Raw genomic sequence first — 72,089 nt, 5'->3', positions numbered from 1 at the left:
GCCATCAAATACACTAGGTTCTTTGCTGTCAGTTAAACCCATGTGAGCTAATTTTTGGGGCCTATACATGCCGACACTTACTTCTGTATACTGTGTGAATGCCTAATGTACCTCTAGCCATCAAATGCTATGTTCTTTGCTGTCAGTTAAACCCATGTGAGCTATTTTTTGGGGCCTATACAGGCCGACACTTACTTCTGTATACTGTGTGAATGCCTAATGTACCTCCAGCCACCAAATACTACGTTATTAGTTGTCAGGTAAACTGATGTGGGCTAATTTTTGGGGCCTTTTACGGCCGACACTTACTTCTGTATCCCGTGAATGCCTAATGTACCTTCAGCCACAGAATACTACATTCTTAACTATCAATTAAACCCATGTGGGCTAATTTTTGGGGCCTATACAGACACTTACTTCTGTACCCTGTGAATGCCTAATATACCTTCAGCCACCAAATACTACGTTCTTAGCTGTTAGGTAAACCAATGTGGGCTAATTTTTAGGGCCTTTTATGGCCGACACTTACTTCTGTATCCTGTGAATGCCTAATGTACCTTCAGCCACCAAATACTACGTTCTTAGCTGTTAGGTAAACCCATGTGGGCTAATTTTTGGGGCCTTTTACGGCCGACACATATTCTTTGCACTGGCACTTAATTTTGCACATATCTTAAAAGTTACCCCACGGTCTGGATACACTGTTGGTTTTACTTTATATATAAAAGGTAGCACCGTTTCCAACTACCTTCCCCCCATATGATACTTGACCCCTAATGTTTTAGGGGTTGGTTGGTGGCTGCAACCTATTTTTATGCAATAAAGTCTCTGAGAACGTATCCATAGCGCTGGTCTTTCTCCTCACCTGCATTTCATTTTACGGCGACACTTACTTCTGTATTCTGTGAATTAAAAAAAACTTTTAGTCAAAAGGGCTGTATTTTTGTATTTTAGAGTCTTAAAAAGCCGGTTTTAGACAAGATAACTGCATTTTGCTATCCAATGGCCTGAAAAATTTTTTGGGTCAAAATGATTCTATTTTGGTCTCCAAGTGTCTAAAAAGACTATTTTAGTCAAAATAACTGCATTTGGTCAATAAAGGTCTGAAATTTTTTTTGTCAAAATGACTGTATTTTTCTCTTTTAGAGCCTTAAAAAGCCGGGGTTTAGACACGATTTGTCTAAAACCGGCCATTTGGGCTCCAATGGCCTGAAAAAAATGTTTTGGTCAAAATGACTCTATTTTTGTCTCCAAGTGTCTAAAAAGCCTTTTTAAGTCAAAATAACTGCATTTGGTCACCAAAGATCTGAAATTTTTTCTTAGTCAAAATGACTGTATTTTTGTCTTTTAGAGCCTTAATAAGGCGGTTTTAGACAAGAGTTGTCTAAAACCGGCCATTTCGGCTCCAATGGCCTGAAAAAAAAATTTTTGGTCAAAATGACTGTTGGTCTCCAAGTGTCAAAAAAGCCTTTTTTTAGTCAGAATAACTGCATTTGATCACCAAAGATCTGGAAAAAATGTTTTAGTCAAAATGACTGTATTTTCGGCTTTTAGAGTCTTAAAACGCCGGTTTTAGACCAGATAACTGCATTTGGTAAACCAATGGCCTGAAACATTTTTGGTCAAAATTACATTATTTTGGTCTCCAAGTGTCTAAAAAGCCTTTTTTAGTCAAAATAACTACATTTGGTCGCCAAAGGTCTGACTTTTATTTTTGTCAAAATTTTCGTCTTTTCGTCTTTTAGAGTCTTAAACAGCCGCTTTTTAGACAAGATAACTGCTAATTTTTTTTGGTCAAAATGACTCTATTTTGGTTTTCAAGTGTCTAAAAAGCTTACAAGCCTTTTAAGACTCTAAAAGACAAAAATACAGTTATTTTGACTACATTTTTTTTCAAGGGGGTCGTGGCCGAGCTGCGGGTGTGAGTGGACGTGCATGCTGTGAGCTCCGCTGTTGATCCTGGTAGTTATCCTGTGTAACTCCTTATCCTGCTCCGATTTCTACCGTCAGTCGGTGCCCTGTGTTCCCTGGAGTGCGGTGATCACCCGGTGAGTCCTCCATCTCCTCTCCGTGATGTCTAAGAAGGGTAAAGAGGGAAATCCGCACAGGCCGGCCCGATCCAAGATGGCGGCGCCTCGCAGCGCGCAGCACAGAAGGCCACATATCTGGAGGCTGCTCAAAAGCTTTTTGCTAAGCCTGCTGCCCGGGACCCCCAAACTCTATCTGAGGACCATCGATCCGGCTCACCGGGGTCACATTCAGACACGGATGACACTGTTCCCTTAGGGGATCTCTCCCGCCAGATTGCTGATTGGGAGGCAGTAGATGCAGACCAGGCCCCGAGGCAATCATCTCCTACACCGGACACAGAACCCACGTTGCAGGACATTATGGCTGCGGTTACCACCTGTACCACCTCAATTACGGCCCTGACAGCGGAGTTAAAGGGGGTCAAGGCTGAGATATCGTTCATGAGACATGATATGCAGAAATTGAGGGAGAGGACAGCGGTAGTGGAAGGCAGGGTCAGCTCCCTGGAGGATGATGTAAGAATATTTAATAATAAATATCTTGCGCTCGTACTTATGTCAGAATATTTATACTGCTCTGAATATAGCAGTGTATTTATTTATGGTTAATAAGCAAAGATCTGTGAAAAAGGAGAGTCTCCACTTATGCCATAAATCAATGTCGTGAATTCTTTTTAATTGATTAATTTCTTTTTAAAAGCATATACCATTCTTAGTGAGTACAGTCTACAGCGTGGAATATATATAAAAATATTTATTCTCAAGACATGCAAACACAATATATGATCAAACAAGAAGTGACACAAAAATAACTCTACATAAAAATACTAACTTCAAATAATCAATGCAATGTGATGTTTAGCTCAATAATGAAAGTGAAAGTAAAACAAAGTGAAACAAAGTGAAAGTGAAACCAAAACAAAAGCAAGATTACCATTTCTTCCCAGGTATAGTATAAGCCATAAATTAATGTTCTATATAAACAGACTACAATGGTCTGCGTAATCACATAGCCAAAGTCATTCCACTGCAGATGAAATGAGAATAAGCCATGCAAAACGGAAGACTTAAAATTGCAAATAATGCATTGAATCTGATATTAATAAAAATGTATAAAAACAAAAATCAGCTTTTTAGAGAAAAATCTACTATGGCTTATACGGCTGAGATTGTAATCTCATTACCCTTAAATATGCAATATAAAACATATAAGGAAAGAATAAACAATTGTTGAATAAAATCAAATAATACAGCAAGGCATAATTACCACACTTATGGCTGCTAGCTTCAAATCGTTACCAGAGTCCTAAGATGGATGCCTTTCTTAAGATGGTGGCTTCCCTTCAAGTTTCAGATGAATGATGTGGATCAGGGAGTATGTCTGGATGAGTCTTTTGAAAAATGTAATAGCGTGTGTGGTGTAAGTGTGAGGTGTGTTGTCAGTAGTGTAAAGTGATGTCCTTATCTGATGACCTCTCTGACCTCTGGCTAGTGAATAGCCATTACTTCTTTGGCCATGTCTTACACTGTCAATTAAGATGTCTGGCCTGTAGGATTTACAACACCTTGAGCACTTAGACTAGACTTCTCTGAAATGAGGCAACTAGTGACGAGATACATATGTCCTTACACTTATTAGAAAAAGAATTCTAAGTAAGATTATTACTGAGAATATAAACCCAAAATGTGATACAATATTCCTAAATATATATGTATATGCCTTACATAATATAATAACATAATTATAGCTAATATCTTCTCACATATAATAATGTATCTATGAAAACGTATATGGTTCATCTTTAAATGTCTGCTAGAATATACTGGGGTATTGTCCATTGTTATATACTTATAGACAGACAGAGATACCCCCCTTAACTTAGCGTCAGACTGACTAAGTTTTATCTGATCGAGATGTCAAAAGAAATCTTATTTATGACAAAAGAAAATAGAAATGTCTGCTGAAAGTATAGGACCCTATTGTTGAAATTCTATGCTCTTTTGTAAGCTTGTACGAGACATTTTGTTTAACAAGTATATATGAACTTTGTTTCACCTTAAAAACAAGATGGACGCCATCCTGTTCAGAATCTCATATATGCATAATATGAAATATACATGGCTTTTAAAATCATTTTTCTTTTTACCTATTATTATTTTAATCAACCCCCAATAACCCCGACATATCCCCCCCCTTTCTTCCCAGTAGACAAGTGAGCAACTTAGGCCTATCTGGAAAGAAAGCTTTTTAAGGAGTAGTGGAAAAAAAATGTCTTGTTCTCTTTTTGTAAGAGAATAATTCATATTGGGAATTGTTCATAACTTTTAAGTAAAGTGGTAAAAATGAAAAATTGAGAAAAAAAAATCAGTTCAAAATGTCAGTTCATAGCGACTTTGCTTAGCGTTAGCTATGTCACAAACTGTTCCTTGTTAGTCTCTTTGACTTCTGATCTCCTAGTAAAGAAACTCAAATGTTCCTTGAAATCTGCATCTCCAGCTTGCAAAGTGTTAATGGAGACAGAAATTAACTGCTGCAATGGCATTGGCAACTACCATTCAAAGCGCAATAAAACAATGTTGGCAATCAGGAATCCGAGAAATCTGTTTGGACGTTCAACCTTGGATGTTGGTTGGATAATGAATGGTTTCAGCATGGTCTAGAGTGTCATACACCTAGACTGAGGTTTTTGCTCATATGTGCAATGCACCATTCTCACATCTCCTTCAACTGAAAACAGGAGGTAGTGCGATTCCTCCCAATGGATTTCCTCGGATCAAATGCACAAAGATCTGTTGAAACAAATCTTCCTCTCCGTCAACAAGAATCTGGGGCATCTCGCAGCTTGATTCCTGAAGAGGGATCCGATTCAATGAGGTGTTCCATCCAGAGCTGGGCTTTAAGGAGATTTGACCCATCCGATCGCTGTGTCTTTGGCAAACATCATCGTCTGTACCAATCAACGACCTGGCATGGAATGTTAATCTCTTCCTATTGGATGAAACATACAGTATGAATATACATTCTTATCAATTGACATTTCAATGCGATGTTGGTACCCTAAGCTTCCTCAGAGTTCTCCTTTAGACCACCATGTGATCAGTCCTAATCTGACCTCATTGGAAGGTGAGACTATATATGCGACCTTTCCTAGGGCGACTGACTTCTGGGGCTTAATAACATGGGATGTATTTATCACCATGGATACTACGCATTGAACAATTATACAATGATACAATATTTTGTTTAAAATTTACCTACTACTTAGGGAAAAAAAAATATATATATATCTCCCCCTATGGGGCATCAATGCAATTTATTGTAGGCAACAAACTACCTTGCATTGAGGATTCCTTCTTGGTTACCGTATACAACCTTTAACCTCTTGACTGCATTACATCATTAGGGTTTGATCCTCCCTGGGTATCACCGTCATTGGCGATTTTTCAAAATGTGCCCGCTTTGAGCGACCTGTTTGAGTCAGAGGGATGAAGTGACCACTGAAAAATAGGAGGGTAGTTAGTATCTCACAACCAAGATCCCCCCCTGACAGGGATTTCAGGATCCTCAATGCTGTGACCTGGGATAAAAAGGTGTTAGAACCTCTGCATCCTATACCTCTATTCAGTGTATCCCTTCTTATTCCTTACCACTTGGGCATTTAAGGATTTTATGGCCTTTGGCTGGCCACAGGATTTGTTCCTAAAGATGGCTTATTTTAGTTCTGGGCTACAGTGCCCTGAGTGAACCAAGTGATCAGCTGATCAATTTGGCATCTATTCTGTTGAAAACCTTTTTACAGAATTGAATTATTGGCTCCGCCTCCTGCGGTGCCTATATCTCTCGGGTTCAGACAGATGGGACAGATCCCCATCAGAACCAGTTACTCGGTTCTGGCGTGAGGTCTGGGCCTTAATGTCACTTAATTTCCCGAGGATTTTGGGGAAACCCTAAGATGGGGCAAATCCCTATTTATTTGTGGGTGTCCCCCCCCCTTGTTAATGGGATGTCCGGTGTCCTCCTTAAGGTATCCGGTGTTCCCCTTGGGGCCTAGGTGGCATAACTTGCTCCTTTGCCAAACATATTATTATTATGTACATGGGCAATGCATCAAAGCACAGGGATTTAAATTTCAGATGGTTGTACTCAGACCTTCATTGAAGGGTGTTAGGCACTTTTGAGTACAGTAATAAATAATGATGGGGCCTTGGTGCTGTCTACATTTTAAATTGTAGATAACAGCTCTAGCAGCAGTAAGGTTTTTATGTGGGCTGCATTTTAATTGACATCCTGCAGGCACAACACAGACAGTTGTTTTCATAGGCCTCAAGATGATCAATAATGTTTAAGGACCACTTTCATAACAAAATCAGGACAGTACTCTTTTTAAAACTTTGTTAAAAAAAAAAAACTGGAGGTGCATGGTGTCTTTTTAGGGGTGCTAGTCTTTTTGCAGTGACCTGATATGACTCATACCTATTTATGCATGGCTGCCCAATTTCTGCCCTCCTATTTTAGGAATATGGCTGGGGTGGGACAGGGACTCTTTGCCTGGTCCCCCCCCTTGTCTGGGTCTTAACCAACAGACTGGGAATCATATCTGGGTCTATGAATAATTATTTCATATTATTTATAATGCAAGACTAATTAAAGCATTACCCTTTTGTATGGACACCATGACCTTTGGAACTCTCCTATGTATTTACTTATGAGTTCCTGTCATGACATGAACTGTTACATTTTTATTTTTTTTTTTTTCAAAATTTTCCACTGCTGATTACTCGGCAACTTTTTGCTAGAAAACATTTTTCCTTGCTCAAAACTTCCTAATTATTGCATTAATCATTTACATTTCACTTTCAATGGTTACTTTCATTACAGCTTACTTGATAAGACTTCTGCCACAATTCTACTTTATTTTGCAGTTTCACGCTACATTCTCTTAACTTATGTGTCCCATTAGAGGTCACTTTCACCTGCTCAAGGAGGTTCCTAATCTCATTCTCTCATTTATTTGGAGTTGAGATTGAAACTTTACTAATCCCTTTTTGCTGAGCCTTCTGGTGCAGTTCCTCACACAAATACAGTAAGATTGGCCATGACTCAAAAAGTATGTGATCACACTTCCTGACGTCTTTTGGTGTTAGATAAGCTATTGGTGAGTACATACATACAGGTTGTCCTCTACCCATGTCAGATGCCCTTTATTGGCCCGACTTTTGAGGATTTTGATATATGACTCTAACCAGCATTTACATATTCCACCATTTCAGACTCAGAGAGGTGTTTCCACACATTTATGATCTGTGCCAAATTTACTGGGGTTGTGGCATTACCACTAGGGATTCACACCTTGCCAGAGTTGGCAGCATGAACATTACCTGCTGTAGACATTTTTAATGCATTTTTATCACATTCACAATTAATAAAAAAAATTCCAAAAAAAAAAAATTTTTTTTTTTTTTAAAGTTATTGATTATGTCACCTGATCAATATTATGATTGGCATATGTAAGAAATCAATAATTATCTCACTAGGGCCTCCATTATATGTAAGAATATTTAATAATAAATATCTTGCGCTCGTACTTATGTCAGAATATTTATACTGCTCTGAATATAGCAGTGTATTTATTTATGGTTAATAAGCAAAGATCTGTGAAAAAGGAGAGTCTCCACTTATGCCATAAATCAATGTCGTGAATTCTTTTTAATTGATTAATTTCTTTTTAAAAGCATATACCATTCTTAGTGAGTACAGTCTACAGCGTGGAATATATATAAAAATATTTATTCTCAAGACATGCAAACACAATATATGATCAAACAAGAAGTGACACAAAAATAACTCTACATAAAAATACTAACTTCAAATAATCAATGCAATGTGATGTTTAGCTCAATAATGAAAGTGAAAGTAAAACAAAGTGAAACAAAGTGAAAGTGAAACCAAAACAAAAGCAAGATTACCATTTCTTCCCAGGTATAGTATAAGCCATAAATTAATGTTCTATATAAACAGACTACAATGGTCTGCGTAATCACATAGCCAAAGTCATTCCACTGCAGATGAAATGAGAATAAGCCATGCAAAACGGAAGACTTAAAATTGCAAATAATGCATTGAATCTGATATTAATAAAAATGTATAAAAACAAAAATCAGCTTTTTAGAGAAAAATCTACTATGGCTTATACGGCTGAGATTGTAATCTCATTACCCTTAAATATGCAATATAAAACATATAAGGAAAGAATAAACAATTGTTGAATAAAATCAAATAATACAGCAAGGCATAATTACCACACTTATGGCTGCTAGCTTCAAATCGTTACCAGAGTCCTAAGATGGATGCCTTTCTTAAGATGGTGGCTTCCCTTCAAGTTTCAGATGAATGATGTGGATCAGGGAGTATGTCTGGATGAGTCTTTTGAAAAATGTAATAGCGTGTGTGGTGTAAGTGTGAGGTGTGTTGTCAGTAGTGTAAAGTGATGTCCTTATCTGATGACCTCTCTGACCTCTGGCTAGTGAATAGCCATTACTTCTTTGGCCATGTCTTACACTGTCAATTAAGATGTCTGGCCTGTAGGATTTACAACACCTTGAGCACTTAGACTAGACTTCTCTGAAATGAGGCAACTAGTGACGAGATACATATGTCCTTACACTTATTAGAAAAAGAATTCTAAGTAAGATTATTACTGAGAATATAAACCCAAAATGTGATACAATATTCCTAAATATATATGTATATGCCTTACATAATATAATAACATAATTATAGCTAATATCTTCTCACATATAATAATGTATCTATGAAAACGTATATGGTTCATCTTTAAATGTCTGCTAGAATATACTGGGGTATTGTCCATTGTTATATACTTATAGACAGACAGAGATACCCCCCTTAACTTAGCGTCAGACTGACTAAGTTTTATCTGATCGAGATGTCAAAAGAAATCTTATTTATGACAAAAGAAAATAGAAATGTCTGCTGAAAGTATAGGACCCTATTGTTGAAATTCTATGCTCTTTTGTAAGCTTGTACGAGACATTTTGTTTAACAAGTATATATGAACTTTGTTTCACCTTAAAAACAAGATGGACGCCATCCTGTTCAGAATCTCATATATGCATAATATGAAATATACATGGCTTTTAAAATCATTTTTCTTTTTACCTATTATTATTTTAATCAACCCCCAATAACCCCGACAATGACATGGCGCCTTTGCAAAGGGAAGTGAAACATACTGCCCTGCTCTCAGCCCAGCAAGCTGCACGTCTGGATGACTTGGAGAATAGGATGAGACGGAGTAATATCAGAGCAATTGGGATCCCTGAGCGGGCGGAAGGTAAAGATCCTGTGGCTTTCATTGAACAATGGCTGCTCTCTACTTTTGGGCAAGAATCCTTTACTTCCATGTTTTCGGTGGAACGTGCTCATAGGGCGCCTATGCGACCTCTTCCTCCTGGAGCCCCCCCCCCCCGCGCACTTTCATCTTCAAATTCCTCAATTACTAAAGCCAGGGGAATGCAGGGGAGGCTCAAGATTGACAACTCAAGGATCCCCCTGTTCCCCGATTACTCTGCGGTGGTGCAGAAACAGCGTGCGAAATTCGTAGAGGTCAAGAGGAGATTGCGGGACTTGAATGTTCAATACGCTATGCTGTACCCTTCCAGGCTCCCGGTGGTGGCCCGGGATGAGGTGTTGTTCTTTGACAAGCCTTCTGCTGCTGTTCAATGGCTGGATGCTAATGGTGGGGCCCTGCGGGCGGCCACTTCCCCCCGGCGAGAAGACCTTTGAGGATCGTTTCTACTTTTTGGAACTTTTGTACTCTTTTCGGCCGGTCATGGATCCTTTCGGTTCTCCTACCTATACCTGGCACTTGATGTTACACACACTTTTCCTGTTATGATGGGAGCTCTTCTGCTGCACTAATGGTTGCTACCTCTCACATGGTTGCTAATTTTGAGGAGACTACACTGGCATCGGTGGTCCCTCTCCGGTTTCCCCCCCTTGGTCGTGACTGGACATGCCCTATTGACTCATCCCTTCCCCCACACGTGGCAGACGTGTATTGCCTTTTTGTTCCCCCCTTTTTGCCTTTTTTCTGGTCCTGGACTTTGGTTCGATTTTTTCTTTTCCTGCATGTACTTTGTCGCTCTACTGCTATTATTTTACCCTATGCTGTGGATGTTCCTATTGACTGTTCTCTATGCTGGGGCTGCACCGGTACTGTGTGGGCTGGGCGACTACTCCTGTTGCTCTCTCTATATAGCTGGGCTGTGCTGATGGGGTGTAGTGGGTTCACCCTTTCTGGGTGCCCTCTTTCGCCTCCCTGGCCGGGTTGCCTGACGATCCGTGTACGGCTACATTTTGACTATGGCTGATAATATTTGTGTGATGTCCTGGAATGTGCGGGGCCTCGGCAACCCGGTAAAGAGGATGGTGGTGCTCCGCACCATCAAACGCCTGCAGGCAGATGTGGTTTGCCTGCAGGAGACCCATATGTCTCCTTCCACTTCCCCGTGTCTAGCTCCTAGCGTATTTAGTCACCAGTTCCACTCTGTTTACTCCACTTATTCGAGAGGGGTGTCTATTTTGATTAAGAAGGGGGTTCGGTTTCTATGCTCAAAGTCTGTGATTGACCCTGAGGGCCGGTTTGTTTTATCCTGCAAACTAGCAAGCCTTAGGTGTGTACTTGTGCCCCCCCCGTATTCTGCAGGGGTACTTAAACTTATCATGCCACATACTGCTCTGATGTGCCCCTGCTGATGTTGGGGGACTTTACTGCTGTACTTGACTCTGCCTGGGATAGGTTTTCCTCTCACTCCGGTGGACCTATGCTAGCCGGGGGGGCTACGCCCCTTACTCGGTTGGTGGGTGAACTCGGACTGACAGATGTCTGGAGGATGGGCCACCCTGAGGTACGAAAGTTTTCGTGCTTCTCGGCGTCACACTCGGGATTGTCTAGGATAGATCTGGGGCTGGGTAATAGTTCGCTACTGCCTCTGGTGGTCTTGGCGGATTATGCACCCCGGTTGGTGTCTGATCATTCCCCCTTTTGGGTCCGTCTGTCCCTCCTGGATAATAGGGGGAAATCCCTTTGGAAACTCAATGCATTCTGGCTGACGCTCTTTCCTAGTCCTGATCCCCTGCCACCCAAACTAACATCCTTTTTTGCTGACAATTTGGAATCCGCAGAGGTGGGGGTGGCGTGGGATGCGGCTAAGGCATTCATGGGAGGTCAGTTTATACGTACAGTTAATGCCATTAAAACGGACACCAGGCAATGGGAGAATACTGTGTTGGACGCAGTGACTAGAGCGGAGGAAACTTATGTTAGGGACCCGTCAGATGATATTCAGAGGTCGTGGCTGGCTGCCCAATCTATGGCCAAGTCTGTCTCGATTCAAAAGGCTGAAAACAAGCGCTTCTTCTTGCAGCAGAGATATTTTGAGAAGGGAGAAAACATGGGTCATATGTTGGCCATGCTGGTTCGCTCGCAGCAGCCTGCGGCATTTATACCCCAGATTAAGGATCCTCAGGGGGTGCTCTGGCACGCCACGGCTGACATACGGAGAGTACTTGGGAAGTTTTATGCTGATCTTTACTCCTCTAAGATTTCGGCTGACTCACGAGAAATTGCCGATTTTTTTGGCTTACTGCGATTTGCCTTCTCTGTCTGCCTGGGACGTGGCTGTGCTTGGGGCCCCCCTTACGGAAAACAAACTTTATGCGGCCTTAAATTCTACTAAGCCTGGTAAATCTCAGGGGGCTGATGGTATCCCGTCTGAGGTTTACAGCCGATACGCTGAACAGTTGGTGCCCGTGCTGCTGCGGGTATATAACGAAGCCTTCCGTATTGGCCGCTGTTAGGAATGCTTCCTGAGCACACTGATGTGCTGTCATGAATCTGCAATCTAAAGGGTTAACCTAGAGCAGACTAATTGCAGTAATTGGCAAACAGGCTGTCTTATTTAAACAGCTCAGAAGCACTGTGTCTTTGCTGACTTGTCTGCAGCTCTTCCTGTGTTCCTGAAGCCTGCTTCCTGTTACCTGTTTGATATCCGTTTTGACCTTTGGCTTGTTCCTGACCTTGTTGACCTGCTGCCCGTCCTGACCCCTGGCTTGTTTGACCATTCTCTCAAATCTCCCTTGTCTAGGAGCAAACCCCACCTTGGTGGTCTCCAAAGAAAAGGTTCGAGGTTGCAGGGAGAAATACAGCTGGTAGGCATTGCGAAAGGCGCGGAATTTACCGCGATCCCCTGAATATTTTTCGGGAGCAGGAACTCGAGGTTCTGGTGGTAGCATCACTACGGTAGGGCCAGAAGCAGGTGCAGAGAGTGCTGCAGCAGGAGAGGAAGCAGATAATACAGGAGGATCCCCCTGAAGTGTCAGAGCGCAGCCGTTCCTCTAGCTGTGTGTAGCCGTCTTGAAGCGACTTTACGGTTTGAGACAGGGCTGCGAGGTGTTGGCAGATCTCTTCCAATGGTGAGGCTTCTCTTGCAGGCTCCGTCATGGCTGACTTGTACTGTTAGGGATACAAGTGGTAGCCTGATGGCAGAGGAAGGCCCCACGTGTGCCAGAGGGCGGAGCTTAGACGGGAACCCCCAAGGTAAGTGACACAGACTAACCTGAGGTGCGGAATCTAAGTATCCACAGGTTTTCGCCAGAGCCTCTAGTGGAGAGGATGGATTTTGCTGCGTGTGGATACCAGGTCGCAGTCCTCAGGGTCGCCCCACCAAGGGAGAAACCGGTCATGATCCGAAGGCAGATAAGCAGACAAGGGAGATCTGAGAGAATGGTCAAACAAGCCGGGGGTCAGGACGGGCAGCAGGTCAACAAGGTCAGGAACAAGCCAAAGGTCAAAACGGATATCAAACAGGTAACAGGAAGCAGGCTTCAGGAACACAGGAACCCCTCGACCCCTTTGAACTTCGCCATGGCAAGATGGCACCTCAGGAGAAACAAAAAGAAAGCCAACGAATAAAGGAAAAGCCAAAAGACTACAGCACCTGGTATTCCCAGGTGGTCTCCCATCTGGGTACTAACCAGGCCCGACCCTGCTTAGCTTCTGAGATCAGATGAGGTTGGGCGCTTTCAGGGTGATGTGGCCGTAGGCGATCACAAATGCCACCCTCGACCCCTTTGAACTTGGCCATGGCAAGATGGCACCTCAGGAGAAACAAAAAGAAAGCCAACGATAAAAGGAAAAGCCAAAAGCCTACAGCACCTGGTATTCCCAGGCGGTCTCCCATCCAGGTACTAACCAGGCCTGACCCTGCTTAGCTTCCGAGATTTGACAAGATCGGGTGCGTTCAGGGTGATGTGGCCATAGGCGGTCACCACTGCCACCCTCGACCCCTTTGAACTTGGCCATGGCAAGATGGCACCTCAAGTTATTCGTTGGCTTTCTTTTTGTTTCTCCTGTGTGAATGCCTAATTTACCTCTAGCCATCAAATACACTATGTTCTTTGCTGTCAGTTAAACCCATGTGAGCTAAGTCATGGGGCCTATACAGGCTGACACTTACTTCTGTATCCTGTGAAAGCCTAATGTACCTCCAGCCATCAAATACTACGTTCTGTGCTGTCAGTTAAACCCATGTGAGCTAATGTTTGGGGCCTATAAAGGCCAACACTTACTTCTGTCTACTGTGAATGCCTAATGTACCACCAGCCATTAAATACACTACGTTCATTGCTGTCAGTTAAACCCATGTGAGCTAATTTTTGGGGCCTATACAGTCCGACACTTACTTCTGTATACTGTGTGAATGCCTAATGTACCTCAAGCCACCGAATACTACGTTCTTAGTTGTCAGGTAAACTGATGTGGGCTAATTTTTGGGGCCTTTTATGGCCGACACTTACTTCTTTATCCTGTGAATGCCTAATGTACCTTCAGCCACAGAATACTATGTTCTTAGCTGTCAGGTAAACCCATTTGGGCTACTTTTTTGGGGCCTTTTATGGCCGAAACTTACTTCTTTATCCTGTAAATGCCTAATGTACCTTCAGCCACAGAATACTATGTTCTTAGCTGTCAGGTAAACCCTTGTGGGCTATTTTTTGGGGCCTTTTATGGCCGACACTTACTTCTGTATCCAGTGAATGCCTAATGTACCCCTTCAGCCAAAGAATACTACGTTCTTAGCTGTCAATTAAACCCATGTGGGCTAATTTTTTGGGGTTATACAGGCCGACACTTACTTCTGTACCCTGTGAATGCCTAATGTACCTTCAGCCACCAAATATTACTTTCTTAGCTGTCAGGTAAACCCATGTGGGCTAATTTTTGGGGCCTTTTACGGCCGACACTTACTTCTGTATCCTGTGAATGAAAAAATGTTTTATTCAAAATGACTGTATTTTGTATTTTAGAGTCTTAAAAAGCCTGTTTTAGTCAAGATAGCTGCATTATGCTCTCCAATGGCCTGAAAATGTTTTTGGTCAAAATGACTCTATTTTGGTCTCCAAGTGTCTTAAAAGCCTTTTTTGGTCAAAATAACTGCATTTGGTCACCAAAGGTCTGAAAAATATTTTTTTAGTCAAAATGACTGTATTTTTGTCTTTTAGAGTTTTAAAAAGCCGGTTTTAGACAAGATTACTGTATTTTGTCTCCAATGGTCTGAAAATTTTTTTGGGTCAAAATGACTGTATTCTGGTCTCCAAGTGTCTAAAAAGATTATTTTAGTCAAAATAACTGCATTTGGTCACCAAAGGTCTGAAAAACAATTTTAGTCAAAATGACTGTATTTTTGTCTTTTAGAGCCTTAAAAAGCTGGGTTTAGACAAGATTTGTCTAAAATCGGCCATTTGGACTCCAATGGCCTGAAAAAACCTGTTTTGGTCAAAATGACTCTATTTTGGTCTCCAAGTGTCTAAAAAGCCTTTTTTTTAAAAAAATAACTGCATTTGGTCACCAAATGTCTGAAAAAAAATGAAGTCAAAATGACTACATTTATGTCTTGTAGAGCCTTAAAAAACTGATTTTAGGCAAGATTTTAGACATTTGGCTCCAATGGCCTGAAAAAATTTTTTGGGTCAAAATTACTCTACTTTGGTCTCCAAGTGTCTAAAAAGCCTTTTTTAGTCAGAATAACTGTTTTTTGGTCAAAATGACTCTATTTTGGTCTCCAAGTGTCTAAAAAGCCTTTTTAACCACTTGCCGACTGCCGCAAGTAGATATACTGCGGCGGTCAGCCCCGGCCAGGCAAAGTGATGTATATATACGTCACTAGCCTGTCACAGGTTTGTGAGCCAATAGCGGGCGAGCGCGCCTTGTGAGGCGCGTGCTCACCCCGGCTCGTTCACTGAAGAGTCCGTTCGTGTGACCAGTGGACCCTATGTCCGCCGATCACACTGAGATCGTCGGTAGAGAGGGAGAAAGTCAGGCGGCTTATGTAAACAAGCGGCCTGTCATTCTCCCCTGTGTAAAAATGGAGATCAGACGGTTCTACTATGTAGAACCGTTGATCTCTGTTTTTACAATAGTAGACATGTCCCATCACAGTTAGAAACACGCCCCTAGGACACACTTAACCCCTCCCTCTCCAATACAGTTAACCCCTTCCCTGCCAGTAACAGTGCATATTTATAGCACTGATTACTGTAGTAATGTCACTGGTAACCCCAAAAGTGTCAAAAATGTCAGTCAAGGGTCCGATCTGTCCGCCGCAATGTCGCAGTCCCGCAAAAAAAATCGCAGATCGCCGCCATTACTCATTAAAAAAAACCACCAAAAATGACAAAAATCTTTCCCTTTGTTAGTAAACGCAATAACTTTTGCGCAAACCAATCAAAATACACTTTTTGCAATTTTTTTTTACCAAACATATGTAGCATAAAACAAATTGGCCAAAAATGTTAAAAAATTTTGATTTTGACATTTTTTTGGGGGAATTTCATATAAAAAAATGTGAAAAATATTGTTATTTTTGCAAAATTTACGCTCTTTTTTTGTTTATAGTAGATGATCAAAAAATCGCACAGGTGATCAAATACCACCAAAAGAAAGCTCTGTTTGTGGGAAAAAAAGGACGTCAAATTTGTTTAGGTACAGCATCGCATGACCGCGCAATTGTCAGTTAAAGTCACGCAGTAAAAAATCGCAAAAAAACCCCTGGTCAGGAAGGGGGTAAAATCTTTCGGGGCTTAAGTGCTTAAGTCAAAATAACTGCATTTGGTCACCAAAGGTCTGAAAAAGATTTTTAGTCAATCTGACTGTATTTTTGTCTTTTAGAGTCTTAAAAAGCCGGTTTTAGACAAGATAACTACATTTGGTCACCGAAGGTCTGAAAATTTTTTTAGTCAAAATGACTGTATTTTTGTCTTTTAGAGCCCTAAAAAGCCGGTTTTAGACAAGAGTTGTCTAAAACCGGCCATTTGGGCTCCAATGGCCTGAAAAAATTTTTTTGGGTAAAATTACTCAATTTTGGTCTCAAAGTGTCTAAAAAGCCTTTTTTAGTCAAAATAACTGCATTTCGTTACCAAAGGTCTAAAAAACTTTAGTCAAAGTGACTGTATTTTAGAGCCTTAACTGCTTCCTGACTGCCGCATGACTATTTACATCGGCAGTCAGGCCCTCACAGGCAAAGTGATGTTGATCTACGTCGCTAGCCTGTGAGGGTCTAGGGAGCTGCGCACGCCCCCGGAGGCGCGCTCCCGCGTGGTCACGAGCCCCCCGCGCGTGTGATCGGGTCCACCGGTCACTCTGTGATCGTCTCTGCAGAGGGAGAAAGTAAGACGGCTGATGTAAACAAGCCGCCTGTCATTCTCCCCTGTGTAGAAACAGTGATCATATGGTTCTACTATGTAGGACTGTTGATCACTGTTCCTACAGCTCAAGCCACAGCCAATCACAGTTAGAATCACGCCCCTAGGGACACACACAGCCCCTCCCTCTCAAAAAAGTTAACCCCTTCACTGCCAGTGTAATTTTACAGTAACGGTGCATATGTATAGCACTGATTACTGTAGAAATGTCACTGGTAACCCCAAAAGTGTCAAAAATGTCAGTCAAGGGTCCGATCTGTCCGCCACAATTTTGCAGTACCGCAAAAAAATTGCAGATCGCCGCCATTACGCGTTGAAAAAAACCAACAAAAATGACAAAAATCTTTCCCTTTGTTAGTAAACGCGATAACTTTTGCGCAAACCAATCAAAATGCGCTTTTTGCAATTTTTTTTTACCAAACATATGTAGCATAAAACAAATTGGCCGAAAATGTTAAAAAATTTTGATTTTTAAATTTTTTTTGGGAATTTCATATAAAAAAAATTGAAAAATATTGCTATTTTTGCAAAATTGACGCTCTTTTTTTGTTTTTAGCGCATGATCAAAAAATCGCACAGGTGATCAAATACCACCAAAAGAAAGCTCTGTTTGTGGGAAAAAAAGGATTTGTTTAGGTACAGCGTCGTACGACCGTGCAATTGTCCGTTAAAGTCAACGCAGTGCCGAATCGCAAAATAAGCCCTGGTCAGGAAGGGGGTAAAATCTTCTGGGGCTTAAGTGGTTAAGAAGCCGGTTTTAGACAAGATTTGTCTAAAACCGGCCATTTGAGTTTCAATGGCCTGAAAAATTTTTTGGTCAAAATTACTCTATTTTGGTCTCCAAGTGTTTAAAAAGCCTTTTTTAGTCAAAATAACTGCATTTCCTCACCAAATGTCTGATAAAAAAAAATAGTCAAAATGACTGTATTTTTGCCTTTTAGAGCCTTAAAAAACGGAATTTTTGTAAAATCTTACCTGTAAAATTCCTTTCTCTGAGTCCTCCGACAGTCGCCGCCACTTCATATTCATCACTAATGGGGTTATTGACCTTTGCTCCGCAGGAGTAGCTAGGCAACAAAATAGTTAATATCAAAGCTTTTAGCATATCCCACCCCTAGGGGGTGGTCCCCTCAGTCAATACCTCCTTGCTTCCTGCATTCCCAACTCAGTTTCAGTAGCATAGCAGTAGAGTACATAAACAAACCCCAAAAGAGGGGCGGGGGCGGCGACTGTCGGAGGACTCAGAGAAAGGAATTTTACAGGTAAGTTTTTACAAAAATTCAGTTTTCTCTTACGTCCTCCGACAGTCGCCGCCACTTCATATTCATCACTAATGGGGACGTCCCATAGCAGTGTAAACATGAGGGGTGGGAAAAAACGCAGCCGCGCCTGAAGTAACGCAGTACCCACATCAGAAAAAAGGGAACCTTACCAAGGTACGAAAACCAACTGGGCAACATGAAAAAAAGTATGCTCAACAGGAGCAACAACCCAGGAAAAACAAGTAACCTAGGGATAAAAACATCCCAACAGCCAAGGACCCAAACAAGGGACCCTAAGGCACTGCCGCACTAAGAACTTTACTGCCAAAGGAAGCATCTGCCGATGCCTGAACAGCCACCTTGTAGAACTTGGAGAAGGTGTGAACGGACGACCAAGTCGCCGCCTTACACACCTGGGCCACAGAAGCCCGATGATGACAGGCCCAAGACGTACTCAGAGATCTGGTAGAGTGCGCCTTCACAGGTAAGGGAGGAACCTTTCCCTTCAAAGCATAGGCCTGCTCAATGGTCTGTCTGATCCATTTGGCGATTGTGGAAGCCGAAGCTGCCATGCCCTTCCGAGGTCCCTCTGGAAGGACAAATAGAGAATCCGACTTGCGAAAGGACTTAGTCAAAGACAGGTAAACCCTAATCGCCCGAACAACATCCAAGGAATGCAAAGCCACCTCCTTCGGATGTTTAGGCTTCGCGCAAAGCGAAGGCAAGACAATGTCCTCATTGAGGTGAAATTCCGAGATCCTTTTCGGAAGAAAAGATGGGTTAGGTCGCAAGACCACCTTATCTAAGTGAATCACTAAATACAGAGATCTGCAGGACAAAGCTGCCAGCTCCGACACTCTGCGAGCCGAAGTGATCGCCACCAAAAAGGCGACCTTCTTGGACAACATAGACAATGAGATCTCCCTGATCTTTTCAAAAGGAGCATGTTGCAACACGGACAGAACAAGGTTCAAGTCCCATGGAGGCAAAGGTTCCCTCCTAGGAGGGACCAGATGTCGCACCCCTTGAACAAAGGTGCTAACCAAAGAATTAGACGCCACAGGGCGTTGAAAAAGAACGGCCAGCGCAGAAATCTGACCCTTAATCGTGGCCAACGCCAAACGCTGGTCCACGCCCGTTTGAAGGAAAGCCAACACTCTCGATACCGAGGGGAATACCCCCTGGACTCACACCAGGCAAAATACGCCTTCCAAGTGCGGTAGTAAATTTTACCCGAAGAGGCCTTCCTAGCCTTGATCAAAGTGGGAATAACCTCAGGGGAGAGACCCCTATCCTTCAGGACCTGGCTTTCAACAGCCAGGCCGTTAAAGCCAGCGACCGTAAAGCAGGATGGAATATCGGTCCTTGAGACAGGAGATCTTCTCGAAGAGGCAGACGCCACGGAGCGTCGACTGCCAGATTCACGAGGTCTGCGTACCAAGACCGGCGAGGCCAGTCTGGCGCCACCAGAATCACCGTGTGCGGTTCCGAGGCCAACCTGCGAAGGAACCTGGATAGCAGCTGAATCGGTGGAAAGGCTTACATCAGACGATACTGACGCCAGGGCGCCACTAACGCGTCTGATGTGTCTGCCCGAGGATCCCGCGTCCTTGACACGAACATTTCCACCTTGTTGTTTAGACGAGACGCGAACAGGTCCACATCTGGGAAACCCCACTTCTCGCACAACATCTGAAAGACATCCGGGTGAAGGGACCATTCCCCCTGGTCCAAGGTCTGGCGAATCAGATAATCCGCCTGCCAATTCTCCACCCCCGGTATGTGAACTGCAGATATCGCCAGGACGTGTGTCTCGGCCCAAGACAGAATGTCGGCCACTTCTCGAGCTGCGCGGGCACTCCCGGTGCCCCCTTGGTGGTTGATGTAGGCCACCGCTGTGGCATTGTCCGTCTGCACCCAAACCGGATGGCCCTGTAGCCTGTCCGTCCAACGCAGAAGGCAGAGATATATCGCTCGCAATTCCAGAATGTTGATCGGAAGGGAGGATTCCCCCTTCGACCAAGTTCCCTGGGCGGACAGAACGCCCAGAACACCACCCCAGCCCGACAGGCTGGCATCCGTGGTGATCACCATCCACGAGAAAGGACGAAAAGACTTGCCCCCCGACACCGCCGGGGACCGGAGCCACCACAGAAGATCCCTTCTGGCGCGATGGCTCAATGAGATCCGTAGATCCAGAGATTGCGGTCGCCCGTCCCACTTGTTCAGAATCTCTGCTTGGAGACCCCGCGTGTAAACTGGGTGAAGGGAATCGCCTCGAAAGCCGAGACCATCAATCCCAGACACCTCATACACGTCCGGAGGGATGAGCACTGATTGTCCCTGAGGGACGTGACTTCGTCCTGAAGCATCCGTAGCTTGTCGTCCGGCAGGAAGACCTTCGCTTGAACAGAGTCCAGGATCATTCCCAGGTAGGGAAGACGAACCGACGGACACAGAGTCGACTTTGGAAAATTTATCGTCCACCCGAACTCCTGCAGAGTCTGCATCATGATGGACAAGTCGTTCACCAGGCCCTGACTGGTCGCAGACCGAATCAGGATATCGACCAGATACCCCAGGACAGAAATGCCCTGGGCTCTCAATAAAGCCAGAACCGGCGCAAGTACCTTGGTGAAAACCCGCGGAGCCGAAGCGAGACCAAAGGGCAACGCCACGAATTGGTAATGATCCTCCGCAATGGCGAATCGAAGGTACCTCTGGTGACCCTCGAAAATGGGGATGTGAAGGTACGCATCCTTCAAGTCGATGGAGGCCATGAATTCCCCCGGAACCAGAGCAGCTACCACTGATCGCAGGGATTCCATGCGGAACTTGCGAACCCGCACAAAGTGGTTCAGCGCTTTCAAGTCCAGAATCGGACTTACCTTGCCCTCCTTTCTGGGCACAGTAAACAGATTGGAATAGAACCCCCGGAATCTGTCCCGATGAGGCACCGGAACCACCACTCCCTGGGCCCGCAGGTCCCGCACCGCCAGGTGCAGATCCTGCAAGCGCTCCGGAGACAGCTGAAGGTTTGAGGGGAAAAATCTGCCCGCCGGCCGAGAGAGAAACTCGATCTAATAACTGCATTTGGTCACCAAACGTCTGAAAAAAAATGTAGTCAAAATGACTACATTTATGTCTTGTAGAGCCTTAAACAGCCGGTTTTAGGCAAGATTTTAGACATTTGGCTCAAATTGCCTGAAAAAATTTTTTTGGTCAAAATGACTCTATTTTGGTCTTCAAGTGTCTAAAAAGCCTTTTTAGTCAGAATAACTGCATTTGGTCACCAAAGGTCTGAAAAAATATTTAGTCAAAATTACTGTATTTTTGTCTTTTAGAGCCTTAAAAAGCCTGTTTTTAGACAAGATAACTTTATTTGGGCTCCAATGGCCTGAAAAATTGTTTTTGGTCAAATTGGTTTTGGTCAAAACCTGGAAAGGAGCTTGGACATTACCTATCAGGCGCTGGTAGGGGCCAGCATAGAGGAGGGAGGAGTAGAGACGACGCAAGCAGCAGAGGTACGCAGCTGGGTGACGGTTAGGAAGGGTAGAGGGAGGAGTGCCAGGGAGGCCAATCCTGAGTTGGTACACCCTAACAAATCTGCCGAGTTGCAGGTTGAGGGGGATATCAGCTCAGGGGTGGCAGAGCTGGAGCATGCACCCTCCCCCAGCTGCCAGGGGAGGGATGGCTCCAGGAAGAAGGGGGCCGTAACTCAGGAAAGGTTAGAAAGGTTGTGGTAGTTGGGGACTCAATTATCAAGAGGACAGAGAGGGCAATCTGTAAAAAAGATCTCGTGAACCGAACAGTTTGTTGTTTACCGGGCGCCCGAGTTCGGCACATCGCAGATCTGGCAGACAGATTGTTGTGCGGGGCTGGGGATGACCCAGCGGTCATGGTGCATGTGGGCACTAATGACAAAGTTAAAGGTAGGTGGAGGATCCTTAAGAACGATTTCAGGGACTTAGGTAATAGATTGAGGAAAAGGACCTCCAAGGTGGTTTTCTCTGAAATACTGCCTGTACCTCGAGCCACACAGGAGAGGCAGAAGGAGATTAGGGAACTTAACAAGTGGCTGAGGAATTGGTGTAGGAAGGAGGGGTTTGGGTTCCTGGAGAACTGGGCTGACTTCTCAGTCGGCTACCGGCTCTTTAGTAAGGATGGGCTGCACCTTAATGGGGACGGTACAGCTCTTTTGGGGAGAAAGATGGCCACCAAGTTGGAGGGGCTTTTAAACTAGGAGACGGGGGGGAGGGCTCAGAAGTAGAGTCAGTCAGGAGGGAGCAGAGGACAGAAGGCAGCTGTAGTGTCAGCAGCGACAGCAGGTCCACAATGTCAATTGGCAGGTCTGTGCGGGAGAACCTCAGACCAAACAGGAATAAAAATAACCGCCAATTGCGCTTAACTTCCTTAAAACTAAGAGGGGTATATGCTAATGCCAGGAGCCTAGCTAATAAAATGGATGAGTTGGAAATGTTAGTACATGAGGAGGACATAGACATTGTGGGAATAGCGGAGACTTGGTTCGACCCCTCACATGACTGGCTGGCCAATATCCAAAGGGTATTCGGTGTACCGGAAGGACAGGGTAGGAAAAAGAGGGGGAGGGGTATGTCTCTATGTCAAGAACAATATAAAGGTGATAGAAAGGAGTGACATTACGGATGGGATGAGCATGGATTTAGAATCTGTGTGGGTTGAACTCCATAGGGAAGGAGAAAAGGGGAAAGTAATTGTGGGGGTTTGCTATAGGCCACCTAAGCAAGGGGAGGAGGTAGAGCTGGAATTTTTAGCACTAATGGGTAAAGTGGCAAAATTGGGATCAGTCATCGTATTGGGGGACTTCAATTACCCCGACATTGACTGGGAAGAGGGGACTGCACACTCACAGAAGGCCCGCCTATTCACGGAAACCTTACTGGATAATTACATGTCACAGTTGGTGGATTCCCCTACCAGAGAAAACGCAGTCCTGGATCTATTGCTCACTAATGACCCAGACATAATCTCGGAGGTAGGAGTCCAGGACAACCTGGGCTCTAGCGATCACAGGATGATCACATTTAGTGTAAATAACAATATAACAAGGCAAGTGGGGAACATAAGAACCCTAAACTTCAGAAGGGCAAACTTTCCAAAATTGTACTCAATGATGGAAAGGGTAAACTGGGACCAAACCCTGGGATCCCTGACCACAGAGGAAAAATGGGAATGCTTTAGGAACATATTATGCAAAGGCATCTTGCAGTGCATTCCTATGGGAAATAAATTTAGAAGAGACAAAGCCAAACCTGGCTGGCTAAACTGTAGCGTCAAAAAACTTATTAGGGGGAAAAAATTGGCCTTCAAGAAGTATAAATCAGAGGGCACAGTATCGGCTTTCGAGCAATACAAGGAGGCAAATAAGAAAAGTAAACAAGAAATCAAGATGGCTAAAATCAACTTTGAGAGACAAATAGCAGAGGATAGTAAAAAAAAACCCAAAGAAATTCTTTAAATATATCAACAGCAAAAAAACTAAGGCAGAGCATATTGCACACATAATTAACAATGATGGGAGGATGGTTACAGAGGACACTGAAAAAGCAACCGTGCTGAATGCTTTTTTCTCGTCAGTCTTTACACAGGAAAAGGAGGGGTACACTGACCATGACTGTATGGTTAGTAGTAATAAACAGGACTTGCCACCATGGCTAACAGAGGGGGAAATCAGGGAAAGGCTGGATAAACTTAACACAAACAAATCACCAGGACCGGATGGCATACATCCGAGAGTACTCAAGGAACTCAGTAAAGTTATATCGAGACCACTGTTCCTGATCTTTGCTGACAGTATTAGGACAGGAGATGTACCAGGGGATTGGAAGAAAGCTAACGTGATTCCAATATTCAAAAAGGGCCAGAGGCATATCCCGGGAAATTATAGGCCTGTCAGTTTGACATCAGTAGTATGTAAATTTCTGGAGGGGATGAAAAGGGACTATATCGTAGAGTTTGCTAAGGACAACAACATCATCAGCAGTAATCAGCACGGGTTTACAAATGGGCGTTCTTGTCAAACCAATCTCCTAACATTCTACGAGGAGGTGAGCTGTGAGCTAGATAGGGGGAGACCAGTGGATGTGGTGTACTTGGATTTCGCTAAGGCGTTTGATACAGTTCCCCACAAGCGCTTAATTTATAAAATAAGGTCTGCAGGTATCGATAGCAGGGTTTGCTCTTGGATACGGAACTGGCTAAAATGGCGTGTCCAAAGGGTAGTAATAAACAGCGCATACTCAGACTGGTCTGAGGTGGTAAGCGGGGTCCCCCAAGGCTCAGTCTTGGGACCAACCTTGTTCAATTTATTCATAAACAACCTTGAGGTCGGGATCAGTAGTTCGATATCAGTTTTTGCAGATGACACAAAATTGGGCAGGGCAATAACTTCACAACATGAAGCAGATATCCTACAGAATGACCTGGACAAAATAACAGAGTGGGCAACGACATGGCAAATGAGGTTTAACGTGGAGAAGTGCAAGGTTTTGCACTTGGGGACTAAAAACATAAAAACACAATACACGTTAGGAGGGGAGCCCTTGGGGGAATCAAAAATGGAGAAGGATCTGGGAGTCTTGGTTGATGATAGATTAGGAAACAGCATGCAATGTCAAGCGGCAGCTTCCAAAGCCAACAGAATATTAGCATGCATAAAGAAAGGGATGCATTCCAGAGATAAGACTATAATCCTTCCACTTTATAAAACTCTGGTCCGACCGCATCTGGAGTATTCCGTCCAGTTCTGGTCGCCAGTCCTCAGGAGGGATGTGTTGGAGCTGGAGAGAGTCCAGAGAAGGGCAACTAAACTAATTAGGGGATTGGAGGACCTTGACTATGAAGAGCGTCTACAATCGCTCGATTTATTCTCCCTGGAGAAGAGACGTCTGAGGGGGGACATGATAGCAATTTATAAATATCTTAATGGGGATCCCAGCTTAGAAAAAAAGCTGTTCATTCGAAGGGATTGCATGAGGACTTGAGGGCATACAATGCGATTAGAGGAGAAGCATTTTAACCTCAGGCAACGCGGGGGGTTCTTTACTGTTAGGGCAACAAGATTGTGGAATTCTCTACCACAAGAGGTGGTTTCTGCGGGTAGTATGGTGGCTTTCAAAAGACTCTTAGACTTACATCTCAAGGATCAAAACATTCAGGGGTATGTGAGATGATTACAGCCACACACACCTACACAGGTTGAACTAGATGGACTATTGTCTTTATTCAACCTCACCTACTATGTAACTATGTAACTATGTAACTAAATGACTCTATTTTGGTCTCCAAGTGTCTAAAAAGCCTTCTTTAGTCAAAATAACTGCATTTAGTCACCAAAGGTCTGACAAAATGTTTTAGTCAAAATGACTGTATTTTTGTCTTTTAGAGTCTTTAAAAGCCGGTTTTAGACAAGACAACTGCACTTGGTCTCCAATGGTCTGAATTTTTTTGTCAAAATGAATGTATTCTGTGGCTGAAGGTACATTAGGCATTCACAGGATACAGAAGTAAGTGTCGGCCATAAAAGTCCCCAAAAATTAGCCTGACAGCTAAGAACGTAGTATTTGGTGGCTGAAGGTACATTAGGCATTCACATGGTACAGAAGTAAGTGTCGGCCTGTATCGGCCCCAAAAATTAGCCATGGGTTTAACTGACAGCTAAGAACGTAGTATTCTGTGGCTGAAGGTGAGTGTCAGGTAAACCCATGTGGGCTAATTTCTGGGGCCTTTTATAGCCGACACTTACTTCTGTATCCTGTGAATGCCTAATGTACCTTCAGCCACAGAATACTACGTTCATTTCAAAATTCTTGGCCTTTGAAATGCTGTCATTCCGTCTGGTGGAGACGCACAGTTTTAAAAGCCCTATGTCAGTGGCTGTCCCACAGTACATCGTGCCCGGCCGCCACTACTTTTCCAGGCAAGCCATCCCTTCCCTGCACAACCAAGTGGGGGAAAAATCAGGTGTGCACTGCGCAACGCCATCTGTGGCAAGGTTCACCTAACTACCGATACGTGGACCAGTAAGCACGGTCAGGGGCATTATATCTCCCTAACGGCACACTGGGTAAATGCAGTGGCGGCTGGGCCTGAGGCGGATAGCAATTTGGCGCATTTCCTTCCACCACCGAGGATTGCAGGGCGCTTCAGTTTGCCTCCTGTTCCTAACTCCTCCTACTCCGCTTCCTCATCCTCTACCGCCTCCTCATCTGGTCAGCGTAACACCTTCACCACCAACTTCAGCACAGCCAGGGGTAAACGACAGCAGGCAGTTTTAAAACTTGCCTGTTTGGGGGAAAACCACACACAGGAGTTGTGGAGGAGCATGGCACAGCAGACCCATGAGTGGTTGCTGCCAGCGAGCCTCAAGCCCGGCCTGGTGGTGTGCGATAACGGGTGAAATCTCATAGCAGCTCTGGGCCTAGCCGGTTTGACGCACATCCCTTGCCTGGCGCATGTGCTGAATTTGGTGGTGCAGAGGTTCCTTAAAAATTACCCCAATATGTCAGAGCTGCTGCAGAAAGTGCGGGCCGTCTGTGCGCACTTTCGGCGTTCTCACCCTGCTGCTGCTCGCCTGTCAGTGCTGCAGCGTAACTTCGGCCTTCCCGCTCACCGCCTCATATGTGACGTGCCAACAAGGTGGAACTCCACCTTGCACATGCTGGAAAGTCTGTGCGAGCAGCAGCAAGCCATAGTGGAATTTTAGCTGCACCATGCACGCGTGAGTCGCTCTGCGGAACAGCACCACTTCACCACCAATAACTGGGCCTCCATGCGAGACCTGTGTGCCTTGTTGCGCTGTTTTGAGTACTCCACCAACATGGCCAGTGCCGATGACGCCGTTGTCAGCTTAACTATCCCACTTCTATGCCTCCTTCAAAAAACGATTCGGGCGATGATGGAAGAGGATGTGGCACAGGAGGAGGAGGAGGAGGAAGATTTCCAAGGCTTTCAGGGCAGTCATTCACAAGTGGCTCAGAGGATGGGTTCCTGCACCCACAAACACCAGGTACACAATTGTCCAGCAGGGGCACAGTTCTGGAGGATGAGGAGGAGGAGATGGAGGAGGAGATAGAACCATGTTCACAGCAGGGTGGCACCCAGGCCAGCTCATGGCCATCACTGGTGCGTGGCTGGGGGGATACAGAGGACACAGACGATACACCTCCCAAAGAGGACAGCTTTCGTTGCCTCTGGGCAGCCTGGCACACATGAGCGATTACATGCTGCAGTGTCTCCACAACGACCGCCGAGTTGCCAAGCTGCTGGATCCCCATTACAAGGACAACGTACCGTCCTTAATTCACTCACTGGAGCGTGATCGCAAGATGCACGAGTACCAGCGCATGCTGGTAGACGCGATGCTGCTGGCATTCCCACCTGACAGCGGGGCCACAGTGGAAGCACAAAGGTCAAGGCAGAGGAGGAGGAGGAAGAGGAAGAGGTCGCCAACGCAACCAAGGCACCGCCAGCACCTCAGAAGGCAGGGTTAGCATGGCCGAAATGTGGAAAAGCTTTGTCAGCATGCCACAACAAACAGCAGCACCAGCAGCTCATATGGAACGTCTTAGCAGGAGGCAGCATTTCACCAACATGGTGGAGCAGTATGTGTGCACACGCCTAAATGTAGTGAATGACGGGTCTGCCCCCTTCAACTTCTGGGTCTCCAAATTGCGCACATGGCCTGAGCTTGCCCTTTACGCCTTGGAGGTGCTGGCATGCCCTGCAGCAAGTGTATTATCTGAACGTGTATTTAGCATGGCTGGGGGCGTTATCACAGACAAGCGCAGCCGCCTGTCCAGAGACAATGTGGACTAGCTCACGTTCATTAAAATGAACCAGGCATGGATCCCACAGGATTTTTCCGTACCTTGTGCAGAATAGAGATGGATACCGACCTTACCCAGCCATTGTTATATTTTTGATCTTTCTCACTCTTTTGGGGTGTACCCTAATTTAAAATGACTAAAAAAAGCAGTGTTGGCCACCTCGTCCCCCTCCACCGCCGCTTCCACCTACACCGCCACATCCACCGCCACCTCAACCTCCCTCCTACTCTATATGGGCCTCGTCCTTCACAGATGAAGAAAATTGTTTTATTTTTCTGTTTTTTTTGTTATTTCCCTATCCACATTTGTTTGCAGATCACTTGCCATGCTCTTAACTACATTTGGCTGTCATTTGCAGCACTCTAGCCCTTTCCATTGTTTTTTTAGAGCCATTTTAGTGCGTGAAAGTTCGGGTCCCCATTGACTTCAATGGGGTTCGGTGTCCGGGTAAAGTTCGGAAAAAGTCCGGGTCATAGACCCGGACTTTTTTTTCAAGTTCGGCCGACCACGCCGAACACGGACATCCAGGTGTCCGCTCAAATCTAATTATAAGCAAACTCTGCTGTAGGAAGATAGTCAACCCAATCATCCTGCAGATAAGTCACAAAACATCAAAGGTATTGCTCCAAAGTTTGATTGGTCCTCTCGGTCTGACCATTAGACTGACGATGAAAAGCTGAGGAAAGATTAATTGTTACACCCAAAGCTGAGCAAAGATTTCTCCAAAATTTTGAGGTAAACTGTACTGCCCTGTCGGACACTACATCATCAGGAATTCCATGTAGTTTAAAAACTTCTCGAACCATTACTTCTGCAGTATGCTCCGCTGAGGGTACACCTTTAACTGGTATGAAATGAGCCATCTTAGTGAGACGATCAACAACTACCAGGATAGTGGTCATCCCTTTTGAAAGGGGAAGATCAACCACAAAATCCATAGAAATTGACCCCCATGGTCTTGATGGAACAGGCAGTGGTTGAAGTAACCCCAGAGGAGAAGATCGGGGTGTCTTATTGCGAGCACATGTCAGACACGAGGCCACATATCTCTTGACATCCTTCTTGTACCCAGGCCACCAAAAGGTACGTGATAAGAGTTCTTCTGTTTTAGAAACCCCAAAATGACCAGCAAGTTTAGAGTCATGAACCAATTTGTGGGGCCTATACAGGCCAACACTTACTTCTGTATACTGTGTGAATGCCTGATGTACCTCTAGCCATCCAATAATACGTTCTTTGCTGTCAGTTAAACCCATGTGAGATAATTTTTGGGGCCTAAACAGGCTGACACTAACTTCTGTATACTGGAAATGCCTAATGTACCTCCAGCCATCAAATACACTAGGTTCTATGCTGTCAGTTAAACCCATGTGAGCTAATTTTTGGGGCCTATACAGGCTGACACTTACTTCTGTATCCTGTGAATGCCTAATGTACCTTCAGCCACAGAATACTACATTCTTAGCTGTCAGTTAAACCCATGTGGGCTAATTTTTGGGGACTATACAGGCCGACACTTACTTCTGTATCCTGTGAATGCCTAATGTACCTTCAGCCTCCAAATACTACATACTTAGCTCTCAGGTAAACCCATGTGAGCTAATTCTTGGGGCCTATACATGCCGACACTTACTTCTATATACTGTGTGAATGCCTAATGTACCTTCAGCCACAGAATACTACGTTCTTAGCTGTCAGTAAAACCCATGTGGGCTAATTTTTGGGGACTATACAGGCCGACACATACTTCTGTATCCTGTGAATGCCTAATGTACCTTCAGCCACCAAATACTACATTCTTAGCTGTTAGGTAAACCCATGTGGGCTAATTTTTGGGGCCTTTTATGGCCGACACTTACTTCTTTATCCTGTGAATGCCTAATGTACCTTCAGCCACCAAATACTACGTTCTTAGCTGTTAGGTAAACCCATGTGGGCTAATTTTTGGGGCCTTTTATGGCCGACACATATTCTTTGCACTGGCACTTTATTTTGCACATATCTTAAAAGTTACCCCACGGTCTGGATACACTGTTGGTTTTACTTTATATATAAAACTTCCAACTACCTTCCCTCCCATATGATACTTGACCCCTAATGTTTTAGGGGTTGGTTGATGGCTGCAACCTATTTTTATGCAATAAAGTCTCTGAGAATTTATCCATAGCGCTGGTCTTTCTCCTCACCTGCATTTAATTTTACGGCCAACACTTTCTTCTGTATTCTGTGAATGAAAAAAAACTTTTAGTCAAAAGGACTGTATTCTTGTATTTTAGAGTCTTAAAAAGCCGGTTTTAGACAAGATAACTGCATTTTGCTCTCCAATGGCCTGAAAATTTTTTGGGGTAAAAATGACTCTATTTTGGTCTCCAAGTGTCTAAAAAGCAAAATGACTCTATTTTGGTCTCCAAAAGCCTTTTTTTTTTTAAACCGGCCATTTGGGCTCCAATGGCCTGAAAAAGTTTTTTTTGGTCAAAATGACTCTATTTTGGTCTCCAAGTGTCTGAAAAGCCTTTTTAACCACTTGCCAACTGCCGCAAGTAGATATACTGCGGCGGTCAGCCCTGGCCAGGCAAAGTGATGTATATATACGTCACTAGCCTGTCACCAGTTTGTGAGCCAATAGCGGGCGAGCGCGCACCTTCTGAGGCGCGCGCTCGCCCCGGCTCGTTCACTGAAGAGTCAGCGCGTGTGACCAGAGGACCCGATGTCCGCCGATCACACTGAGATCGTCGGTAGAGAGGGAGAAAGTCAGGCGGCTTATGTAAACAAGGCGCCTGTCATTCTCCCCTGTGTAAAAATGGAGATCAGACGGTTCTACTATGTAGAACCGTTGATCTCTGTTTTTACAATAGTAGACATGTCCCATCACAGTTAGAAACACGCCCCTAGGACACACTTAACCCCTCCCTCTCCAATACAGTTAACCCCTTCCCTGCCAATGTCATTTTTACAGTAACAGTGCATATTTATAGCACTGATTACTGTAGTAATGTCACTGGTAACCCCAAAAGTGTCAAAAATGTCAGTCAAGGGTCCGATATGTCCGCCGCAATGTCGCAGTCCTGCAAAAAAAAACGCAGATCACCGCCATTACTCGTTAAAAAAAACACCAAAAATGACAAAAGTCTTTCCCTTTGTTAGTAAACGCAATAACTTTTGTGCAAACCAATCAAAATACGCTTTTTGCGATTTTTTTTACCAAACATATGTAGCATAAAACAAATTGGCCAAAAATGTTAAAAAATTTAGATTTTTACATTTTTTTGGGGGAATTTCATATACAAAAATGTGAAAAATATTGTTATTTTTGCAAAATTTATGCTCTTTTTTTGTTTATAGTAGATGATCAAAAAATCGCACAGGTGATCAAATACCACCAAAAGAAAGCTCTGTTTGTGGGAAAAAAAGGACGTCAAATTCGTTTAGGTACAGCATCGCATGACCGCGCAATTGTCCGTTAAAGTCACGCAGTAAAAAATCGCAAAAAAAACCCTGGTCAGGAAGGGGGTAAAATCTTTCGGGGCTTAAGTGCTTAAGTCAAAATAACTGCATTTGGTCACCAAAGGTCTGAAAAAGATTTTTAGTCAAACTGACTGTATTTTTGTCTTTTAGAGTCTTAAAAAGCCGATTTTAGACAAAATAACTGCATTTGGTCACCAAAGGTCTGAAATTTTTTTTAGTCAAAATGACTGTATTTTTGTCTTTTAGAGCCCTAAAAAGCCGGTTTTAGACAAGAGTTGTCTAAAACCGGCCATTTGGGCTCCAATGGCCTGAAAAAAAATTTTTGGGCAAAATTACTCAATTTTGGTCTCCAAGTGTCTAAAAAGCCTTTTTTAGTCAAAATAACTGCATTTCGTTACCAAAGGTCTAAAAAAAATGTAGTCAAAGTGACTGTATTTTAGAGCCTTAACCACTTCCTGACTGCCGCATGACTATTTACATTGGCAGTCAGCCCCTCACAGGCAAAGTGATGTTGATCTACGTCGCTAGCCTGTGAGGGTCTAGGGAGCTGCGCACACCCCCGGAGGCGCGCTCCCGCGTGGTCACGGGCCCCCCGCGCGTGTGATCGGGTCCGGCGATCGTCTCTGCAGAGGGAGAAAGTCAGGTGACTGATATAAACAAGCCGCCTGTCATTCTCCCCTGTGTAGAAAACAGTGATCATATGGTTCTACTATGTAGGACCGTTGATCACTGTTCCTACAGCTCAAGCCACAGCCAATCACAGTTAGAATCATGCCCCTAGGGACACACACAGGCCCTCCCTCTCAAAAAAGTTAACCCCTTCACTGCCAGTGTAATTTTACAGTAACAGTGCATATGTATAGTACTGATTACTGTAGAAATGTCACTGGTAACCCCAAAAGTGTCAAAAATGTCAGTCAAGGGTCCGATCTGTCTGCCGCAATTTTGCAGTACCGCAAAAGAAATCGCAGATCGCCGCCATTACGCGTTGAAAAAAAAACTACAAAAATGACAAAAATTTTTCTTTTTCTTAGTAAACGCGATAACTTTTGCGCAAACCAATCAAAATACGCTTTTTTTTACCAAACATATGTAGCATAAAACAAATTGGCCGAGAATGTTAAAAAAAATTTTATTTTCACATTTTTTGGGGGAATTTCATATAAAAAAATGTGAAAAATATTGCTATTTTTGCAAAATTGACGCTCTTTTTTTGTTTATAGCGCATGATCAAAAAATCGCACAGGTGATCAAATACCACCAAAAGAAAGCTCTGTTTGTGGGAAAAAAAGGAAGTCAAATTTGTTTAGGTACAGCGTCGCACGACCGCGCAATTGTCCGTTAAAGTCAACGCAGTGCCAAATTGCAAAATAGGCCCTGGTCAGGAAGGGGGTCAAATCTTCCGGGGGTTAAGTGGTTAAATAGCCGGTTTTAGACACGATTTGTCTAAAACCGGCCATTTGAGTTTCAATGGCCTGAAAAAAATGTTTGGTCAAAATGACTCTATATTGGTCTCCAAGTGTCTAAAAAGCCTTTTTTAGTCAAAATAACTGCATTTGGTCACCAAAGGTCTGATAAAAAAAATTGTCAAGATGACTGTATTTTTGTCTTTTAGAGCCTTAAAAAGCCGGTTTTAGACAAGATTTGTCTATAACTGGCCATTTGGGCTCCAATTGCCTGAAAAAAAAAACGGTCAAAATGACTCTATTTTGGTCTCCAAGTGTCTAAAAAGCCTTTTTTAGTCAAAATAACTGCATTTGGTAACCAAAGGTCTGAAAAAAAATGTAGTCAAAATTACTATATTTTTGTCTTTTAGAGCCTTAAAAAGCCGGTTTTAGACAAGATTTTAGACATTTGGCTCCAATGGCCTGAAAAAAATGTTTTGGTCAAAATGAATCTATTTTGGTCTCCAAGTGTCTAAAAAGCCTTTTTAGTCAAAATAACTGCATTTGGTCACCAAAGATCTGAAAAAAAATTTAGTCAAATTGACTGTATTTTTGTCTTTTAGTGCCTTGAAAAGCTGGTTTTAGACAAGATTTTAGATTTTTGGGCTCCAATGGCCTGAAAATTTTTTTTGTTAAAATGACTCTATTTTGGTCTCCAAGTGTCTAAAAAAGTCTTTTTTAGTATAAATAAATGCATTTGGTCAGCAAAGGTCTGAAAAAATTAGTCAAAATTAATGTATTTTTGTCTTTTAGTGTCTTAAAAAGCCAGTTTTAGACCAGATTTGTCTAAAACCGGCCATTTGGGCTCCAATGGCCTGAAAAAAACTTTTTGGTCAAAATGACTCTATTTTGGTCTCCAAGTGTCTAAAAAGCCTTTTTTAGTCAAAATAACTGCATTTGGTCACCAAAGGTCTGAAAAATACTATAGTCAAAATGACTATATTTTTGTCTTTTAAAGCCTTAAAAAGCCGGTTTTAGACAAGATTTTAGACATTTGGCTCCAATGGCCTGAAAAAAATGTTTTGGTCAGAAATACTCTATTTTGGTCTCCAAGTGTCTAAAAACCTTTTGTTAGTCAAAATAACGGCATTTGGTCACCAAAGGTCTAAAAAAAAATTAGTCAAAATTACTGCATTTTTTGTCTTTTACAGCCTTAAAAAGCCGGTTTTAGACAAGATTTGTTTAAAACCGGCCATTTGGGCTCGATTGGCCTGAAAAAAATGTTTTGGTCAAAATGACTCTATTTTGGTCTCCAAGTGTATAAAAACCTTTCGTTAGTCAAAATAACGGCATTTCGCCACCAAAGGTCTAAAAAAATTTAGTCAAAGTGACTTTATTTTTGTCTTTTAGAGCCTTAACCACTATATACGTCGGCAGTAAGCCCCTCACAGGCATAGTGATGTTGATCTACGTTGCTAGCCTGTTAGGGTCTAGGGAGCGAGCGCGCGCCCCGGAGGCGAGCTCCCGCGTGGTCATGGATCCCCCGCACGTGTCCCCCGATGTCTGGCGGTCACTTGGCGATCCGACAGAGGGAGAAAGTCAGGCGACTGATGTAAACAAGCCCCCTGTCATTCTCCCCTGTGTAGAAACAGTGATCATACGGTTCTACTATGTAGGACCGTTGATCACTGTTCCTACAGCTCAAGCCACAGCCAATCACAGTTAGAATCACGCCCCTAGGGACACACACAGCCCCTCCCTCTCAAAAAAAGTTAACCCCTTCACTGCCAGTGTAATTTTACAGTAACAGTGCATATGTATAGCACTGATTACTGTAGAAATGTCACTGGTAACCCCGAAAGTGTCAAAAATGTCAGTCAAGGGTCCGATCTGTCTGCCGCAATTTTGCAGTACCGCAAAAAAAAAATCGCAGATCGCCGCCATTACACGTTGAAAAAAAAACAACAAAAATTACAAAAAATCTTTCCCTTTGTTAGTAAACGCGATAACTTTTGCGCACACCAATCAAAATACGCTTTTTGCGATTTTTTTACCAAACATGTAGCATAAACAAATTGGCCGAAAATGTTAAAAAACTTTGATTTTTACATTTTTTTGGTGAATTTCATATAAAAAAATGTGAAAAATATTGCTATTTTTGCAAAATTGACGCTCTTTTTTTGTTTATAGCGCATGATCAAAAAATCGCACATTTGATCTTTTAGAGCCTTGAAAAGCCGGTTTTAGACAAGATTTTAGATTTTTGGGCTCCAATGGCCTGAAATTTTTTTTGTTAAAATGACTCTATTTTGGTCTCCAAGTGTCGAAAAAAGCCTTTTTTAGTATAAATAAATGCATTTGGTCACCAAAGGTCTGAAAAAAAGCTAGTCAAAATTAATGTATTTTAGTCTTTTAGTGTCTTAAAAAGCCGGTTTTAGACCAGATTTGTCTCCAATGGCCTGAAAAAAATTTTTTGGTCAAAATGACTCTATTTTGGTCTCCAAGTGTCTAAAAAGCCGTTTTTTTCAAAATAACTGAATTTGGTCACCAAAGGTCTGAAAAATACTTTAGTCAAAATGACTGTATTTTTGTCTTTTAGAGCCTTAAAAAGCCGGTTTTAGACAAGATTTTAGACATTTGGCTCCAATGGCCTGAAAAAAATGTTTTGGTCAAAAATACTCTATTTTGGTCTCCAAGTGTCTAAAAACCTTTTGTTAGTCAAAATAACGGCATTTGGTCACCAAAGGTCTGAAAAAAATTTAGTCAAAATTACTGTATTTTTTGTCTTTTACAGCCTTAAAAAGCCGGTTTTAGACAAGATTTGTTTAAAACCGGCCATTTGGGCTCCAATGGCCTGAAAAAAATGTTTTGGTCAAAATGACTCTATTTTGGTCTCCAAGTGTCTAAAAACCTTTTGTTAGTCAAAATAACGGCATTTGGTCACCAAAGGTCTGAAAAAAAATTTAGTCAAAATGACTATATTTTTGTCTTTTAGAGCCTTAAAAAGCCGGTTTTAGACAAGATTTGTCTAAAACCGGCCATTTGGGCTCCAATGGCTTGAAAAATATTTTTTTAGTTAAAATGACTCTATTTTGGTCTCCAAGTGTCTAAAAAGCCTTTTTTAGTCAAAATATCTGCATTTGGTCACCAAAGGTCTGATAAAAAAATTAGTCAAAATGACTGCATTTTTGTCTTTTAGAGCCTTAAAAAGCCGGTTTTAGACAAGATTTGTCTATAACTGGCCATTTGGGCTCCAATTGCCTGAAAAAAATTCGGTCAAAATGACTCTATTTTGGTCTCCAAATGTCTAAAAAGCCTTTTTTAGTCACAATAAATAAATTTGGTCACCAAAGATCTGAAAAAAAATAGTCAAAATTAATGTATTGTTGTCTTTTAGTGTCTTAAAAAGCCGGTTTTAGACCAGATTTGTCTAAAACCGGCCATTTGGGCTCCAATGGCCTGAAAAAAATTTTTGGTCAAAATGACTCTACTTTGGTCTCCAAGTGTCTAAAAAGCCTTTTTTTGTCAAAATAACTGAATTTGGTCACCAAAGGTCTGAAAAATACTTTAGTCAAAATGACTGTATTTTTGTCTTTTAGAGCCTTAAAAAGCCGGTTTTAGACAAGATTTGTCTAAAACCGGCCACAATGGCCAGAAAAGAAATTTTCGGTCAAAATTACTCTGTTTTGGTGTTTTGTATGCATAATACAACTTGTTCTGTACACAACTGTTCCTATACTATATGAAGGTCTAGCACCTCATGCAAGATTATATCTGATACTGTCGACCGTTTTCTGGTCTCATGTTCAATGTAGATTTCTTTCATCTGCTTGTATCATTAGATGTTTTTAAAATGTTTGTTTAATAAAAAGCAATTTTATGAAAATTTAGTGCCCGAAATCCTTGTCTCCCAACCTTTCCATATCCAATAATTCAAATGTAGGATAGGGCCCTCTTCAGATGATATATATAATGACCCAGACTGCTGCTGTCTGGTGAGTCATGTGTTCTTGGAAAATACTCTGTTTTGGTCTCCAAGTGTCTAAAAATCGTTTTTTAGTCAAAATAACTGCATTTGGTCACCAAAGGTCAGAAAAAAAAATTTCGTCAAAATGACTATATTTTTGTCTTTTAGAGCCTTAAAAAGCCGGTTTTAGACAAGATTTTAGACATTTGGCTCCAATGGCCTGAAAAAAATGTTTTGGTCAAAAATACTCTAGTTTGGTCTCCAAGTGTCTAAAAACCTTTTGTTAGTCAAAATGACGGCATTTGGTCACCAAAGGTCTGAAAAAAAAATTAGTCAAAATTACTGTATTTTTTGTCTTTTACAGCCTTAAAAAGCCGGTTTTAGACAAGATTTGTTTAAAACCGGCAATTTGGGCTCCAATGGCCTGAAAAAAATGTTTTGGTCAAAATGACTCTATTTTGGTCTCCAAGTGTCTAAAAACTTTTGTTAGTCAAAATAACAGCATTTGGTCACCAAAGGTCTGAAAAACAAACTTAGTCAAAATGACTGTATTTTTGTCTTTTAGAGCCTTAAAAAGCCGGTTTAAGACAAGATTTGTCTAAAACCGGCCATTTGGGCTCCAATGGCCTGAAAATTATTTTTTAGTTAAAATGACTCTATTTCGGTCTCCAAGTGTCTAAAAAGCCTTTTTAAGTCAAAATAACTGCATTTGGTCACCAAAGGTCTGAAAAAATTAAGTCCAAATGACTATATTTTTTTCTTTGAGAGCCTTAAAAAGCCGGTTTTAGGCACGATTTTAGACATTTGGCTAAAATGGCCTGAAAAAAATGTTTTGGTCAAAAATACTCTATTTTGGTCTCCAAGTGTCTAAAAACCTTTTGTTAGTCAAAATAACGGCATTTGGTCACCAAAGGTCTGAAAAAAATTTAGTCAAAATGACTGTATTTTTTGTCTTTTAGAGCCTTAAAAAGCTGGTTTTAGACAAGAGTTGTCTAAAACCGGCCATTTGGGCTCCAATGGCATGAAAAATTTTTTTTGGTCAAAATGACTCAATTTTGGTCTCCAAGTGTCTAAAAAGCCTTTTTAGTCAAAATAACTGCATTTCGTCACCAAAGGTCTAAAAAAAAAATTAGTCAAAGTGTCTTTATTTTTGTCTTTTAGAGCCTTAACCACTTGCCGACTGCCGCACGACTATTTACGTCGGCAGTAAGCCCCTCACAGGCAAAGTGATGTTGATCTACGTTGCTAGCTTGTGAGGGTCTAGGGAGCGAGCGCGCGCCCCCGGAGGCGCGCTCCCGCGTGGTCACGGATCCCCCGCACGTGTGACCGGCGGACCCGATGTTCGCCGGTCACTCGGCGATTGTCACTGCAGAGGGAGAAAGTCAGGTGACTGATATAAACAAGCCGCCTGTCATTCTCCCCTGTGTAGAAACAGTGATCATACGGTTCTACTATGTAGGACCGTTGATCACTGTTCCTACAGCTCAAGCCACAGCCAATCACAGTTAGAATCATGCCCCGAGGGACACACACAGCCCTTCCCTCTCAAGAAAAGTTAACCCCCTTCACTGCCAGTGTAATTTTACAGTAACAGTGCATATGTATAGCACTGATTACTGTAGAAATGTCACTGGTAACCCCAAAAGTGTCAAAAATGTCAGTCAAGGGTCCGATCTGTCTGCCGCAATTTTGCAGTACCGCAAAAGAAATCGCAGATCGCCGCCATTACGCGTTGAAAAAAAAACTACAAAAATGACAAAAATCTTTCCCTTTGTTAGTAAACGCGATAACTTTTGCGCAAACCAATCAAAATACGCATTTTTTTACCAAACATATGTAGCATAAAACAAATTGGCCGAGAATGTTAAAAAAATTTTTATTTTCACATTTTTTGGGGGAATTTCATATAAAAAAATGTGAAAAATATTGCTATTTTTGCAAAATTGACGCTCTTTTTTTGTTTATAGCGCATGATCAAAAAATCGCACAGGTGATCAAATACCACCAAAAGAAAGCTCTGTTTGTGGGAAAAAAAGGAAGTCAAATTTGTTTAGGTACAGCGTCGCACGACCGCGCAATTGTCCGTTAAAGTCAACGCAGTGCCAAATTGCAAAATAGGCCCTGGTCAGGAAGGGGGTCAAATCTTCCGGGGGTTAAGTGGTTAAATAGCCGGTTTTAGACATGATTTGTCTAAAACCGGCCATTTGAGTTTCAATGGCCTGAAAAAAATGTTTGGTCAAAATGACTCTATATTGGTCTCCAAGTGTCTAAAAAGCCTTTTTTAGTCAAAATAACTGCATTTGGTCACCAAAGGTCTGATAAAAAAAATTGTCAAGATGACTGTATTTTTGTCTTTTAGAGCCTTAAAAAGCCGGTTTTAGACAAGATTTGTCTATAACTGGCCATTTGGGCTCCAATTGCCTGAAAAAAAAACGGTCAAAATGACTCTATTTTGGTCTCCAAGTGTCTAAAAAGCCTTTTTTAGTCAAAATAACTGCATTTGGTAACCAAAGGTCTGAAAAAAAATGTAGTCAAAATTACTATATTTTTGTCTTTTAGAGCCTTAAAAAGCCGGTTTTAGACAAGATTTTTGACATTTGGCTCCAATGGCCTGAAAAAAATGTTTTGGTCAAAATGAATCTATTTTGGTCTCCAAGTGTCTAAAAAGCCTTTTTAGTCAAAATAACTGCATTTGGTCACCAAAGATCTGAAAAAAAATTTAGTCAAATTGACTGTATTTTTGTCTTTTAGTGCCTTGAAAAGCTGGTTTTAGACAAGATTTTAGATTTTTGGGCTCCAATGGCCTGAAAATTTTTTTTGTTAAAATGACTCTATTTTGGTCTCCAAGTGTCTAAAAAAGTCTTTTTTAGTATAAATAAATGCATTTGGTCAGCAAAGGTCTGAAAAAATTAGTCAAAATTAATGTATTTTTGTCTTTTAGTGTCTTAAAAAGCCAGTTTTAGACCAGATTTGTCTAAAACCGGCCATTTGGGCTCCAATGGCCTGAAAAAAACTTTTTGGTCAAAATGACTCTATTTTGGTCTCCAAGTGTCTAAAAAGCCTTTTTTAGTCAAAATAACTGCATTTGGTCACCAAAGGTCTGAAAAATACTATAGTCAAAATGACTATATTTTTGTCTTTTAAAGCCTTAAAAAGCCGGTTTTAGACAAGATTTTAGACATTTGGCTCCAATGGCCTGAAAAAAATGTTTTGGTCAGAAATACTCTATTTTGGTCTCCAAGTGTCTAAAAACCTTTTGTTAGTCAAAATAACGGCATTTGGTCACCAAAGGTCTGAAAAAAAAATTAGTCAAAATTACTGTATTTTTTGTCTTTTACAGCCTTAAAAAGCCGGTTTTAGACAAGATTTGTTTAAAACCGGCCATTTGGGCTCGATTGGCCTGAAAAAAATGTTTTGGTCAAAATGACTCTATTTTGGTCTCCAAGTGTCTAAAAACTTTTGTTAGTCAAAATAACAGCATTTGGTCACCAAAGGTCTGAAAAACAATTTAGTCAAAATGACTGTATATTTTTGTCTTTTAGAGCCTTAAAAAGCCGGTTTAAGACAAGATTTGTGTAAAACCGGCCATTTGGGCTCCAATGGCCTGAAAATTATTTTTTAGTTAAAATGACTCTATTTCGGTCTCCAAGTGTCTAAAAAGCCTTTTTAAGTCAAAATAACTGCATTTGGTCACCAAAGGTCTGAAAAAATTAAGTCCAAATGACTATATTTTTTTCTTTGAGAGCCTTAAAAAGCCGGTTTTAGGCACGATTTTAGACATTTGGCTAAAATGGCCTGAAAAAAATGTTTTGGTCAAAAATACTCTATTTTGGTCTCCAAGTGTCTAAAAACCTTTTGTTAGTCAAAATAACGGCATTTGGTCACCAAAGGTCTGAAAAAAAAATTAGTCAAAATTACTGTATTTTTTGTCTTTTACAGCCTTAAAAAGCCGGTTTTAGACAAGATTTGTTTAAAACCGGCAATTTGGGCTCCAATGGCCTGAAAAAAATGTTTTGGTCAAAATGACTCTATTTTGGTCTCCAAGTGTCTAAAAACTTTTGTTAGTCAAAATAACAGCATTTGGTCACCAAAGGTCTGAAAAACAATTTAGTCAAAATGACTGTATTTTTGTCTTTTAGAGCCTTAAAAAGCCGGTTTAAGACAAGATTTGTGTAAAACCGGCCATTTGGGCTCCAATGGCCTGAAAATTATTTTTTAGTTAAAATGACTCTATTTCGGTCTCCAAGTGTCTAAAAAGCCTTTTTAAGTCAAAATAACTGCATTTGGTCACCAAAGGTCTGAAAAAATTAAGTCCAAATGACTATATTTTTTTCTTTGAGAGCCTTAAAAAGCCGGTTTTAGGCACGATTTTAGACATTTGGCTAAAATGGCCTGAAAAAAATGTTTTGGTCAAAAATACTCTATTTTGGTCTCCAAGTGTCTAAAAACCTTTTGTTAGTCAAAATAACGGCATTTGGTCACCAAAGGTCTGAAAAAAATTTAGTCAAAATGACTGTATTTTTTGTCTTTTAGAGCCTTAAAAAGCCGGTTTTAGACAAGAGTTGTCTAAAACCGGCCATTTGGGCTCCAATGGCCTGAAAATTATTTTTTAGTTAAAATGACTCTATTTCGGTCTCCAAGTGTCTAAAAAGCCTTTTTAAGTCAAAATAACTGCATTTGGTCACCAAAGGTCTGAAAAAAAAATTAGTCAAAATTACTGTATTTTTTGTCTTTTACAGCCTTAAAAAGCCGGTTTTAGACAAGATTTGTTTAAAACCGGCCATTTGGGCTCGATTGGCCTGAAAAAAATGTTTTGGTCAAAATGACTCTATTTTGGTCTCCAAGTGTATAAAAACCTTTCGTTAGTCAAAATAACGGCATTTCGCCACCAAAGGTCTAAAAAAATTTAGTCAAAGTGACTTTATTTTTGTCTTTTAGAGCCTTAACCACTATATACGTCGGCAGTAAGCCCCTCACAGGCAAAGTGATGTTGATCTACGTTGCTAGCCTGTTAGGGTCTAGGGAGCGAGCGCGCGCCCCGGAGGCGAGCTCCCGCGTGGTCATGGATCCCCCGCACGTGTCCCCCGATGTCTGGCGGTCACTTGGCGATCCGACAGAGGGAGAAAGTCAGGCGACTGATGTAAACAAGCCCCCTGTCATTCTCCCCTGTGTAGAAACAGTGATCATACGGTTCTACTATGTAGGACCGTTGATCACTGTTCCTACAGCTCAAGCCACAGCCAATCACAGTTAGAATCACGCCCCTAGGGACACACACAGCCCCTCCCTCTCAAAAAAAGTTAACCCCTTCACTGCCAGTGTAATTTTACAGTAACAGTGCATATGTATAGCACTGATTACTGTAGAAATGTCACTGGTAACCCCGAAAGTGTCAAAAATGTCAGTCAAGGGTCCGATCTGTCTGCCGCAATTTTGCAGTACCGCAAAAAAAAATCGCAGATCGCCGCCATTACACGTTGAAAAAAAACCAACAAAAATTACAAAAAATCTTTCCCTTTGTTAGTAAACGCGATAACTTTTGCGCACACCAATCAAAATACACTTTTTGCGATTTTTTTACCAAACATGTAGCATAAACAAATTGGCCGAAAATGTTAAAAAACTTTGATTTTTACATTTTTTTGGTGAATTTCATATAAAAAAAATGTGAAAAATATTGCTATTTTTGCAAAATTGACGCTCTTTTTTTGTTTATAGCGCATGATCAAAAAATCGCACATTTGATCTTTTAGAGCCTTGAAAAGCCGGTTTTAGACAAGATTTTAGATTTTTGGGCTCCAATGGCCTGAAATTTTTTTTGTTAAAATGACTCTATTTTGGTCTCCAAGTGTCGAAAAAAGCCTTTTTTAGTATAAATAAATGCACTTGGTCACCAAAGGTCTGAAAAAAGCTAGTCAAAATTAATGTATTTTAGTCTTTTAGTGTCTTAAAAAGCCGGTTTTAGACCAGATTTGTCTCCAATGGCCTGAAAAATTTTTTTTGATCAAAATGACTCAATTTTGGTCTCCAAGTGTCTAAAAAGCCTTTTTTTTTTCAAAATAACTGAATTTGGTCACCAAAGGTCTGAAAAATACTTTAGTCAAAATGACTGTATTTTTGTCTTTTAGAGCCTTAAAAAGCCGGTTTTAGACAAGATTTTAGACATTTGGCTCCAATGGCCTGAAAAAAATGTTTTGGTCAAAAATACTCTAGTTTGGTCTCCAAGTGTCTAAAAACCTTTTGTTAGTCAAAATGACGGCATTTGGTCACCAAAGGTCTGAAAAAAAAATTTAGTCAAAATTACTGTATTTTTTGTCTTTTACAGCCTTAAAAAGCCGGTTTTAGACAAGATTTGTTTAAAACCGGCCATTTGGGCTCCAATGGCCTGAAAAAAATGTTTTGGTCAAAATGACTCTATTTTGGTCTCCAAGTGTCTAAAAACTTTTGTTAGTCAAAATAACAGCATTTGGTCACTAAAGGTCTGAAAAACAATTTAGTCAAAATGACTGTATTTTTGTCTTATAGAGCCTTAAAAAGCCGGTTTAAGACAAGATTTGTCTAAAACCGGCCATTTGGGCTCCAATGGCCTGAAAATTATTTTTTAGTTAAAATGACTCTATTTCGGTCTCCAAGTGTCTAAAAAGCCTTTTTAAGTCAAAATAACTGCATTTGGTCACCAAAGGTCTGAAAAAATTAAGTCCAAATGACTATATTTTTTTCTTTGAGAGCCTTAAAAAGCCGGTTTTAGGCACGATTTTAGACATTTGGCTAAAATGGCCTGAAAAAAATGTTTTGGTCAAAAATACTCTATTTTGGTCTCCAAGTGTCTAAAAACCTTTTGTTAGTCAAAATAACGGCATTTGGTCACCAAAGGTCTGAAAAAAATTTAGTCAAAATGACTGTATTTTTTGTCTTTTAGAGCCTTAAAAAGCCGGTTTTAGACAAGAGTTGTCTAAAACCGGCCATTTGGGCTCCAATGGCATGAAAAAATTTTTTTGTTCAAAATGACTCAATTTTGGTCTCCAAGTGTCTAAAAAGCCTTTTTAGTCAAAATAACTGCATTTCGTCACCAAAGGTCTAAAAAAAAAAATTAGTCAAAGTGTCTTTATTTTTGTCTTTTAGAGCCTTAACCACTTGCCGACTGCCGCACGACTATTTACGTCGGCAGTAAGCCCCTCACAGGCAAAGTGATGTTGATCTACGTTGCTAGCTTGTGAGGGTCTAGGGAGCGAGCGCGCGCCCCCGGAGGCGCGCTCCCGCGTGGTCACGGATCCCCCGCACGTGTGACCGGCGGACCCGATGTTCGCCGGTCACTCGGCGATTGTCACTGCAGAGGGAGAAAGTCAGGTGACTGATATAAACAAGCCACCTGTCATTCTCCCCTGTGTAGAAACAGTGATCATACGGTTCTACTATGTAGGACCGTTGATCACTGTTCCTACAGCTCAAGCCACAGCCAATCACAGTTAGAATCATGCCCCGAGGGACACACACAGCCCCTCCCTCTCAAAAAAAGTTAACCCCCTTCACTGCCAGTGTAATTTTACAGTAACAGTGCATATGTATAGCACTGATTACTGTAGAAATGTCACTGGTAACCCCAAAAGTGTCAAAAATGTCAGTCAAGGGTCCGATCTGTCTGCCGCAATTTTGCAGTACCGCAAAAGAAATCGCAGATCGCCGCCATTACGCGTTGAAAAAAAAACTACAAAAATGACAAAAATCTTTCCCTTTGTTAGTAAACGCGATAACTTTTGCGCAAACCAATCAAAATACGCTTTTTTTTTACCAAACATATGTAGCATAAAACAAATTGGCCGAAAATGTTAAAAAAAATTTGATTTTCACATTTTTTGGGGGAATTTCATATAAAAAATGTGAAAAATATTGCTATTTTTGCAAAATTGACGCTCTTTTTTTGTTTATAGCGCATGATCAAAAAATCGCACAGGTGATCAAATACCACCAAAAGAAAGCTCTGTTTGTGGGAAAAAAAGGAAGTCAAATTTGTTTAGGTACAGCGTCGCACTACCGCGCAATTGTCCATTAAAGTCAACGCAGTGCCAAATTGCAAAATAGGCCCTGGTCAGGAAGGGGGTCAAATCTTCTGGGGGTTAAGTGGTTAAATAGCCGGTTTTAGACACGATTTGTCTAAAACCGGCCATTTGAGTTTCAATGGCCTGAAAAAAATGTTTGGTCAAAATGACTCTATTTTGGTCTCCAAGTGTCTAAAAAGCCTTTTTTAGTCAAAATAACTGCATTTGGTCACCAAAGGTCTGATAAAAAAAAATTGTCAAGATGACTGTATTTTTGTCTTTTAGAGCCTTAAAAAGCCGGTTTTAGACAAGATTTGTCTATAACTGGCCATTTGGGCTCCAATTGCCTGAAAAAAAATGGTCAAAATGACTCTATTTTGGTCTCCAAGTGTCTAAAAAGCCTTTTTTAGTCAAAATAACTGCATTTGGTAACCAAAGGTCTGAAAAAAAATGTAGTCAAAATTACTATATTTTTGTCTTTTAGAGCCTTAAAAAGCCGGTTTTAGACAAGATTTTAGACATTTGGCTCCAATGGCCTGAAAAAAATGTTTTGGTCAAAATGAATCTATTTTGGTCTCCAAGTGTCTAAAAAGCCTTTTTAGTCAAAATAACTGCATTTGGTCACCAAAGATCTGAAAAAAATTTAGTCAAATTGACTGTATTTTTGTCTTTTAGTGCCTTGAAAAGCTGGTTTTAGACAAGATTTTAGATTTTTGGGCTCCAATGGCCTGAAATTTTTTTTTGTTAAAATGACTCTATTTTGGTCTCCAAGTGTCTAAAAAAGTCTTTTTTAGTATAAATAAATGCATTTGGTCAGCAAAGGTCTGAAAAAATTAGTCAAAATTAATGTATTTTTGTCTTTTAGTGTCTTAAAAAGCTGGTTTTAGACCAGATTTGTCTAAAACCGGCCATTTGGGCTCCAATGGCCTGAAAAAAACTTTTTGGTCAAAATGACTCTATTTTGGTCTCCAAGTGTCTAAAAAGCCTTTTTTAGTCAAAATAACTGCATTTGGTCACCAAAGGTCTGAAAAATACTATAGTCAAAATGACTATATTTTTGTCTTTTAAAGCCTTAAAAAGCCGGTTTTAGACAAGATTTTAGACATTTGGCTCCAATGGCCTGAAAAAAATGTTTTGGTCAGAAATACTCTATTTTGGTCTCCAAGTGTCTAAAAACCTTTTGTTAGTCAAAATAACGGCATTTGGTCACCAAAGGTCTGAAAAAAAATAATTAGTTAAAATTACTGTATTTTTTGTCTTTTACAGCCTTAAAAAGCCGGTTTTAGACAAGATTTGTTTAAAACCGGCCGTTTGGGCTCCAATGGCCTGAAAAAAATGTTTTGGTCAAAATGACTCTATTTTGGTCTCCAAGTGTCTAAAAACCTTTTGTTAGTCAAAATAACGGCATTTGGTCACCAAAGGTCTGAAAAAAAATTTAGTCAAAATGACTATATTTTTGTCTTTTAGAGCCTTAAAAAGCCGGTTTAAGACAAGATTTGTCTAAAACCGGCCATTTGGGCTCCAATGGCTTGAAAATTATTTTTTTAGTTAAAATGACTCTATTTTGGTCTCCAAGTGTCTAAAAAGCCTTTTTAAGTCAAAATAACTGCATTTGGTCACCAAAGGTCTGAAAAAAAATTAAGTCCAAATGTCTATATTTTTTTCTTTGAGAGCCTTAAAAAGCCGGTTTTAGGCACGATTTTAGACATTTGGGCTTAAATGGCCTGAAAGATTTTTTTGGTCAAAATGACTCTATTTTGGTCTCCAAGTGTCTAAAAAGCCTTTTTTAGTCAAAATATCTGCATTTGGTCACCAAAGGTCTGATAAAAAAATTAGTCAAAATGACTGCATTTTTGTCTTTTAGAGCCTTAAAAAGCCGGTTTTAGACAACATTTTAGACATTTGGCTCCAATGGCCTGAAAAAAATGTTTTGGTCAAAAATACTCTAGTTTGGTCTCCAAGTGTCTAAAAACGGCATTTGGTCACCAAAGGTCTGAAAAAAAAATTAGTCAAAATTACTGTATTTTTTGTCTTTTACAGCCTTAAAAAGCCGGTTTTAGACAAGATTTGTTTAAAACCGGCAATTTGGGCTCCAATGGCCTGAAAAAAATGTTTTGGTCAAAATGACTCTATTTTGGTCTCCAAGTGTCTAAAAACTTTTGTTAGTCAAAATAACGGCATTTGGTCACCAAAGGTCTGAAAAAAATTAAGTCCAAATGATTATATTTTTTCTTTGAGAGCCTTAAAAAGCCGGTTTTAGGCACGATTTTAGACATTTGGCTAAAATGGCCTGGAAAAAAATGTTTTGGTCAAAAATACTCTATTTTGGTCTCCAAGTGTCTAAAAACCTTTTGTTAGTCAAAATAACGGCATTTGGTCACCAAAGGTCTGAAAAAAATTTAGTCAAAATGACTGTATTTTTTGTCTTTTAGAGCCTTAAAAATCCGGTTTTAGACCAGATTTGTCTAAAACCGGCCATTTGGGCTCCAATGGCCTGAAAAAAACTTTTTGGTCAAAATGACTCTATTTTGGTCTCCAAGTGTCTAAAAAGCCTTTTTTAGTCAAAATAACTGCATTTGGTCACCAAAGGTCTGAAAAAAATTAAGTCCAAATGACTATATTTTTTCTTTGAGAGCCTTAAAAAGCCGGTTTTAGGCACGATTTTAGACATTTGGCTAAAATGGCCTGGAAAAAAATGTTTTGGTCAAAAATACTCTATTTTGGTCTCCAAGTGTCTAAAAACCTTTTGTTAGTCAAAATAACGGCATTTGGTCACCAAAGGTCTGAAAAAAATTTAGTCAAAATGACTGTATTTTTTGTCTTTTAGAGCCTTAAAAATCCGGTTTTAGACCAGATTTGTCTAAAACCGGCCATTTGGGCTCCAATGGCCTGAAAAAAACTTTTTGGTCAAAATGACTCTATTTTGGTCTCCAAGTGTCTAAAAAGCCTTTTTTAGTCAAAATAACTGCATTTGGTCACCAAAGGTCTGAAAAATACTTTAGTCAAAATGACTATATTTTTGTCTTTTAAAGCCTTAAAAAGCCCGTTTTAGACAAGATTTTAGACATTTGGCTCCAATGGCCTGAAAAAAATGTTTTGGTCAAAAAAACTCTATTTTGGTCTCCAAATGTCTAGAAAATCTTTTGTTAGTCAAAATAACGGCATTTGGTCACCAAAGGTCTGAAAAAATTTAGTCAAAATTACTGTATTTTTTGTCTTTTACAGCCTTAAAAAGCCGGTTTTAGACAAGATTTGTTTTAAACCGGCCATTTGGGCTCGATTGGCCTGAAAAAAATGTTTTGGTCAAAATGACTCTAATTTGGTCTCCAAGTGTCTAAAAACCTTTCGTTAGTCAAAATAACGGCATTTGGTCACCAAAGGTCTGATAAACAATTTAGTCAAAATGACTGTATTTTTGTCTTTTAGAGCCTTAAAAAGCCGGTTTAAGACAAGATTTGTCTAAAACCAGCCATTTTGGGCTCCAATGGCCTGAAAATAATTTTTTAGTTAAAATGACTGTATTTTGGTCTCCAAGTGTCTAAAAAGGCTTTTTAAGTCAAAATAACTGCATTTGGTCACTAAAGGTCTGAAAAAAAATTAAGTCCAAATGACTATATTTTTTTCTTTTAGAGCCTTAAAAAGCCGGTTTTAGACAAGATTTTAGACATTTGGGCTTAAATGGCCTGAAAGATTTTTTTGGTCAAAATGACTCTATTTTGGTCTCCAAGTGTCTAAAAAGCCTTTTTTAGTCAAAATATCTGCATTTGGTCACCAAAGGTCTGATAAAAAAATTAGTCAAAATGACTGCATTTTTGTCTTTTAGAGCCTTAAAAAGCCGGTTTTAGACAACATTTTAGACATTTGGCTCCAATGGCCTGAAAAAAATGTTTTGGTCAAAAATACTCTAGTTTGGTCTCCAAGTGTCTAAAAACGGCATTTGGTCACCAAAGGTCTGAAAAAAAAATTAGTCAAAATTACTGTATTTTTTGTCTTTTACAGCCTTAAAAAGCCGGTTTTAGACAAGATTTGTTTAAAACCGGCAATTTGGGCTCCAATGGCCTGAAAAAAATGTTTTGGTCAAAATGACTCTATTTTGGTCTCCAAGTGTCTAAAAACTTTTGTTAGTCAAAATAACGGCATTTGGTCACCAAAGGTCTGAAAAACAAACTTAGTCAAAATGACTGTATTTTTGTCTTTTAGAGCCTTAAAAAGCCAGTTTAAGACAAGATTTGTCTAAAACCGGCCATTTGGGCTCCAATGGCCTGAAAATTATTTTTTAGTTAAAATGACTCTATTTCGGTCTCCAAGTGTCTAAAAAGCCTTTTTAAGTCAAAATAACTGCATTTGGTCACCAAAGGTCTGAAAAAAATTAAGTCCAAATGACTATATTTTTTCTTTGAGAGCCTTAAAAAGCCGGTTTTAGGCACGATTTTAGACATTTGGCTAAAATGGCCTGGAAAAAAATGTTTTGGTCAAAAATACTCTATTTTGGTCTCCAAGTGTCTAAAAACCTTTTGTTAGTCAAAATAACGGCATTTGGTCACCAAAGGTCTGAAAAAAATTTAGTCAAAATGACTGTATTTTTTGTCTTTTAGAGCCTTAAAAATCCGGTTTTAGACCAGATTTGTCTAAAACCGGCCATTTGGGCTCCAATGGCCTGAAAAAAACTTTTTGGTCAAAATGACTCTATTTTGGTCTCCAAGTGTCTAAAAAGCCTTTTTTAGTCAAAATAACTGCATTTGGTCACCAAAGGTCTGAAAAATACTTTAGTCAAAATGACTATATTTTTGTCTTTTAAAGCCTTAAAAAGCCCGTTTTAGACAAGATTTTAGACATTTGGCTCCAATGGCCTGAAAAAAATGTTTTGGTCAAAAAAACTCTATTTTGGTCTCCAAATGTCTAGAAAATCTTTTGTTAGTCAAAATAACGGCATTTGGTCACCAAAGGTCTGAAAAAATTTAGTCAAAATTACTGTATTTTTTGTCTTTTACAGCCTTAAAAAGCCGGTTTTAGACAAGATTTGTTTTAAACCGGCCATTTGGGCTCGATTGGCCTGAAAAAAATGTTTTGGTCAAAATGACTCTAATTTGGTCTCCAAGTGTCTAAAAACCTTTCGTTAGTCAAAATAACGGCATTTGGTCACCAAAGGTCTGATAAACAATTTAGTCAAAATGACTGTATTTTTGTCTTTTAGAGCCTTAAAAAGCCGGTTTAAGACAAGATTTGTCTAAAACCAGCCATTTTGGGCTCCAATGGCCTGAAAATAATTTTTTAGTTAAAATGACTGTATTTTGGTCTCCAAGTGTCTAAAAAGGCTTTTTAAGTCAAAATAACTGCATTTGGTCACTAAAGGTCTGAAAAAAAATTAAGTCCAAATGACTATATTTTTTTCTTTTAGAGCCTTAAAAAGCCGGTTTTAGACAAGATTTTAGACATTTGGCTCCAATAGCCTGAAAAAATTTTTTTGGGTCAAAATGACTCGATTTTGGCCCCCAAGAGTCTAAAAAGCCTTCCTTTTTTAGTCAAAATAACTGCATTTGGTCACCAAAGGTACACATTTAGTCAAATTGACTGTATTTTTGTCTTTTAGAGCCTTAAAACGCGGGTTTTAGGCACGATTTTAGACATTTGGGCTCAAATGGCCTGAAAGATTTTTTTGGTCAAAATGACTCTATTTTGGTCTCCACGTGTCTAAAAAGCCTTTTTTAGTCAAAATAACTGCATTTGGTCACCAAAGGTCTGATAAAAAAAATTAGTCAAAATGACTGTATTTTTGTCTTTTAGAGCCTTAAAAAGACGGTTTTAGACAAGATTTGTCTATAACTGGCCATTTGGGCTCCAATTGCCTGAAAAAAATTCGGTCAAAATGACTCTATTTTGGTCTCCAAGTGTCTAAAAAGCCTTTTTAGTCAAAATAACTGCATTTGGTAACCAAAGGTCTGAAAAAAATTTAGTCAAAATGACTATATTTTTGTCTTTTAGAGCCTTAAAATGCCGGTTTTAGACAAGATTTTAGACATTTGGCTACAATGGCCTGAAAAAAATGTTTTGGTCAAAATGACTCTATTTTCGTCTCCAAGTGTCTAAAAAGCTTAGGTTCAGGAGGCTGAACAGCAGTAAGTCGTGAGAGCTGGGTTACCTGCTGTGTCAGAGTCTGATTCTTTTCTTGTACGTCAGTCAGAGCAAGTATTAACGCTTTTACTTGTTGTGTTAATTGTGTCACTTGAGTGGGTAATTCTGCTGAATCCATTTTTAAGGTTTGTTCAATCTGTAACGCTCCTGCGTTTTTTATTATAGGCTGGATTTGCAGCTGCAAAATCTCCACTCAGTAGTCATGAGATGTGAGATGTGTTGAATACCAGATCCAACTCTCCAGGACTCATCACCGTGGGCCTGTCAGCTTCAACATACAGATATATACACACTCAATGAGATGTTCCTGGAGTGATAGTATGTATATGATAGTATGAAGGTGATGTGCTGAAGGGACAGGTGTGAACAGTGACAAGGATGGTAATCACTTGATAGGTTTTGTATAGGAGAGTTCAAGATGGTATTTAGGAATGCAGATAGGTTAGTATCGAGTAAGCTAACAGGTGGTGAGGACAGCAGATGACAAATACAGGATAGACTAACCCAGTGCAAGGATAGATAGTAGTAGACAGGAGAGCTAGCAATCTATGCAGCAGTGCAGATGATAGATGGTAGTAGGCTCAAGAGCTAGCAATCTATGTAACAGTGCAGATGATAGGATAGTATGGATAGGTGGTAACAGTCCTTACTGTGCATAGGTAGATAGTGCAAAAAGGTTATAGAGGGTTCCCCTGCGGGGTACTTATCACTTGTAATGTTAGTAGTTTAGAGAAGTCCAGTAGATAAGGAATGGTCCGGTAGCGAGATACAGGGATCAGTAGCGAGGTTCCGGTCTGCTCCAGGTAAAGGGAATAGCTGGAGGTTCCGATCGAGAGACAGGCTTGAAAGCATGTGGATAACAAGGCAGGTTGAACGAACAATGTGAGTGAGACCGCCAGCGGTTAAAATAGCCGCTCTGCGGCGCTCAGCAGTGACAGCATCGTTCTTAAAGGTATATGCGTACCACCTGAAGAGAAAGGTGGGACGCATTACAGAGAAAAGTGGTGATTAAGGGTACCGGAGGTACCGGAATCTTACAGAGACGGAGTAATATCAGAGCAATTGGGATCCCTGAGCGGGTGGAAGGTAAAGATCCTGTGGCTTTCATTGAACAATGGCTGCTCTCTACTTTTGGGCAAGAATCCTTTACTTCCATGTTTTCGGTGGAACGTGCTCATAGGGTGCCTATGCGACCTCTTCCTCCTGGAGCCCCCCCCCGCGCACTTTCATCTTCAAATTCCTCAATTACTAAAGCCAGGGGAATGCAGAGGAGGCTCAAGATTGACAACTCAAGGATCTCCCTGTTTCCCGATTACTCTGCGGTGGTGCAGAAACAGCGTGCAAAATTCGTAGAGGTCAAGAGGAGATTGCGGGACTTGAATGTTCAATACGCTATGCTGTACCCTTCCAGGCTCCAGGTGGTGGCCCGGGATGAGGTGTTGTTCTTTGATAAGCCTTCTGCTGCTGTTCAATGGCTGGATGCTAATGGTGGGGCCCTGCGGGCGGCCACTTCCCCCAGGCGAGAAGACCTTTGAGGATCGTTTCTACTTTTTGGAACTTTTGTACTCTTTTCGGCCGGTCATGGATCCTTTCTGTTCTCCTGCCTATACTTGGCACTTGATGTTACACACACTTTTCCTGTTATAATGGGAGCTCTTCTGCTGCACTAATGGTTGCTACCTCTCAAATGGTTGCTAATTTTGAGGAGACTACACTTGCATCGGTGGTCCCTCTCCGGTTTCCCCCCCTTGGTCGTGACTGGACATGCCCTATTGACTCGTCCCTTCCCCCACACGTGGCAGACGTGTATTGCCTTTTTGTTCCCCCCTTTTTGCCTTTTTTCTGGTCCTGGACTTTGGTTCGATTTTTTCTTTTCCTGCATGTACTTTGTCGCTCTACTGCTATTATTTTACCCTATGCTGTGGATGTTTCTATTGACTGTTCTCTATGCTGGGGCTGCACCGGTACTGTGTGGGCTGGGCGACTACTCCTGTTGCTCTCTCTATATAGCTGGGCTGTGCCGATGGGGTGTAGTGGGTTCACCCTTTCTGGGTGCCCTCTTTCGCCTCCCTGGCCGGGTTGCCTGATGCTCTGTGTATGGCTACATTTTGACTATGGCTGATAATATTTGTGTGATGTCCTGGAATGTGCGGGGCCTCGGCAACCCGGTAAAGAGGACAGCGGTGCTCCGCACCATCAAACGCCTGCAGGCAGATGTGGTTTGCCTGCAGGAGACCCATATGTCTCCTTCCACTTCCCCGTGTCTAGCTCCTAGCGTATTTAGTCACCAGTTCCACTCTGTTTACTCCACTTATTCGAGAGGGTGTGTATTTTGATTAAGAAGGGGGTACGGTTTCTATGCTCAAAGTCTGTGATTGACCCTGAGGGCCGGTTTGTTTTATCCTGCCAACTAGCAAGCCTTAGGTGTGTACTTGTGCCCCCCCCCCGTATTCTGCAGGGGTACTTAAACTTATCGTGCCACATATTGCTCAACTTCCTGATGTGCCCCTGCTGATGTTGGGGGACTTTACTGCTGTACTTGACTCTGCCTGGGATAGGTTTTCCTCTCACTCCGGTGGACCTATGCTGGCCGGGGGGGCTATGCCCCTTGCTCGGTTGGTGGGTGAACTCGGACTGACAGATGTCTGGAGGATGGGCCACCCTGAGGTATGAAAATTTTCGTGCTTCTCGGCGTCACACTTGGGATTGTCTAGGATAGATCTGGGGCTGGGTAATGGTTCGCTACTGCCTCTGGTGGTCGTGGCGGGAAAATCCCTTTGGAAACTCAATGCATTCTGGCTGACGCTCTTTCCTAGTCCTGATCCCCTGCCACCCAAACTAACGTCCTTTTTTGCTGACAATTTGGAATCCGCAGAGGTGGGGGTGGTGTGGGATGCGGCTAAGGCATTCATGGGAGGTCAGTTTATACCTACGGTTAATGTCATTAAAACGGACACCAGGCAATGGGAGAATACTGTGTTGGACGCAGTGACTAGAGCGGAGGAAACTTATGATAGGGACCCGTCAGATGATACTCAGATGTCGTGGCTGGCTGCCCAATCTATGGCCAAGTCGGTCTCGATTCAAAAGGCTGAAAACAAGCACTTCTTCTTGCAGCAGAGGTATTTTGAGAAGGGAGAAAACACGGGTCATATGTTGGCCATGCTGGTTCGCTCGCAGCAGCCTGCGGCATTTATACCCCAGATTAAGGATCCTCAGGGGGTGCTCTGGCACGCCACGGCTGACATACGGAGAGTACTTGGGAAGTTTTATGCTGATCTTTACTCCTCTAAGATCTCGGCTGACTCACGAGAAATTGCCGATTTTTTTAGCTTCCTGTGATTTGCCTTCTCTGTCTGCCTGGGACGTGGCTGTGCTTGGGGCCCCCCTTACGGAAAACAAACTTTATGCGGCCTTGAAATCTACTAAGCCTGGTAAATCTCCAGGGGCTGATGGTATCCCGTCGGAGGTTTAAAGCCGATACGCTGAACAGTTGGTGCCCGTGCTGCTGCGGGTATATAACGAAGCCTACCGTATTGGCCGCTGTTAGGAATGCTTCCTGAGCACACTGATGTGCTGTCATGAATCTGCAAGGGTTAACCTAGAGCAGACTAATTGCAGTAATTGGCAAAGAGGCTGCCTTATTTAAACAGCTCAGAAGCACTGTGTCTTTTCTGACTTTTCCTGTGTTCCTGAAGCCTGCTTCCTGTTACCTGTTTGATATCCGTTTTGACCTTTGGCTTGTTCCTGACCTTGTTGACCTGCTGCCCGTCCTGACCCCCGGCTTGTTTGACCATTCTCTCGGATCTCCCTTGTCTGCTTATCTGCCTTCGGATCATGACCGGCTTCTCCCTTGGTGGGGCGACCCTGTGGACTGCGACCTGGTATCCACACGCAGCAAAATCCATCCTCCCCACTAGAGGCTCTTGCGAAAACTGGTGGATACTTAGATTCCGCAACTCAGGTTAGCCTGTGTCACTTACCTTGGGGGTTCCCGTCTAAGCTCCGCCCTCTGGCACACGTGGGGCCTTCCTCTGCCATCAGGCTACCACTTGTATCCCTAACAGTACAAATCAGCCATGACGGAGCCTGCAAGAGAAGCCTCACGGTTGGAAGAGATCTGCCAACACCTCGCAGCCCTGTCTCAAACCGTAAAGTCGCTTCAAGACGGCTACACACAGCTAGAGGAACGGCTGTGCTCTACGACACTTCAGGGGGATCCTCCTGTATTATCTGCTTCCTCTCCTGCTGCAGCACTCTCTGCACCTGCTTTTGGCCCTACCGTAGTGATGCTGCCACCAGAACCTCGAGTTCCTGCTCCCGAAAAAAATATTCTGGGGGTTTGCGGTAAATTCCAAGCCTTTCGCAACGCCTGCCAGCTGTATTTCTCCCTGCAACCTCGAACCTTTTCTTTGGAGACCACCAACTAATCATGCCTAAAAACGCCTTTTTAAGGCTCTAAAAGACAAAAATATAGTCATTTTGACGAAATTTTTTTTCTGACCTTTGGTGACCAAATGCAGTTATTTCGGCTAAAAAATGATTTTTAGACACTTGGAGACCAAAACAGAGTAATTTTGACCGAAAATTGATATGATTCTGTCAGGAATTCTGTTCCAAAAGCGGTACAATTCTTTTCATGGAAATTTGGCGTTATGTATTATAGGCCTACAATTCTTAGTAATTACTGACTTAAACCTGACCAAAACAAGACTCTAGTAGACATCCCAGATGTGATAAATTTGAAACACAAAATATTATTATTAAAAATTTTATTATTTTATTATTTAATATATAATATATATAATAAAATTATATTAAAATTATATTATTGATTAGATTATAATTCATGCGTTATATATTATATATATATGTGTGTGTGTATATATATATATATATATATATATATATATAACGCATGAATTATAGTCGAATCAATAATATAATTTTATATATATATATATATATATATATATGTGTGTGTGTATGTAGGTATATATATATATATATATATATATATATACATATAAACATATATGCATATATATAATATAAAATGTGTTATGTGTTTTGTGCAACGTTTTTTTTTTTTTGAATTTCCTTCCCTAGTTCCACTCCCATGCAGCATTGCTGCTGCAGGGAACGGAACTAGGAAGTCATCATACCGACAGACGAGTGGCGGAGATCTCGGCTGGCGGTCACAGCAATGAGAGCTCATCGCTGGATCGCCAGGATAAGGTAAGAGAAGCTCCGCTGCGCTGTCTGCACGCTCTGCCCATTGACCCTGAGCGTGACTCGGGGATACCGCTAATAGCAGAAAATTCCTACCCCGAGTCACGCTCGGGGATACCGCTAAGGCGGTTAAGACACTAAAAGACAAAAATACATTAATTTTGACTAGTTTTTTTCAGATCTTTGGTGACCAAATGCATTTATTGTGACTAAAAAAGGCTTTTTAGACACCTGGAGACCAAAATAGAGTCATTTTGACCGATTTTTTTTTCAGGCAATTGGAGCCCAAATGGCCAGTTATAGACAAATCTTGTCTAAAACCGGCTTTTTAAGGCTCTAAAAGACAAAAATGCAGTCATTTTGACTAATTTTTTTATCAGACCTTTGGTGACCAAATGCAGATATTTTGACTAAAAAAAGGCTTTTTAGACACTTGGAGACCAAAATAGAGTCATTTTGACCAAAAAAATCTTTCAGGCCATTTGAGCCCAAATGTCTAAAATCGTGCCTAAAACCCGCGTTTTATGGCTCTAATAGACAAAAATACAGTCAATTTGACTAAATTTGTTTTTCATACCTTTGGTGACCAAATGCAGTTATTTTGACTAAAAAAGGAAGGCTTTTTAGACACTTGGAGACCAAAATCGAGTCATTTTGACCCAAAAAATTTCTTCAGGCCATTGGAGCCCAAATGGTCGGTTTTAAACAAATCTTGTCTAAAACCGTCTTTTTAAGGCTGTAAAAGACAAAAAATACAGTAATTTTGACTAAATTTTTTTTCACACCTTTGGTGACCAAATGCCGTTATTTTGACTAACAAAAGGTTTTTAGACACTTGGAGACCAAAATAGAGTATTTTTGACCAAAACATTTTTTTCAGGCCATTGGAGCCAAATGTCTAATATCTTGTCTAAAACCGGCTTTTTAAGGCTTTAAAAGACAAAAATATAGTCATTTTGACTAAAGTATTTTTCAGACCTTTGGTGACCAAATGCAGTTATTTTGACTAAAAAAGGCTTTTTAGACACTTGGAGACCAAAATAGAGTCATTTTGACCAAAAAGTTTTTTTCAGGCCATTGGAGCCCAAATGGCCGGTTTTAGACAAATCTGGTCTAAAACCGGCTTTTTAAGACACTAAAAGACAAAAATACATTAATTTTGACTAGTTTTTTTCAGACCTTTGGTGACCAAATGCATTTATTTATACTAAAAAAGGCTTTTTTAGACACTTGGAGACCAAAATAGATTCATTTTAACAAAAAAATTTCAGGCCATTGGAGCCCAAAAATCTAAAATCTTGTCTAAAACCGGCTTTTCAAGGCTCTAAAAGATCACCTGTGCGATTTTTTGATCATGCGCTATAAACAAAAAAAGGGCTTCAATTTTGCAAAAATAGCAATATTTTTACACATTTTTTTATATGAAATTCACCAAAAAAATGTAAAAATCAAAGTTTTTTAACATTTTCGGCCAATTTGTTTATGCTACATATGTTTGGTAAAAAAAATCGCAAAAAGCGTATTTTGATTGGTTTGCGCAAAAGTTATCGCGTTTACTAACAAAGGGAAAGATTTTTGTCATTTTTGTTGGTTTTTTTTTCAACGCGTAATTGATATTTTTTTTGCGGTACCGCAAAATTGCGGCAGAAAGATCGGACCCTTGACTGACATTTTTGACACTTTCGGGGGTTACCAGTGACATTTCTACAGTAATTAGTGCTATACATATGCACTGTACCTGTAAAATTACACTGGCAGTGAAGGGGTTAACTTTTTTTAGAGGGAGGGGCTGTGTGTGTCCCTAGGGGCGTGATTCTAACTGTGATTGGCTGTGGCTTGAGCTGTAGGAACAGTGATCAACAGTCCTACAAAGTAGAAACGTATGATCACTGTTTCTACACAGGGGAGACTGACAGGCGGCTTGTTTACAACAGTCGCCTGACTTTCTCCCTCTGCAGTGACGATCGCCGAGTGACCGGCGGACATCGGGTCCGCCGGTCACACTTGCAAGGATCCAAGACCACGCGGGAGCTCGCCTCCGGGGGCGCGCGCTCGCTCCCTAGACCCTCACAGGCTAGCAACATAGATCAACATCACTTTGCCTGTGAGGGGCTTACTGCCGATGTAAATAGTCGTGCGGCAGTCGGCAAGTGGTTTAGGCTCTAAAAGACAAAAATAAAGTCACTTTGACTAATTTTTTTTAGACCTTTGGTGACAAAATGCAGTTATTTTGACTAAAAAAGGCTTTTTTAGACACTTGGAGACCAAAATTGAGTAATTTTCACCAACAAATTTTTTTCAGGCCATTGGAGCCCAAAGGGCCGGTTTTAGACAACTCTTATCTAAAACCGGCTTTTTAAGGCTCTAAAAGACAAAAATACAGTCATTTTGACAAATTTTTTTCAGACCTTTGGTGACCAAATGCAGTTATTTATACTATAAAAGGCTTTTTTAGACACTTGGAGACCAAAATAGAGTCATTTTAACAAAAAAAATTTCAGGCCATTGGAGCCCAAATATCTAAAATCTTGTCTAAAACCGGCTTTTCAAGGCTCTAAAAGAAAAAAAAACAGTCAATTTGACTAAATGTTTTTCAGATCTTTGGTGACCAAATGCATTTATTGTGACTAAAAAGGCCTTTTAGACACTTGGAGACCAAAATAGAGTCATTTTGACCAAAACATTTTTTAAGGCCATTGGAGCCAAATGTCTAAAATTTTGTCTAAAACCAGCATTTTAAGGCTCTAAAAGACAAAAATATAGTCATTTTGACTAAATTTTTTCTCACACCTTTGGTTACCAAATGCAGTTATTTTGACTAAAAAGGCTTTTTAGACACTTGGAGACCAAAATAGAGTCATTTTGACCGAATTTTTTTCAGGCAATTGGAGCCCAAATGGCCAGTTATAGACAAATCTTGTCTAAAACCGTCTTTTTAAGGCTCTAAAAGACAAAAATACAGTCATTTTGACTAATTTTTTTTATCAGACCTTTGGTGACCAAATGCAGTTATTTTGACTAAAAAAGGCTTTTTAGACACGTGGAGACCAAAATAGAGTCATTTTGACCAAAAAAACCTTTCAGGCCATTTGAGCCCAAATGTCTAAAATCGTGCCTAAAACCCGCGTTTTAAGGCTCTAAAAGACAAAAATACAGTCAATTTGACTAAATGTGTTTTTCATACCTTTGGTGACCAAATTCAGTTATTTTGACTAAAAAAGGAATGCTTTTTAGACTCTTGGAGGCCAAAATCGAGTCATTTTGACCCAAAAAATTTTTTCAGGCTATTGGAGCCAAATGTCTAAAATCTTGTCTAAAACCGGCTTTTTAAGGCTCTAAAAGAAAAAAATATAGTCATTTGGACTTAATTTTTTTTCAGACCTTTTGTGACCAAATGCAGTTATTTTGACTTAAAAAGGCTTTTTAGACACTTGGAGACCAAAATAGAGTCATTTTAACTAAAAAAATTATTTTCAGGCCATTGTTGCCCAAATGGCTGGTTTTAGACAAATCTTGTCTTAAACCGGCTTTTTAAGGCTCTAAAAGACAAAAATACAGTCATTTTGACTAAATTGTTTTTCAGACCTTTGGTGACCAAATGCCGTTATTTTGACTAACGAAAGGTTTTTAGACACTTGGAGACCAAAATAGAGTCATTTTGACCAAAACATTTTTTCAGGCCAATCGAGCCCAAATGGCCGGTTTTAAACAAATCTTGTCTAAAACCGGCTTTTTAAGGCTGTAAAAGACAAAAAATACAGTAATTTTGACTAATGTTTTTTTTCAGACCTTTGGTGACCAAATGCAGTTATTTTGACTAAAAAAGGCTTTTTAGACACGTGGAGACCAAAATAGAGTCATTTTGACCAAAAAAACCTTTCAGGCCATTTGAGCCCAAATGTCTAAAATCGTGCCTAAAACCCGCGTTTTAAGGCTCTAAAAGACAAAAATACAGTCAATTTGACTAAATGTGTTTTTCATACCTTTGGTGACCAAATTCAGTTATTTTGACTAAAAAAGGAATGATTTTTAGACTCTTGGAGGCCAAAATCGAGTCATTTTGACCCAAAAAATTTTTTCAGGCTATTGGAGCCAAATGTCTAAAATCTTGTCTAAAACCGGCTTTTTAAGGCTCTAAAAGAAAAAAATATAGTCATTTGGACATAATTTTTTTTCAGACCTTTTGTGACCAAATGCAGTTATTTTGACTTAAAAAGGCTTTTTAGGCTTTAACTAAAAAAATTATTTTCAGGCCATTGTTGCCCAAATGGCTGGTTTTAGACAAATCTTGTCTTAAACCGGCTTTTTAAGGCTCTAAAAGACAAAAATACAGTCATTTTGACTAAATTGTTTTTCAGACCTTTGGTGACCAAATGCCGTTATTTTGACTAACGAAAGGTTTTTAGACACTTGGAGACCAAAATAGAGTCATTTTGACCAAAACATTTTTTCAGGCCAATCGAGCCCAAATGGCCGGTTTTAAACAAATCTTGTCTAAAACCGGCTTTTAAGGCTGTAAAAGACAAAAAATACAGTAATTTTGACTAAATTTTTTTCAGACCTTTGGTGACCAAATGCCGTTATTTTGACTAACAAAAGATTTTTTAGACACTTGGAGACCAAAATAGAGTATTTCTGACCAAAACATTTTTTTCAGGCCATTGGAGCCAAATGTCTAAAATCTTGTCTAAAACCGGCTTTTTAAGGCTTTAAAAGACAAAAATATAGTCATTTTGACTAAAGTATTTTTCAGCCCAAATGGCCGGTTTTAGACAAATCTGGTCTAAAACCGGCTTTTTAAGACACTAAAAGACAAAAATACATTAATTTTGACTAATTTTTTCAGACCTTTGCTGACCAAATGCATTTATTTATACTAAAAAAGACTTTTTTAGACACTTGGAGACCAAAATAGAGTCATTTTAACAAAAAAATTTTTCAGGCCATTGGAGCCCAAAAATCTAAAATCTTGTCTAAAACCGGCTTTTCAAGGCACTAAAAGACAAAAATACAGTCAATTTGACTAAATTTTTTTTCAGATCTTTCGTGACCAAATGCAGTTATTTTGACTAAAAAGGCTTTTTAGACACTTGGAGACCAAAATACAGTCATTTTGACCAAAAAAATTTTTTCAGGCCATTGGAGCCAAATGTCTAAAATCTTGTCTAAAACCGGCTTTTTAAGGCTCTTAAAAGACAAAAATATAGTAATTTTGACTACATTTTTTTTCAGACCTTTGGTTACCAAATGCAGTTATTTTGACTAAAAAAGGCTTTTTAGACACTTGGAGACCAAAATAGAGTCATTATGACCGATTTTTTTTCAGGCAATTGGAGCCCAAATGGCCAGTTATAGACAAATCTTGTCTAAAACCGGCTTTTTAAGGCTCTAAAAGACAAAAATACAGTCATTTTGACTAAATTGTTTTTCAGACCTTTGGTGACCAAATGCCGTTATTTTGACTAACGAAAGGTTTTTAGACACTTGGAGACCAAAATAGAGTCATTTTGACCAAAACATTTTTTCAGGCCAATCGAGCCCAAATGGCCGGTTTTAAACAAATCTTGTCTAAAACCGGCTTTTAAGGCTGTAAAAGACAAAAAATACAGTAATTTTGACTAAATTTTTTTCAGACCTTTGGTGACCAAATGCCGTTATTTTGACTAACAAAAGATTTTTTAGACACTTGGAGACCAAAATAGAGTATTTCTGACCAAAACATTTTTTTCAGGCCATTGGAGCCAAATGTCTAAAATCTTGTCTAAAACCGGCTTTTTAAGGCTTTAAAAGACAAAAATATAGTCATTTTGACTAAAGTATTTTTCAGACCTTTGGTGACCAAATGCAGTTATTTTGACTAAAAAAGGCTTTTTAGACACTTGGAGACCAAAATAGAGTCATTTTGACCAAAAAGTTTTTTTCAGGCCATTGGAGCCCAAATGGCCGGTTTTAGACAAATCTGGTCTAAAACCGGCTTTTTAAGACACTAAAAGACAAAAATACATTAATTTTGACTAATTTTTTCAGACCTTTGCTGACCAAAAAGACGTTTTTAGACACTTGGAGACCAAAATAGAGTCATTTTAACAAAAAAAATTTTCAGGCCATTGGAGCCCAAAAATCTAAAATCTTGTCTAAAACCGGCTTTTCAAGGCACTAAAAGACAAAAATACAGTCAATTTGACTAAATTTTTTTTCAGATCTTTGGTGACCAAATGCAGTTATTTTGACTAAAAAGGCTTTTTAGACACTTGGAGACCAAAATAGAGTCATTTTGACCAAAACATTTTTTTCAGGCCATTGGAGCCAAATGTCTAAAATCTTGTCTAAAACCGGCTTTTTAAGGCTCTAAAAGACAAAAATATAGTAATTTTGACTACATTTTTTTTCAGACCTTTGGTTACCAAATGCAGTTATTTTGACTAAAAAAGGCTTTTTAGATACTTGGAGACCAAAATAGAGTCATTTTGACCGATTTTTTTTCAGGCAATTGGAGCCCAAAAGGCCAGTTATAGACAAATCTTGTCTAAAACCGGCTTTTTAAGGCTCTAAAAGACAAAAATACAGTCATCTTGACAATTTTTTTATAAGACCAAATGCAGTTATTTTGACCAAATGCAGTTATTTTGACTAAAAAAGGCTTTTTAGACACTTGGAGACAAAAATAGAGTCATTTTGACCAAACATTTTTTTCAGGCCATTGAAACTCAAATGGCCGGTTTTAGACAAATCGTGTCTAAAACCGGCTATTTACCACTTAACCCCCGGAAGATTTGACCCCCTTCCTTACCAGGGCCTATTTTGCGATTCGGCACTGCGTTGACTTTAACGGACAATTGCGCGGTCGTGCGACGCTGTACCTAAACAAATTTGACTTCCTTTTTTTCCCACAAACAGAGCTTTCTTTTGGTGGTATTTGATCACCTGTGCGATTTTTTGATCATGCACTATAAACAAAAAAAAGCGTCAATTTTGCAAAAATAGCAATATTTTTCACCTTTTTTTACATGAAATTCCCCAAAAAAATGTGAAAATCAAAATTTTTTAACATTTTCGGCCAATTTGTTTTATGCTACATATGTTTGGTAAAAAAGAATAAGCGTATTTTGATTGGTTTGCGCAAAAGTTATCGCGTTTACTAACAAAGGGAAAGATTTTTGTTGTTTTTGTAGTTTTTTTTTCAACGCGTAATGGCGGCGATCTGCGATTTTTTTTGCGGTACTGCAAAATTGCGGGAGACAGATCGGACTCTTGACTGACATTTTTGACACTTTTGGGGTTACCAGTGACATTTCTACAGTAATCAGTGCTATACATATGCACTGTTACTGTAAAATTACACTGGCAGTGAAGGGGGTTAACTTTTTTTGAGAGGGAGGGGCTGTGTGTGTCCCTCGGGGCGTGATTCTAACTGTGATTGGTTGTGGCTTGAGCTGTAGGAACAGTGATCAACGGTCCTACATAGTAGAACCGTATGATCACTGTTTCTACACAGGGGAGAATGAAAGGCGGCTTGTTTACATCAGTCGCCTGACTTTCTCCCTCTGCAGTGACGATCGCCGAGTGACCAGCGAACATCGGGTCCGCCGGTCACACGTGCGGGGGATCTGTGACCACGCGGGAGCGCGCCTCCGGGGGCGCGTGCTCGCTCCCTAGACCCTCACAAGCTAGCAACGTAGATCAACATCACTTTGTCAGTGAGGGGCTTACTGCTGACGTAAATAGTCGTGCGGCAGTCGGCAAGTGGTTAATGCTCTAAAAGACAAAAATAAAGACACTTTGACTAATTTTTTTTTTTAGACCTTTGGTGACGAAATGCAGTTATTTTGACTAAAAAAGGCTTTTTAGACACTTGGAGACCAAAACTGAGTCATTTTGACCAAAAACATTTTTTCATGCCATTGGAGCCCAAATGGCCGGTTTTAGACAACTCTTGTCTAAAACCGGATTTTTAAGGCTCTAAAAGACAAAAAATACAGTCATTTTGACTAAATTTTTTTCAGACCTTTGGTGACCAAATGCCGTTATTTTGACTAACAAAAGGTTTTTAGACACTTGGAGACCAAAATAGAGTATTTTTGACCAAAACATTTTTTTCAGGCCATTTTAGCCAAATGTCTAAAATCGTGCCTTAAACCGGCTTTTTAAGGCTCTCAAAGAAAAAATAGAGTCATTTGGACTTAATTTTTTTCAGACCTTTGGTGACCAAATGCAGTTATTTTGACTTAAAAAGGCTTTTTAGACACTTGGAGACCGAAATAGAGTCATTTTAACTAAAAAATAATTTTCAGGCCATTGGAGCCCAAATGGCCGGTTTTAGACAAATCTTGTCTTAAACCGGCTTTTTAAGGCTCTAAAAGACAAAAATACAGTCATTTTGACTAAATTGTTTTTCAGACCTTTGGTGACCAAATGCCGTTATTTTGACTAACAAAAGGTTTTTAGACACTTGGAGACCAAAATAGAGTCATTTTGACCAAAACATTTTTTTCAGGCCATTGGAGCCCAAATTGCCGGTTTTAAACAAATCTTGTCTAAAACCGGCTTTTTAAGGCTGTAAAAGACAAAAAATACAGTAATTTTGACTAATTTTTTTTCAGAACTTTGGTGACCAAATGCCGTTATTTTGACTAACAAAAGGTTTTTAGACACTTGGAGACCAAAATAGAGTATTTTTGACCAAAACATTGTTTTCAGGCCATTGGAGCCAAATGTCTAAAATCTTGTCTAAAACCGGCTTTTTAAGGCTCTAAAAGACAAAAATATAGTCATTTTAAAGAAAATTTTTTTTCTGACCTTTGGTGACCAAATGCAGTTATTTTGACTAAAAAACGATTTTTAGACACTTGGAGACCAAAACAGAGTAATTTTGACCGAAAATTTCTTTTCAGGCCATTGGAGCCCAAATGGCCGGTTTTAGACAAATCTTGTCTAAAACCGGCTTTTTAACCACTTTACCACCGGAGGATTTTGCTGTCTTCTGTCCAGGCCACTTTTTGCGATTCGGCGATGTGCGACTTCAACTGACAATTGCGCGGTCGTGCGACACCGTACCCAAACGAAATTTACGTCCTTTTTTTCCCACAAACAGAGCTTTATTTTGGTGGTATTTGATCACCTGTGCGATTTTTACTTTTTGCGCTATAAACAAAAAAAGAGCGTTTATTTTGAAAAAATAACAATATTTTTAACATTTTTTTATATGAAATTCCCCCCAAAAAAGATGTAAAAACCAATTTTTTAAAAAATTTTTGGCCAATTTGTTTTCTGCTACCTATGTTTGGTAAAAAAAATCACAATAAGCGTATTTTGATTGGTTTGCGCAAAAGTTATTGCGTTTACTAACAAAGGGAAAGATTTCTGTCATTTTTGGTGTTTTTTTTTTTTAACGCGTAATGGCGGCGATCTGCGATTTTTTTTGTGGGACTGCGACATTGCGGCGGACAGATCGGACCCTTGACTGACATTTTTGACACTTTTGGGGTTACCAGTGACATTACTGCAGTAATCAGTGCTATATATATGCACTGTTACTGTAAAAATGACACTGGCAGGGAAGGGGTTAATTTTATTGGAGAGGGAGGGGTTAATGTATGCCTGGTGCTTACTGACGTGTGGGGGGGGGGAGGTGACTGAGTGAGTCATGGACAGATCGGATGTCCAGCTATGCTGAACAGTCCGATCTGTCACTCCCTGTCACTATGGAGATCCGCCCGCTGTGTTTACACACAGCGAGCGGATCTCCACACTAGATCCCCGGCGATCGGGGCAGAGCAGCGGTGATCGCCGCTGCTCCTCCCCTGGCCCGACTCCCGCTGTGAATGAAAACAGCGGGAGCGAGCCTCCGGCGGCGCGCAAGCGCCGCCCAGAAGGGGGAGTGTCTGACGACGTTAATACTACGTCGTCAGACGATAACGAACCACTTTGCCGCAGTACTATTACCGTACTCGGTCGGCAAGTGGTTAAGGCTCTAAAAGACAAAAATACAGTCATTTTGACTAAAGTATTTTTCAGAACTTTGGTGACCAAATTCAGTTATTTTGACAAAAAAAGGCTTTTTAGACACTTGGAGACCAAAATAGAGTCATTTTGACCAAAAAAATTTTTCAGGCCATTGGAGCCCAAATGGCCGGTTTTAGACAAATCTGGTCTAAAACCGGCTTTTTAAGACACTAAAAGACAAAAATACATTAATTTTGACTAGTTTTTTTCAGATCTTTGGTGACCAAATGCATTTATTGTGACTAAAAAAGGCTTTTTAGACACTTGGAGACCAAAATAGAGTCATTTTGACCGAATGTTTTTTCAGGCAATTGGAGCCCAAATGGCCAGTTATAGACAAATCTTGTCTAAAATCGGCTTTTTAAGGCTCTAAAAGACAAAAATGCAGTCATTTTGACTAATTTTTTTTATCAGACCTTTGGTGACCAAATGCAGATATTTTGACTAAAAAAGGCTTTTTAGACACTTGGAGACCAAAATAGAGTAATTTTGACCAAAAAAATCTTTCAGGCCATTTGAGCCCAAATGTCTAAAATCGTGCCTAAAACCCGCGTTTTAAGGCTCTAAAAGACAAAAATACAGTCAATTTGACTAAATTTGTTTTTCATACCTTTGGTGACCAAATGCAGTTATTTTGACTAAAAAAGGAAGGCTTTTTAGAAACTTGGAGACCAAAATCGAGTCATTTTGACCCAAAAAATTTCTTCAGGCTATTGGAGCCAAATGTCTAAAATCTTGTCTAAAACCGGCTTTTTAAGGCTCTCAAAGAAAAAAATAAAGTCATTTTGACTAAATTTTTTTTCAGACCTTTGGTGACCAAATGCCGTTATTTTGACTAACAAAAGGTTTTTAGACACTTGGAGACCAAAATAGAGTCATTTTGACCAAAACATTTTTTTCAGGCCATTGGAGCCCAAATGGCCGGTTTTAAACAAATCTTGTCTAAAACCGTCTTTTTAAGGCTGTAAAAGACAAAAAATACAGTAATTTTGACTACATTTTTTTTCAGACCTTTGGTGACCAAATGCCGTTATTTTGACTAACAAAAGGTTTTTAGACACTTGGAGACCAAAATAGAGTCATTTTGACCAAAAAACTTTTTCAGGCCATTGGAGCCCAAATGGCCGGTTTTAGACAAATCTGGTCTAAAACCGGCTTTTTAAGACACTAAAAGACAAAAATACATTAATTTTGACTAGTTTTTTTCAGACCTTTGGTGACCAAATGCATTTATTTATACTAAAAAAGGCTTTTTTAGACACTTGGAGACCAAAATAGAGTCATTTTAACAAAAAAATTTCAGGCCATTGGAGCCCAAAAATCTAAAATCTTGTCTAAAACCGGCTTTTCAAGGCTCTAAAAGATCACCTGTGCGATTTTTTGATCATGCGCTATAAACAAAAAAAGAGCGTCAATTTTGCAAAAAAAGCAATATTTTTCACATTTTTTTATATGAAATTCACCAAAAAAATTTAAAAATCAAAGTTTTTTAACATTTTCGGCCAATTTGTTTATGCTGCATATGTTTGGTAAAAAAATCGCAAAAAGCATATTTTGATTGGTTTGCGCAAAAGTTATCGCGTTTACTAACAAAGGGAAAGATTTTTGTCATTTTTGTTGGGTTTTTTTCAACGCGTAATTGCGATTTTTTTTGCGGTACTGCAAAATTGCGGCAGACAGATCGGACCCTTGACTGACATTTTTGACACTTTCGGGGTTACCAGTGACATTTCTACAGTAATTAGTGCTATACATATGCACTGTACCAGTAAAATTACACTGGCAGTGAAGGGGTTAACTTTTTTGAGAGGGAGGGGCTGTGTGTGTCCCTAGGGGCGTGATTCTAACTGTGATTGGCTGTGGCTTGAGCTGTAGGAACAGTGATCAACGGTCCTACATAGTAGAACCGTATGATCACTGTTTCTACACAGGGGAGAATGACAGGCGGCTTGTTTACATCAGTCGCCTGACTTTCTCCCTCTGCAGTGACGATCGCCGAGTGACCGGCGGACATCGGGTCCGCCGGTCACACGTGCAAGGATCCAAGACCACGCGGGAGCTCGCCTCCGGGGGCGTGCGCTCGCTCCCTAGACCCTCACAGGCTAGCAACATAGATCAACATCACTTTGCCTGTGAGGGGCTTACTGCCGACGTAAATAGTCGTGCGGCAGTGGGCAAGTGGTTTAGGCTCTAAAAGACAAAAATAAAGTCACTTTGACTAATTTTTTAGACCTTTGGTGACAAAATGCAGTTATTTTGACTAAAAAAGGCTTTTTTAGACACTTGGAGACCAAAATTGAGTCATTTTTACCAACAATTTTTTTTCAGGCCATTGGAGCCCAAATGGTCGGTTTTAGACAACTCTTATCTAAAACCGGCTTTTTAAGGCTCTAAAAGACAAAAATACAGTCATTTTGACTATTTTTTTCAGACCTTTGGTGACCAAATGCAGTTATTTATACTAAAAAAGGCTTTTTTAGACACTTGGAGACCAAAATAGAGTCATTTTAACAAAAAAATTTTCAGGCCATTGGAGCCCAAATATCTAAAATCTTGTCTAAAACCGGCTTTTTAAGGTTCTAAAAGACAAAAATACAGTCAATTTGACTAAATGTTTTTCAGATCTTTGGTGACCAAATGCATTTATTGTGACTAAAAAGGCTTTTTAGACACTTGGAGACGAAAATAGAGTCATTTTGACCAAAACATTTTTTTCAGGCCATTGTAGCCAAATGTCTAAAATCTTGTCTAAAACCGGCATTTTAAGGCTCTAAAAGACAAAAATATAGTCATTTTGACTAAATTTTTTTCAGACCTTTGGTTACCAAATGCAGTTATTTTGACTAAAAAGGCTTTTTAGACACTTGGAGACCAAAATAGAGTCATTTTGACCGAATTTTTTTCAGGCAATTGGAGCCCAAATGGCCAGTTATAGACAAATCTTGTCTAAAACCGTCTTTTTAAGGCTCTAAAACACAAAAATACAGTCATTTTGACTAATTTTTTTTATCAGACCTTTGGTGACCAAATGCAGTTATTTTGACTAAAAAAGGCTTTTTAGACACGTGGAGACCAAAATAGAGTCATTTTGACCAAAAAAATCTTTCAGGCCATTTGAGCCCAAATGTCTAAAATCGTGCCTAAAACCCGCGTTTTAAGGCTCTAAAAGACAAAAATACAGTCAATTTGACTAAATGTGTACCTTTGGTGACCAAATGCAGTTATTTTGACTAAAAAAGGAAGGCTTTTTAGACTCTTGGAGGCCAAAATCGAGTCATTTTGACCCAAAAATTTTTTTTCAGGCTATTGGAGCCAAATCTCTAAAATCTTGTCTAAAACCGGCTTTTTAAGGCTCTAAAAGAAAAAAATATAGTCATTTGGACTTAATTTTTTTTCAGACCTTTAGTGACCAAATGCAGTTATTTTGACTTAAAAAGCCTTTTTAGACACTTGGAGACCAAAATACAGTCATTTTAACTAAAAAATTATTTTCAGGCCATTGGAGCCCAAAATGGCTGGTTTTAGACAAATCTTGTCTTAAACCGGCTTTTTAAGGCTCTAAAAGACAAAAATACAGTCATTTTGACTAAATTGTTTTTCAGACCTTTGGTGACCAAATGCCGTTATTTTGACTAACGAAAGGTTTTTAGACACTTGGAGACCAAAATAGAGTCATTTTGACCAAAACATTTTTTTCAGGCCAATCGAGCCCAAATGGCCGGTTTTAAACAAATCTTGTCTAAAACCATCTTTTTAAGGCTGTAAAAGACAAGAAATACAGTAATTTTGACTAAATTTTTTTCAGACCTTTGGTGACCAAATGCCGTTATTTTGACTAACAAAAGATTTTTTAGACACTTGGAGACCAAAATAGAGTATTTCTGACCAAAACATTTTTTTCAGGCCATTGGAGCCAAATGTCTAAAATCTTGTCTAAAACCGGCTTTTTAAGGCTTTAAAAGACAAAAATATAGTCATTTTGACTAAAGTATTTTTCAGACCTTTGGTGACCAAATGCAGTTATTTTGACTAAAAAAGGCTTTTTAGACACTTGGAGACCAAAATAGAGTCATTTTGACCAAAAAGTTTTTTTCAGGCCATTGAAGCCCAAATGGCCGGTTTTAGACAAATCTTGTCTAAAACCGGCTTTTTAAGACACTAAAAGACAAAAATACATTAATTTTGACTAGTTTTTTTCAGATCTTTGGTGACCAAATGCATTTATTGTGACTAAAAAAGGCTTTTTAGACACTTGGAGACCAAAATAGAGTCATTTTGACCGAATGTTTTTTCAGGCAATTGGAGCCCAAATGGCCAGTTATAGACAAATCTTGTCTAAAATCGGCTTTTTAAGGCTCTAAAAGACAAAAATGCAGTCATTTTGACTAATTTTTTTTATCAGACCTTTGGTGACCAAATGCAGATATTTTGACTAAAAAAGGCTTTTTAGACACTTGGAGACCAAAATAGAGTCATTTTGACCAAAAAAATCTTTCAGGCCATTTGAGCCCAAATGTCTAAAATCGTGCCTAAAACCCGCGTTTTAAGGCTCTAAAAGACAAAAATACAGTCAATTTGACTAAATTTGTTTTTCATACCTTTGGTGACCAAATGCAGTTATTTTGACTAAAAAAGGAAGGCTTTTTAGACACTTGGAGACCAAAATCGAGTCATTTTGACCCAAAAAATTTCTTCAGGCTATTGGAGCCAAATGTCTAAAATCTTGTCTAAAACCGGCTTTTTAAGGCTCTCAAAGAAAAAAATAAAGTCATTTTGACTAAATTTTTTTTCAGACCTTTGGTGACCAAATGCCGTTATTTTGACTAACAAAAGGTTTTTAGACACTTGGAGACCAAAATAGAGTCATTTTGACCAAAACATTTTTTTCAGGCCATTGGAGCCCAAATGGCCGGTTTTAAACAAATCTTGTCTAAAACCGTCTTTTTAAGGCTGTAAAAGACAAAAAATACAGTAATTTTGACTACATTTTTTTTCAGACCTTTGGTGACCAAATGCCGTTATTTTGACTAACAAAAGGTTTTTAGACACTTGGAGACCAAAATAGAGTATTTTTGACCAAAACATTTTTTTCAGGCCATTGGAGCCAAATGTCTAAAATCTTGTCTAAAACCGGCTTTTTAAGGCTCTAAAAGACAAAAATACAGTAATTTTGACTAAAGTATTTTTCAGACCTTTGGTGACCAAATTCAGTTATTTTGGAAAAAAAGGCTTTTTAGACACTTGGAGACCAAAATAGAGTCATTTTGACCAAAAAAAATTTTTCAGGCCATTGGAGCCCAAATGGCCGGTTTTAGACAAATCTGGTCTAAAACCGGCTTTTTAAGACACTAAAAGACAAAAATACATTAATTTTGACTAGTTTTTTTCAGACCTTTGGTGACCAAATGCATTTATTTATACTAAAAAAGGCTTTTTTAGACACTTGGAGACCAAAATAGAGTCATTTTAACAAAAAAATTTCAGGCCATTGGAGCCCAAAAATCTAAAATCTTGTCTAAAACCGGCTTTTCAAGGCTCTAAAAGATCACCTGTGCGATTTTTTGATCATGCGCTATAAACAAAAAAAGAGCGTCAATTTTGCAAAAATAGCAATATTTTTCACATTTTTTTATATGAAATTCACCAAAAAAATGTAAAAATCAAAGTTTTTTAACATTTTCGGCCAATTTGTTTATGCTGCATATGTTTGGTAAAAAAAATCGCAAAAAGCATATTTTGATTGGTTTGCGCAAAAGTTATCGCGTTTACTAACAAAGGGAAAGATTTTTGTCATTTTTGTTGGGTTTTTTTTCAACACGTAATTGCGATTTTTTTTGCGGTACTGCAAAATTGCGGCAGACAGATCGGACCCTTGACTGACATTTTTGACACTTTCGGGGTTACCAGTGACATTTCTACAGTAA

The sequence above is a fragment of the Pelophylax lessonae genome (genome assembly GCF_965119305.1).
Source record: "Pelophylax lessonae genome assembly, chromosome: 5".
NCBI lineage: Eukaryota > Metazoa > Chordata > Amphibia > Anura > Ranidae > Pelophylax > Pelophylax lessonae.
The sequence above is the reverse complement of the archived record's forward strand: the minus strand, read 5'-3'. Positions refer to the sequence as shown.